Below are 57239 nucleotides of genomic sequence, written 5' to 3'. Positions count from 1 at the left end.
AGAGGGACAGACACCCAGAGAGAGGGGGACAGACACCCAGAGAGAGGAGGACAGACGCCCAGAGAGAGGGAGACAGACGCCCAGAGAGAGGGAGACAGACGCCCAGAGAGAGGAGGACAGACGCCCAGAGAGAGGGAGACAGACGCCCAGAGAGAGGAGGACAGACGCCCAGAGAGAGGGAGACAGACGCCCAGAGAGCGGGGGACAGACACCCAGAGAGAGGGACAGACACCCAGAGAGAGGGGGACAGACACCCAGAGAGAGGGAGACAGACACCCAGAGAGAGGGGGACAGATGCCCAGAGAGAGGGGGACAGACACCCAGAGAGAGGGGGACAGACACCCAGAGAGGAAATGTCAGAGACCAGGGAGGGGGCACAGTGACCCTGACAGGGTGACAAAGCTCTGGGTGGAGGGCAGACAGAGTGAGAGGGTGAGGCAAGCCGAAGAGTGGGGGGGACAGGATCCTGGGGAGCGAGGACAGGGACCCTGAGAGGGTGAGGGATGGCACCGTGAGAGAGAGAGGAAGACCCGTGAAGAGGGCTGGGGACCCGAAGGGCTGTGGGCGGGCGGGCAGGGCCGCATGACCCTTGCCAGCTCTCTGACGGGGACAGCAGCTGCGCCTGGCCTCCGGTAACCGGAGCCCCCTGTGTATTTATAGCTCTGGCCTGGCCCGGTCCCCTGCCCCCAGGTCTGAGTTCCAGGGACAGGAGGTCATGGGCACGGGTGCTGGGAGTGGGTTCCTTAGCCTCTCGGGTGCTGGGAGCGGGTTCCTTAGCCCCTCGGGTGCTGGGAGCGGGTTCCTTAGCCCCTCGCTAAAGCCTCCGCCATGGCACCCACTCGCTCAGCGCAGTGTCCTGTTCCTGCCAGAAACCCCCGCAGTCTAACCCCAACCCCTCCACCCGGCGGCCTCACCCCTCAAATACATCTCTCCTGGCCCCCAGCTGCCCCGGGCTCCCCCAAGTTGGCCCGTTACAAGTCTAGCTGTTATCTCTGCAGCTGCCAAACATGAGCTTGTTGGGAGTCCAAAGTCAAGTTTCTTGGACCCCCCCACTCCTGACCAAGGAGAGACCCCCTTCACCCACCCCTTCCCAGCTGGGAGGAGGAGGAGCAGGAGGGGAAGGACAGGCGGACTGACCCAGAATAACTCAGGGCTGAGAGTAAATTTAGCCACAGAGAGGGGAGGGGAGAGACCCTATTGGCTGGGAGGTGGGAGGGAGGGCCTGAGAGGGAGGTCAGGGGGCTCCTGAGACTGCCTCACAGGGGTGGCCAGTGCCGGCAGCGAGGGCCAGGGGAAGGCAGAGGTGGGAGAGACACAGCAAAGGAACGGCAGCGAGAGAAAGACTCCAGAAGAGACGAGAACCCCCCCCCAACATTCATCCACATCGCCGCAAGGGGCAAGCAGAGCCAGCCTGGGAGAAGGCCTGCTGCCCGTCCGTCCCCATGGGCCGCCGTGGGCCATGGCTGCACACGTCTGTCCTCTGGGCTGCCGTGGCCAGCCTGCTCCTCCCTCCGGCCATGACCCAGCAGCTGAGAGGGGCTGGGCCCGGCCCCAGCAGCTGGAACAACAATGCGGGAGTCTCCTCAGAGGACATGTCAGGTGAGTTCGGCCACCCCACCCACAGCCACGGAGGCCACGGAGGCCACGGAGACGAGAGTGAGGGTGTTTTCACGGACAGTGGGCCTCCGTTCTGGAGCCAGAGAGACCGCGGGGAAGAGGACGAAGATGTCTCCGGGGAATATGGTCACCGACTCCAAGGCCACAGGTCCCAGGGCCGCGAGGCTAGAGACGAGAATGTCTCTGATGAGGAGGTCTTCGCAGAGCGTGGCCATGGGAATGACCACGTGGATGATTCAGCAGCGCGTGGGCACCACTTCCCCAGCCACAGGAGCCACGGCCATCAAGACGAGGATGAGAACGAAGTTGTGTCCAGTGAGTATCAACCTCACATGATGAGGCAGGTACACCGAGGCCACGGAGAAGCGGAGGAGGAAGAGGAGGAGGAAGAGGAGGAGGAGGGTGTTTCTATTGAATATGGACACCAGACCCATAAGCACCGAGGCCACAGAGAAGAAGAAGAAGATGATGATGATGGTGATGATGATGATGGCTCTAATGAGTATGGCCTCCAGGCCCACAGGTCCCAAGCCCACAGGAAGGAAAAAGATGACGATGACTCAGATGAACACCACCACCATGTCCCTGGCCACGGACACCAAGGCCACAAAGAAGAAGAAGATGATGATGACGATGACGATGACGATGATGCCTCCACTGAGTATGGACACTGGGCGTACAGGCACCAAGACCACAGCAAGCAAGAGGATGAAGATGACTCAGATGAGGATGAACGCCACCACCATGTCCCTGGCCACAGACACCAAGGCCACAGAGAAGAAGATGAGGATGAGGATGAGGATGAAGATGCCTCCATCAAGTATGGACACCTAGCCCACAGGCACCGAGGCCACGTGGAGGAAGAGGATGCAGTCTCGGACGAGCACCACCATCATGCCCCCAGCCGCGGACATCCAGGCCATGGTGACAAGGAAGATGAGGGTGAGGATGTGTCCACTGAACACTGGCACCAGCTTTCCAGACATACTCCCCACAGCCTTGGAGATGAGGAGGAGGAGGAGGAGGAGGAGGCCACAGTCAAGTTCAGTCACCACGTTGCCAGCTACCGACCGCCAGGCGCCAAGAGCACCGAGCAGGAGTACTTCCCTGACGAGTACAAAGCAGAAGTCCCCCGCCATCACCCCCACGCAGTCCCCGAGGAGGAAGGCGAGGACAGCTCTGCCAAGCTGGGCCCCCAAGCTCCCAGCCATCGTCAACAAGGCCACGGCGATGAAGACACCGGCCAGAAAGCGTCCATCAAAGAAATCAGCCCCCAGGCCCCAGAGCACACCGGGGTCAAGGATAGAAGCCATCTGGGGGAAGGAGATTCTGAGGAGGAAGAGGAAGAGGAAGAGGAGAAAGAAGACGAGCACAGCTCCCAGGAGGAAGAGGAGGAAGATTCAGAGCAGGAAGAAGAAGGCCCCCACCAAGGCAGCCGGGCCCAGGAGGACGAGGACGATGAGGAGGAAGGCCATGGCCTCCGCCTGAGCCAGGAGGAGCAGGAGGAGGAGGAGCAGGAGGATGAAGAAGAAGAAGAAGAGAGAAGAGAAGAGAGGAATGAGGTTCAGGCCGCACTGAGCCAAGACCAGCACGGGGAGGAAGACGAGGAGGAGGAGGGGCTGGAGGAAAACCGGCTTCCCTTCACCATCATCCCCAACCCACTGGCCCGGAGGGAGGTGGCTGGAGGCGGCCCCAGCGAGGAAGAGAGTGGCGAAGCCGGTAGGTGCTCTGGCCTGGTGGGAGCGGGGGGAGCCGCGTCAGTGTGGGTCACTCCTGCCCTCCTGTCCCCACAGGTCCGCAGGACGCCCAAGAGTACGCCAACTACCAGCCAGGGTCCCTGTGTGGCTACTGCTCCTTCTGCAATGTATGTCCCCAGCCCAGGCCCCCCCACCAAGCAGTCCCTGGTGCCCGGGGGCCTTGGGAGGGCCCTGAGCAAAGGAAGGGCAGGGTTAGTTCCAAGTGAAGAAAGACACTTCTGGGCCGTATTGGGGACAGACTGGAGGCGAGGAGCCGGTGGAGGAGGCTGGGGCCATGGTCCAGGAAGGGGAGGGTGTAGGGAGAGAGGAAGGTCCTTGACAAGGAGTCGGGGGAGGAGGGTGTCCCTGGGGCTGGGGTATGACAGGCTGCAGGGAAATATAAAAGGGGGAGCAGAGAGCATCCGTGGGTCCAGCCCGCAGTGATGGGGGGATGGGGCGTCCCCCTGCCATAGGAAACCAAGCAGGCAGAGGTGGCTTTGGGGGATGATACTGAGCTCAGGGTTGGAGGTAATGAGGCTGAGGAGTTGGGGGAAGGGTGGGAGACTGGCAGGTGGCTCCCCAAAGGGGTGAAGGTTTCAGTCTAACCTGCCCCCTCCGGTCCCCAGCGATGCACTGAATGTGAGAACTGCCACTGTGACGAGGAGAACATGGGGGAGCACTGTGACCAGTGCCAGGTGAGACACCCCGCCTCCCCCCCCCCCAGGACTCAAGGCTCCACCCCCGCCTCAGGATGGCCCAGGACCCCCCAGCCCCAAATCCTGGCCTCCGCCCTCAAACTGACCAAACCCCTTACCCCCTGATGCAGCCTTGACTCCACACTCGAACCCTGCCTCTGACCTTGACCTCCACCTAGCAAGCCTCCGCCCCACGCCCCCATCCTGACTCTGCCTTTGACCACGACCTGCCACTCACTCTCCTCCCCCCGCCCCCCCCCCCCCCCAGCATTGCCAGTTCTGCTACCTCTGCCCGTTGGTCTGCGAAACTGTCTGCACCCCGGGTAAGCGGAGGGCGGCCTCCGGAGAAACCCGGGGAAGGGGGCCAGGGAGCGGACCCCGGTGGGGACTGGGAGGTTGGAGCATCTACCCCCCAAGATTGGGAGCGGGTTGAGGGTGGGCCTAGAACGGAGTGGGCGGGGCCTAAGCCAGAAGAACTGAAGGGCCGAGGAGGCTGCCGGGGCATGGGGAACCTGAGCAAGACATTCCTAGTGGAAGGAACTCGGTTTGGGGAAGGAATTAGGGAGAGAGGGCGGAGCTGGCCTTGGTCCCGGGCGCGGTGAAAAGTGACCCCTGCTTTCGCCCGTGCGGTACCCCTCAAACCGGTTCTCTCCTCGCCCACAGGAAGCTACGTCGACTATTTCTCCTCGTCCCTGTACCAGTGAGTGTGTGTGTGTGTGTGGGGGGGTGTGAGGGCCCCGGCGAGAGGCGGCCCTGGTCACACGAACGGGACGGTGAACGATCTCTTGGGTGAGCTTGGGGCGCGTCGGTGGGTGGTCTAACCACTGCGTCCTCCTCTCCAGGGCCCTGGCGGACATGCTGGAAACTCCGGAACCCTAACCCGGCCGCGCGGCTGCGGCGCAGACGTCCCTCCCTGGCCCTCCAGCACCTTCCCACGAGCCATATTTATTTCTCTGAATAAACGTGACCCCCGAAACCTCACTGTCAGGCGTAGGGTCTGGCTTCCCGGGGCCCCGAGGGACTCGGGGCTCGTGGGTCAGAGGACGCGGAGCCCGTGCTCCCGGGGCCTCGGGGCGGGTGGTCGGGTGGTCGGTTGAAGGTCCTGACAAATAAATCAGTCAACACGGGCGCGTTTTGAAACAGCTCTCTTTACCCGTGACCACTGAGTGGCGCCTGAGGCGGGGGGCCGACCAGAGTCCGGGGCGCGAGCTTCCCCCGTCCGCCCTCCCGCCCACGGCACGTCGCCCAGTGGCACCGCGGCAAGAGGATTCTCCCATGCAAACCCCGGGCCGGGGGGGAGCGGGGAGCGCGCTCTGCGCCCCCCGCCCCTGGGGCACGGACACGGCCACAGCACGGGGGGCGGAGGGCCCCGGGGACACGAGACACTGGGGGGAGGGACCCGCCCGCAGCTGACCTCCGGCCACCGGGCACCGGAGGCGGCGGCGGGGCTGAGTGGCACTGGGGGCGAGGCTTGTAGCAGCGAGTCCCCCCTCCCCTCCTTTCGGACGGAGAAGGAAGACTTGGGCCCCGCGACCGGGGAGAAAGGGGAGGGGGCGGCCTGCCCTCGCATGCGGCCCGGGAGGGCAGCCCCGCCCCCTCCCCGTGGGGAATGGGCACCCGTCTCCCGTCGGAAACTGATCAATAAATTACAAAGTAGAGCCGAGGGAGATGGAAGTTTGGGGGCGGGGTTTCTTCCTGCCCTCTCCTTCCCCCCCCCCCCTCGGTCCAGTTCATGTGGTTTGGTCCAGGCCCCGTCCATGTGTGAGGCGGGGACGCGCGCTCCCCTCCAGTCTGTGCAGATGGTCCAGGCGGCGGCGCGCTCCCCGGCGAGACCACACTGGGCGGGAGGGGAGGCAGCCCGGCCTCCGGGAGATTCTCCATCCGCGTGAGGTCGCCCACACCGACGCCGGCAGCACGTGGAGCGGTGAAGATCCATTGCGCTGCCCCAGACCCCCAGGGTCGCCCAGCACAGTCCTCACCTGGAGGCCTGCACTAGCAGGAATAGGTCCGGACCGAAACGCCGTCTGCCCGGGAGTTCCCAGAAGTCTGGCCTGGAGGGAGAGCGAGCAGCGGTTCAGCGCGCGCGCGCACCCGCACCCACACCCACACGCGCGCACCCACACCCACATGCGAGCACCCACACCCACACGCGCGCACCCACACCCACATGCGAGCACCCACACCCACACGCGCGCACCCACACCCACACCCACACGCGCGCACCCACACCCACATGCGAGCACCCACACCCACACGCGCGCACCCGCACCCACACCCACACGCGCGCACCCACACCCACATGCGAGCACCCACACCCACACGCGCGCACCCACACCCACACCCACACGCGCGCACCCACACCCACACGCGAGCACCAACACCCACACACGCGCGCGCACCCACACCCACACGCGCCCACCCACACCCACACGCGCGCACGCCCTGTCCTCCCCAGGGTTTCTCCGATCCTCAACCCCAAGCTTCCTTCCTGGGAATGACAGCCAGCCCGAATCCTCGTTGGCTTCCCTGCCTTTCCCGCAGGTTCGTCCAAGGTGCCCCAGATGACACAGGGCGAGCGCATTTCCCACCCTGGAAAGAGGGTGCGAGAGCAATCCCTTCCACGCCCGGCGGAGAGAGTTGGCATACAGGAGCGGCCCATGTGCCATGAGCGGGGGAGAACGGGCCAGGCCATTTCAGGGCCTGCAGGAGGAGGCCTCTGGCATGGAGAGGTGGTCCTTTTCTCCCACCCCGAAGAAGGGGAGCCGCCCACCTTCCGACTGCAGCTTGCGAAGAGGGAGCCCCGGCGAGCCCAGGGCCCCCGCTGCGGCCGACCGGAAGTTGGGAGGCAACATCTCAGCGGAGTCGGGGCTGACGCCTCGGAGGTCCTTCTCTCGGAACATCTTCCGCCAGGACGGGGAGCGGCTGAAGGACTTGGCGCTGTCCTAGGTACAGGAGCCGGGCATCCGGTGTGGCACCAGGGCCCGGTTCTGACCCCGCCCCTTCCTTGGACTCCACCCCTTCCGTATTTCGCCGCTTCTTCCCACCCCGCCCCTATCCTGGCCCCGCCTCCAACCTCGACTCTGAGCAGCCAAGCCCCACCCCTTCAGCTCCCACCCTGAAGGTGCAAGGAGCCAGCCTCCGGAGCTGGGCGCCAACCTCGTCCAGCCGCCTGTCTGTGCCCAAGGAGATGAGGTTACTGAATTCCTTTTCCAGGAGCTGCCGGGCCTGGGGAGGAGAGGCGGGAAAGGGGTTGCAGCTTGCAGACTGCGAGGTGGGGAGGCCCAGTACGCTCCGGGCCCAGCGGCCGCTCACCCACCTGTGCATTCTGCGTGGGGATCTGCAGGAGCAAGGCCAGGTCGGAGTAGTCAAAGGTCTCGTCCAGGGCCAGCAGCGCCCCGTGCACCCCGCTCTCCGTGAGGTTCGTGGCAAATTCCTTCAGTCCCAGTCCGGACACCCAACCCATGACCCGCTCATTGGACCACACCATCACATCTGGGGACCAAAGGAACCCTCAGCTGCAGGCCCATCCAATTTAGCCCATCCCTTCACCCTCTTTCCTGGCCATGCCTCCTAGACCGGCTCCACCCCATGGCTTATGGTAGCGCTTTTCTTCCCCCGCCTCCCTCCCCTTGTCTTTCTCCAGCCCGGCCCCAAGCCTCGCCACCGGCTCCCAGAGGGACTCTTACCCCCTTCTACTCACCTCGGATCTGGGTCTGACTCTCTTCCCGCCTCCGCTCCAGGTCCTTCCGGTCATAGTTGAGCCGTTTCAGGCACATGATCCCGTAGTGCAGACTCACCCTGAGCAGCAGGGGAAGCGGGGTCACAGGGGAGGGGAGCCTTCACACCCCAGTGGCCGCTGCTCCCGCTGGGCCCTTCCCACCACCTGGTCTTCTGGGAGAGGCCAGTCTTGTTCTATTGCAGCGGTTCTCAACCTGCGGGTCGCGACCCCTTTGGCGGTCGAACGACCCTTTCACAGGGGTCGCCTAAGACCCTCCTGCCTATCAGATATTTACATGACGATTCATCACAGTAGCAACATGACAGTGATGAAGTAGCAACGGAAATACTGTTATGGTTGGGTCACCACATGAGGAACGGTATTGAAAGGGCCAGAAGGTTGAGAACCACTGTTCTATTGGGTCGGTTCTAGTGACTGCCGACCTCAGAGCTGGGGTACTTTCAACAGGCAGTTCCTATTCGCAAACCTGGAAGGGGGGTGGGGTCAGCTAGCCAAGCTGCCTCAGAATTTGGACTCTCCCTAGTGGGTCATCTTACTGACGGAAGAGGCACGGGGTCGATTTCCAGAGAATCCCATCACCTGTCCCACTGGCCCAGACTCTGCAGGAGCGTGGCCCCCCCGCCCCTGGCCTGTCCTGGAGGCAGCCCCACCTGTGGAAGCTGTCCACCATCTTCAGCTGGCCGCGGAGCTCCTTTTTGTTGAGGTGGTCCAACATGCGGGCGTCCACCAGCGACTCCATGAAGTAGCTGCGGTACTGGGGCAGCCCCAGGCTGGGCAGCCAGTCGTTGCCCACCCACTCGTGGTTCATGTCGCCATATGCCAGGATCTGGGGCCATGGGCAGGTAGGGGAGGGGTCAGGCCCTGGGACCCCTTCCCGTGTATGTATGCAAGGGTACGGTCTACCCCCCCAACCCAAGGTCCTGCTTTTTCCACCCCACAGCCGGACAGTGGACCCATCCAATGGTGTCCCCTGCTCCCTAAGAAGGACAGGACAGAGCCGTGTCTACTCGAGTGTGGTCCTTGGACCCACGGCATCACCAGCGCCTGCGAATTTGCCGGGATTGCAGAATCTCAGCCCCAGGCTACTGACTGAATCAGAACCTGCGTTCTCACAAGATCCTCGGGTGATGTGAGCCGTACATTACAGGCTGAGAAGCGGTGCTCTAACATGGCCCCAACTCAGAACAGATCAGCCCAACCTCACTACGCCCCCGAGTTAACATCATGGATTCTCCCAGCACAGCGCTCCCCACAGCAGAGAGTCATGGAGTCACCCAGCACCCTGGCACTGTCCCGAAAATACTAGTTCAATGCTGGACCCGGCCCGGGACAATATTCTGGATCGGCCCAAAGTCCTTCCCGGACTTCAGCATAATCCATGCCTCCCCCTGGCCGGAAGCCAAGGGCCCGGGGCCCGCACACTTCTTTCCAACAGGTGAGTTCATGCCTCCCCCTTCTTGGAGCTCCTCCTCCCCAGCTTCTCCGCCAGACGTGCTGCCCACTCCCCAAATGCTTTCCCCTTTGCCCGGTACACTTTCCCCGCAGCCAGCGCGGAAAACGGGTGCTCCGTCTCCCTCTAGTCATAGCAATGGAACAACCCCCGGAGCCCCCACCACCCTCGATCATGGGGTGGCCCGTGCACCAAGCTAACAGCTAACAATGGAACCACCCGGCTTCTGCCCAGACCCCCACCAAACCACAGTGAGACAGTCCAGAGCCGAGCTCCGCACAGCGCCCCCCCCCCCCCCCGCGGTGATGAGGGGATGCCCCAGCGAGGATAGGGGTGGGGCTCGGAGAAGAAGGGGCGTCCATGCAGCGTGCACAACCTGGTCATGCGCCCCCTTCCCGCCCCGCGCCCCCTACCTGCTCCCAGCTGATCTCCTTGGTCTCCTGACCCGTTAGTGGGAAGAGGGGAAAGAAGGGATGGGTTAAGGGGGAGGCGAAGGAGGGCGGGAGGAAGGAACAGACGGACAGACAGCCACAGACTCGCCCCGTTCCGCCCCTCCCGAGAGAGTTAGTGCCACCCCCAAAGCCGCCGGCAGGGGGCACTCACAGGCTTCGTCGTGGCCGTGAGGGACTCCATCTCCTCATGTGTCATCCACACGTTTCCTGTGGACTGAGGGGCCACGGGGTGTTAGGGAAGGCGAGAGAGGACTTCCAGACAGGGAAAGGGGTGGGGGGGGACGCTCCTGGAGGCTCGGGTCATGCACATTTATACACAGTGTACTTTCTGGCTGAGAAAGGCCAGTCACTGCTTGGACAAGCCAGGGACAGAGGCAGGATCGTTTATTGAGCACCTGCTGTGTGTATCAGAACTTGGGCTTCGGAGATGAAAAATTCAGGTTCCCATTGGGGGCCTGCTGGGCATTTTGCCGTGTGGCCCTGCGCCAATGCATCACCTCTGTCCACACGAATGTACAGAAAGGACGCAGAGCCGAAACCGGTTTGGCTCAGTGGATAGAGCGTCGGTCTGTGGACTGAAAGGTCCCAGGTTCGATTCCGGTCAAGGGCATGTACCTGGGTTGCGGGCACATCCCCAGTGGGAGATGTGCAGGAGGCGGCTGATCGATGTTTCTCTCTCATCGATGTTTCTAACTCTCTATCTCTCTCCCTTCCTCTCTGTAAAAAATCAATAAAATATATATTTAAAAAAAAAAAAGAAAGAAAGGACGCAGAGTGAGGTGGCAGATGCAGCAATGGGGCGAATGTTCTCGGGAAGGAGGATGTGCGTGCACATTTATTGAGCACCTGCTCCCAACAGCCCCCCAGGGGTTAGGAATTCAGACATGCATTCAATCATGTGGGCCCTGGCCGGTATGGCTCAGTAGGTTGGGCATCTTCCTTTTTATTTTTATTTTTTAATATATTTTATTGATTTTTCACAGAGAGGAAGGGAGAGGGATAGAGAGTTAGAAACATCAATCAGCTGCCCCCTGCACGCCCCCTACTGGGTATGTGCCCGCAACCAAGGTACCTGCCCTTGACAGGAGTCGAACCTGGGACGATTCAGTCCACAGGCCGACGTTCTATCCACTGAGCCAAACCGGTTAGGGCGGTTGGGCGCCTTCATATGCACCCAAAGGTTGTCGGTGTGATTCCTGGTCAGGACACATGCGGGGATTGTGGCCTTGATCACCAGCAGGGGGCGTGCAGGAGGCAACCAATCATGTCTCGGTCTCCCATGGACGTTTCCCTCCCCCTCTCATTCTCTCTCTCTCTCCCTCCCCCTTCTCTCTCTAAAAATCAACAAAACATTTTTTTAAAAGAAAAATGTATGTAGCCCTAGCCAGTTTGGCTCAGTGGATAGAGCATCGGCCTGTGGACTGAAGGGTCCCAGGTTTGATTCCAGCAAAGGGCATACGGCATGTGCCCAGGCTGCGGGCTCAATCCCCAGTAGGGGATGTGCAGGAGGCAGCCAATCAATGATTCTCTATTATCATTGATGTTTCTGTCTCTCTCTCCCTCTCCCTTCCTTTCTGAAATCAATAAAGATACATTTTTTTAAAATGTATGTAATGACCCCTGAGTGCCAGACACAGCTGTAGAGTCCGGCATGTGCAAGGGGAAGTTTGAGTACAGACTGAATAGTAGATGACATTAACAATAACGGTCGTGTTCTTAGGTGTGACAAGGGCACGGTGGCTATGTAGGGGAAAGTTCTTATTTTTAGGGGACGCCCGCTGAAGTAATTTGGGGGGCCTACTGGTTATGATGTCCACACATTACATTCGAGTGCTTCCGATGCACACATTCACGTGTGAACAGCAAGCGTGGCAAAGGGCTAAGTGCTGCATTAGGCACGGCACGCATGATTTTCTGTGTGGAATGCAAGGATAAAGCATGAGAAGGCAGTAAATGCTATGGAGGAAAATCAGGTCTTAATGTCCTGGGGTGATGGGCAGCAGGCGACTAGTTTCGCTGTTGAGTGAGAGAGGCCTCTCGGAGGTGGTGACATTGAGCTGAGACCTCAGGGATGACAAGGAGCCAGCCTTGGGGGAAGCGGGGAGGGGGGTGCTCCAAGAAAAGGGGGTGCCAAGGAGCAGAGTGAGGGAAGGAGCGGGCAATGGCCTTTCATCAGGGGCCTTGCCGGGAACCATATGGGTTTGTCTTATTCTCCAGGATGGGTCCCTCTGGCTGCGGTTGAAGACAGACTGAAGTTTAGGGGTTCAGGGGAGGCAGGGAGACCTGAGGGAAGACCCCCTTCCCCCCACAATCCAGGGGCATAAGGGGAGTAGAGGTCTGTAGGACGGAGCTGGAATAAGCAGGCCGGGATTGGCTAGTCTGAAGGCCAGAGGCGGGGCCTGGAGGCGGCCAGGGCTGGGATGGGCCAGTGGACACTCACTGTGCGCGAGGAGGCGGGCGCAGAGGGCGAGGTGAGCGAGACCATCTCCTGGATGGCCAGGCGCAGCTTGAGCCGGTGCAGCGGGTTGCTGATGCCGATCTCCCGCTGGATCTCCGTGTCGGACAGGTTGGCCATGATGGCCCCACTCTTGACATTGGCCCGGCAGGCGGCCACATACCACGCAGGCATGCCTACCCACAGCTGGGCCAGCGGAGGAGGGGGAGAGAGAGACAGGCAGAGGAGAGACAGCCGATATCACACAAGAGGAGAGACGGGGAGATGGGGGAGAGACAGAAAGAAAGGGAGAGACGGAGACAGAGAGCCGGGGAGAGGCAAGTGGGGGGAGAACAGAAAGACACAGAGGTCACAGTGGGGAGAGACAGACAGAGCAAGTCAAAGGGCCGTGAGTCAGGGAGCCACGGGGAGGCCGAGGGGGAGAGTCAGGGAAAGGCAAGGAGAGGGATGGAGAGAGACAGAGATCAGGAGAGACACACAGAGAGGAGAGACACATGGGGAGGGAAAGGAGCAAAAACATTGGGGGAGACATGGGGAGAAATATGGGCCATGACAAAAACAGAGATGAGGAGAGAAGCAGAAACATAGACAGGGAATCCGAAAGGGAGAGAGAGCGAGAGCGAGAGCGAGAGCGAGAGAGAGAGAGAGAGAGAGAGAGAGAGAGGAGCAACAGGAGACCAGGACCAAAGTGAGCATCCCCGAGGGGCGGGGCGGGGGGGGGAGAGCGGGGGGGGGGGCAAAGGAGAACAAATAAGGAGATCACAGGAAGCCTGACTCCTTCCAGGGCCTCATCCCCACCCCACTCCCCCATCTGGGCCAGGAGGATGATGCTAAGTGGACCCAACCAGCCCTAGTGGTGGGGTTGTCACAGGGGTTGAAGGTCAGGAATCAGGGCATTTCTGGGCCCCAGTACCTCCAGCCAGGAGACCACGGTGGGGCCATCCCAGGCGGCAAAGGGCAGGCCCTGGCGGCAGGCCTCTTCCAGAAGTTCATGCCTGGGAAGAGGGGGCCAGGGCAGAAGCTCTCAGGGGCAGAGACCCCAGCCCTCCTGGGTGGCCCCCTTCACCACAACCCCCTCTCAAAACACTGGTTATGAACGTAGGAAACCTGGCAGGAGGTTCCAACAAAATGCATGCGGATCTTTGTAAGTCCCCCCCCCCTCCCTCCCCACTCCCACACTCACTTCCTCTTGTTTCTCCGGTCCTTGTCTCCTGGGCCTGTCAGCTTGGCTAGCCCCAGAGGGTCGGTGGCCAAAGTCTCATCTGAGGGTGTTCCAGCTGGAGGCAGGGAGGGGCCAAGATTTGGAGAGTCTCAGGGGGAAGCAGACTATTTCATGCTGGGGGTGGTGAGAAGGAAGCCAGGAGAGCAGAGGCCCCAAGGGAATAGTCAATGAGGCCACAGAGAGGAGTGATCAAGCCATACAGGGACCAGGGTCACCTCCCAGGCAATAAATCGGAGAGAACCCCAAAATAGGGCAACCATTGGCCTGGCCCTGCCAGGGTGGCAGTGGTGTGCTGCCAAGTGTTTAGCTGGCTCCATGAGGAGGAAGGAGCTATTCCTTGATTTGTTGCATTTGCCCATTTCTACGGTGTGAATAATCCCACTGTGCCACTTTCAAGCTGCCAACGTGATGTCAAGCAACTCACAAAATGCCTGAAAATTTAACTACTGGCTCTCACAAGCCGATACAAGAAGGCTCCAGCACACCAGGTGCTCTGCCTTTAGGATGCGCCTCCCTAAATGGGAAACGACAGAACAATATGATTTAGCCCTCCAGTCACTCAAGCAGGCCACAGAGGGCTCTTCCCCCCCTCCCCCCTTCCTCTGCCAAGTCCTGTCCCTTCTACATTGTAAATGGATTACCAACTCAATGAGGACATGAATGAAAGTCAAGTGAATATGTAAAGAAGAAGGAAGAAACAAAGCAAGGATGGAAGGAAGGAAGGAAGGAAGGAAGGAAGGGAGGGAGGGAGGGAGGGAGGGAGGGAGGGAGGGAGGGAGGGAGGGGTAGAATCAGGGCACTCACCCAGAGAGGAGCTGTCCCGTCCTGGCGGTCCCATTCGCCCCTTCTCCTTCTTGCCAAAGAGACGACCTATGGATGACTTGATGCTCTTCTTCTTGGGGGCTTTGTGCAGGGAATCTTGGGTGCCCTCACTGGATGAGCAGGACAGGGTGAGGGCAGACCCCATCTGGGATGTGCCCATCCATCCCAAGTCTTTGTCCCCTCCCATGTCATCCTCCCAAGCAAGCCCATCCCTGTCCCATCTCTTGTCCCTGCTGACCTTCCCCGTGAGGGCCCCCCATCTTCCAGGGATCCTGCCTGCAGTGCCAAGGCCTGGGTCATTCTCTCTATGCGGGCAGAGCGGGGCGTGGGAGGCGGGGTGTCTCCTGGGATGGCTGGCCCCTCCCCTCGTGGAGCCCCAGCTTCATCCTTGGGGACATGATTCTGGGGATAGAGAAGGAGAGAGGCTGGATTAAGTTGGAGTCATATTGGGGGTTCCTCGTTAACTAAAATATCTACTGGGGGATGTATGAGGCATCCCTGGTTTGGGGAACCATTTCTGAAGGTAGCCTAGGCCAAGTGGGATGAAACGTAAAGCCAAAGATTACAGTCCCACCGGAGCTAAAGCCCATATTGATAGTTTCATAGCTTATGGTGTCAGAAGTGGGATCTGTGTGGCCCCAAGGAAAGCCACTAGGTTATAGGTTCTGAAAGCAGAAAAGCTTGGGTTTCGGGCAATAAAATAAGATTAATATCCATTATGCATCCCTCAAAGGTCAATTATGAGGATATAATGGCAGTTCTCAAACGTATGTTCAGTCACAGAAGCATTTTTAAAAATCACTTGCAGAAACGTAATGCATAAAACTGGTCAAGGTAGACCAGATCTAACGAAAATACAAGTTAGGATTCTCCCAGTGGCTCAGTCCTCCCTTTGCCCTTTGAGTTGGAATCTTTAGGGAAGATAAGGCTGCTTTTGAAAGCCACTGGTGTGAGAAGTTATTGTTGCTATCTGTTGGGGAATCCTGTTTCTGACCTCCTGCCCACCCCATGAAGCAAAGGAGACTTCGGAACACTTACAGCTTTGTCGGCGCCCTCACGGGCAGGACTAGGGGGTGCCAGGCGGGGTGTTGAGTGGCCGGAGCTGGGAGGGGAAGGACTGGCAAGGGTAGAGGTGGTGAGGGAGGGGGGCAGTGAGCAGCTACTGCGGTAGCGGCCCAGTGAGTCCAGGGCAGAGCCAGATACCCGGCTCTCCAGTTCTTCTGCCCTTTGTTCTGTTGTCTCCTTCTCCTCTTGGATTAGCCTGAGGAGGGAAAGGGGAGAGACGGGTGAGAGGACTGAGGCAGACGATGGGAGAGGGAGTCTGCGGATCCCAATGAGCCAGAAGCTTAGGGAGGCACAAGTAATTCTGAAGAAGGCATAATGAGGTTAGAGGGTCTTGGTGGATTCGTGATGTGAACCCACCAAGATTCAAGGGGGGGGTAGGAGTCATGATGGGCTCAGGAGGTCAGGGAAGTCGATTAGAGACAATGATCAGGGTCTGCATCAGGATGACCCTGATGATAACCAAGTGGTTCTGGAAAATCATAAAGGGATTTTTTATGGGAAAGAGATCAAGGTTCAAGGAGGACAACAAGAGCAAATTCATAATAAGATCCAGATGAGATCTGGGACTCAGAGGTCAACCTAGGATCTAGGAAAGTCTTAGAATCATTTTGTATATGAGAGTTGCTTACTCAAGTCAGACCAAGTTTGAATGGAAGATGGTAGTCATGTTGGTATATTTGCTGGGTCCATGGAGGGTGTATTATTAGAGAACTAGAGGCCCGGTGCACGAATTCGTGCACAGGTGGGGTCCCTCGGCCTGGCCAGCGATTGGGCTGATCAGGACCATATGGTGGGAGGTTGGACGGCTTGGGGGAGGGACCATGGGAGGTTGGCTGTGGGAGCACACTGACCACCAGGGGGCAACTCCTGCATCGAGTGTCTGCCCCCTGGTGGTCAGTGTGCGTCATAGCTACCAGCCAGTCATCTGGTCATAATGGTCACTTAGGCTTTTATATATAGAGATTGCTAAATAAGGTAGTTGCTGGGGAGTTGGGGTGTACTTTATATAATGGGTGAGTCTTCAGAAATTGAGAATTCTTGTTATATATTATCTGTTGGGTAGAAATTCTTGGTATGGAGAATTGCAGTTCTTGATGTGTTAAAGTGAGGCTCTTGGTGTTTTGGGATGGGGTGCTTGTGTTGAGAATCGTGGGGGACCAGGATTCCCTGGGTACTGTTTGTGTGAAGCCATTAAATCCATGCTGTCCTGGAGGATTGTTGATGTACTGGATTGAGAATTTTGGTATTTGGAGGTTCAGTCTTTGCTGTGTTGGGAAATTGTGAGTACTTAACTGAGGGATATATATGTATATACGAGACTCCTGGGGGATCCCTGGATACTGGAGGGAGTGTCGGGCTGGGAAAATCCCCGTGAGGACAGTGGGAGAGGAGATAGATTCTGGCCTTCACAGCAGACTCCACAGCGAGAGGGGCTGTGGGGTGAGCCCAGGCAGGGCCGTGCGGCAGGACGGGGCCGGTGCTCACTTGATCTCCTTGTTGATCGCTTCCAGCTGCTCCTGAAGCATGATGGCCAGTGTCTGCACATCGGCCTGCCCGCTGGGGGAGAGCAGCTCAGCCCCAAACATCCCCTCCGCCTCCTCCTCATCTGAGCCATCCAGTTCCCCAGGAAACGGGGGTGGCATGGACCCCGCAGGGGCCGACCGCTCCCACTCCTGGATCTGTGTGGAGAGAGAGGGGCCCCCAGCGGGCAGGAGAGGAGATTGGCCCTGGGTTGTCCTTCAACTCTCCTGACCTTGCCCGCCCTTCAGGACCCCGCCCACGTCCGACAGGGACTGCCCCCACCCTGTGATGGGGCCCTCACACTTTTCCCAGCTCTGCTTTGTCTCCTGACAGGTCCCTTTCCTTGACCACCCCAACCCTCTGAGGACTCCGCTCCCTCCCCTGATTTCACTGTTTTCTTTGGCTCAACTCACTCACTTTCTTCACTTAACCCCACCCATTCTAGGATGCTACGCCCTGCCCACCATCCCCCCGGAACCATCCCCCTCACCACCCCATCATCCCTCTAAGGTTCTCACCAGGCAGGATTTCCGCGAAGAGACATCCAGGCACGTGGGGAAGAGGGAGTTGTGGGAGAAGGACAGAAGACAGCATGGGTCCGGGGGACCCCGCTCCTCAACCCAGCCCCCTCCCCGAGCCCCGTCTAATAGACCCCAGTTCCCACTGTTGCCCTCCCAAGCCCTGCTCAACCCAGGCCCCAGAAGTGGCTGCTGACCTTGGAGGGCTCATCCTTGACCCCTGACCAGCGGCTCCTCTTGCCTGCTCGGCCACTGCCAGCCCCATAGGGGTCCAGGTGGGCACCGGAAGGTAACGTAGGTGCCTGGGAATAACGGAGCTCCAGGGCACTGCCAGGGAGAGACCTGTGGGCATGGAGAAGACCGTCAGAGCCCTGGCTGGTGTGGCTCAGCTGGTCCAGTGCTGTCCCGTGCCCCGAGAGGTCATCGGTTCCATTCCGGTCGGGGCACATCCCCAGGTTTCAGGTTCAATCCCCGGTGGAGGGGGGTATGCAGGAGGCAGCCGACGGATGTTTCTCTCTCTTTAAAAAGCAATAAAAACATATATTTAAAAAAATATTAATAAAGAAGAAGGCAGAGACTAAGGGGTCAAGAAAAGAAGAGCTGAGCCCTGGTCAGTGTGGCTCGGTTGGTCGAGCGCTGTCCTGTGGACTGAAAGGTCACAGGCCCGATTCCTGGTCAGGGCACATGCCTGGGTTGTGGGCTCGATCCCCCATAGGGGGCATGCAGGAGGCAGTCCAATGATGCTATCACATCACACTGATGTTTCTCTCTCCCTCTCCCTTCCCCTCTCTCTAAAAAAATCTATGTTAGCCGTAACCGGTTTGGCTCAGTGGATAGAGCGTCGGCCTGCGGACTGAAGGGTCCCAGGTTCGATTCCGGTCAAGGGCATGTACCTTGGTTGTGGGCACATCCCCAGTGGGGGGTGTGCAGGAGGCAGCTGATCGATGTTTCTCTCTCATCGATGTTTCTGGCTCTCTATCCCTCTCCCTTCCTCTCTGTAAAAAATCAATAAAATATATTTTAAAAAAAATAAAAATAAATAAAATAAAATTAAAAAATCTATGTTAAAAAATTTTTTTTAAAAGAAAGCTGAGGTAGGAAAGGGCCTTTGGTCAGGAGATTAAGAGAGGGATCTGAGGTCAAAGGTCAGGGAAAAGGATCTGGTGTCAGTGGTCATGAAGTCAGGGGTCAAAACTAAAACAGACTCGTGGAAGTCTCCGGAAGACAGGCAGCGGGTGCAGTGGGTGTGGGGGAGGCCGAGGGATCAGAAAGGATGAGCCTGGCCAAGGGGGTCCAGGGGTAGAGGGGGCAGGAGCGCTGCTGTCACCTGGAGTAGGAGGACGGAGGCCGCCCCCGCAGCTGGTCAATCTCCATCTGCATTCGCTCCATCTCCGCCAGGAGCTGCTCCTGTGGGGACGGGTCAGAGGGGTCAGGTCAGCGTGTGCCCAAGGCACAGCCCTCCCAGCTGGTTCCGACCCAGCAGGGCCTGCCATTGCCCGGGCCTCCCGCCAGGACCCGCCATACTTTGTTGAGCAGCAGCTCGTCCTGCAGTTTCTTCATGTTGGCAATCTCCTCACTCAGTGAGTTCTGTGGGGGACAGGGGTGCAGTGAGGTGGGGGGGAGCCTGAAACGGAAATGCTCTGGGGGCCCGAGAGGAGCCCCATGAATGAGGTGTGCATGAATGGTGAGCTGGAGCACATGGGGGTTGTGGGTCCAAAGATGCAGCGGGGTAGGGGATCCTGTTCATGGGAGCCCCAGAATTCCACATCCTGTGTAATTAGAGGATTCAGTTTGAGGGTCCCTAGGATAAGAGGCTTGGGGGGAAGCCAAGAGCTCAGGGTACAGGTGCCCCAGAATTCAGCTCTTGGGGGATTTAGGTGAAACAGTGGTCGGTGCATTACGGCAGAGAAGTCTGTCGGATGCGGGAGGCCCCGGTTTAGGGGGATCTCAGATAATGGGTCTGGGGGGACGATCCGGGGCCCAGGGATTTGGGCAAGAGGTGGCTCAGGATGCAGGGCTATCGGAGTGCTGGCTTGGGGTGCACCTTCTCCTCCAGCGCCCCCATCCGCTCCTTGAGGTGCAGCTGTAGCCGTTCGTTGGACTCGCTCAGCAGTTTGTCCACTGTCTCGGACAGACGCTTATTGTGGTCATCGTTCATCTTCTCGCGCTGCCTGGCCTGCCCCGAGGAGAAGGGACCGCGGGTGCTCAGGCCCACCGGGTCCAGAGCGGAGCCCCTGCTGAGCTCCTCCCACCGCCTCCAGGCCCCGCCCCCGCCTCAGGCCCCGCCCCTCGCCTTCCCTGCATTAGCCCGTTCCTTCTCTCACCCGCTGCAGTTCTTGGTTCTTCTCCTCCAGCTGGGCCTCCAGCTGCCTGAGCCGCTCCTCGAAATTCCCATGGCGTTCCTCAGCCTAGAGGATGGAAGGAACCATGACGTCTGACTTGGCCCCCCTGGGACCCAGGCAGCCTCCAGTCCCACTTCCTCCAAGACCGGTACCAGCCGGGGCCCTCGTCCACGGGCTGTGTTCCTTTCCTCAGTTCGTGTTCCAGGCCATCCATCCTTTCAGTCCAAACTAGAGAACTCCTCCCCACACTCCCCGTCGCAGACCTCCAGACCCTGCCCCCATTCCAAGTTTTATCCCTTCCCCAATCCCCAGGCCCTGATTTTTCATCCAAAATCCAGGCTGCAGGTCTGCGACCCTTCCAGACTCCAGGCCCCGCCCCCTCCTCCGGGCCCCGCCCCATCCAGACTCCAGGCCCCTCCCCTCCTGACCCCGCCCCCTCCTGACTCCAGGCCCCGCCCCCTCCTGCAGAGACTCACGGCCCCGCCCCCTCCAGACTCCAGGCCCCGCCCTCTCCTGCAGACTCATGGCTCCGCCCTCTCCTGCAGAGACTCAGGCCCCTCCCCCTCCTGGCTCCGCCCCCATAATCCAGGCCCCTCCCCTCCTGACCCCGCCTCCTTCTCCAGACTCCAGGCCCCGCCCCCTCCTGCAGAGACTCAGGGCCCCGCCCCAGGCCGCCCCTCACTTTATTGAGGGCCGCCACACGCTGGGCCAGCTGCGCTTCTATCTCGGGCAAGGTCTCGGCCTTCTGCAGCGTCTGCTGCAGCTTCTGCTTGGCGTCGTCCAGCCACTCGGCCAGCTGGCGGCTCTTCTCTTCGCTCTAGGGCAGGACAGGGACAGGATTGGGGAGGAGCTGGGTCTCCCGGCAAGGACCTCGTCCTCAGCGCCCCTTCCCGGCCCCCGGCGCCCCACCTGCCGGTACAGCGAATCCTTGCTGGCCAGCTCGTTCTCCAGCTTGTCGTTGGCGTCGTGCAGGGACGTGGCCTCGCGCTGGGCACTCAGGTAGCGCTTCTCCAGCGTCGTGATCCGCTCCTCCATGTCCTCCCGCTGGGCCAACGCCTGCAGAGGTGGCAAAGGGCCGCGTGGACTACAGCTCCCCAAAGGCCCTGCGGGGAGCCTAGGCCTAGAACCCCAAATCAGGCACCCCAGGGAATCCTGGGAAATGCAGTCCCCTGGCTTCTGGGCATCAGAACGGTGGAACCAAACCTGCCAAGAGCCCCCGGGAATAGCCAACGTGAGGTCCCTGCCACTTGAAAGTTCGAATGGTGGTACCACACTGCCCGCGAGCAGCACTGGCTTAGACCCTCCGCATGGGAATGGCCCCGAGGCTCAGGGGATGGGAAGTCTCCTCCACTCTTCTTGGGCCACTTGCCTCAAAAACCCAGGACTGAGATGTTTCGGCAACTTGTGGCACAGCCCAGGCTTAGAGTCACAGAGCAAGTGCCCTAGGGCAGTGGTTGTCAACCTTCTGGCCCTTTAAATACAGTTCCTCATGTGGTGACCCAACCATAAAATTATTTCCGTTCCTAGTTCATAACTGTCATGTTGCTACTGTGATGAATCGTCATGTCAATATCTGATATGCAGGGTGGTCTTAGGCGACCCCTGTGAAAGGGTCGTTCGACCGCCAAAGGGGTCGCGACCCACAGGTTGAGAACCGCGGCCCTAGGGCCTCCTGGGAAGCCAAGGCCCCTTCCATCTGGGAGGCAGCATCTCCCAAGATCCCCCAGAGTAGCACAGGCTCAGAACCCCAGAAAAGGTGCTCCGGGGTCTCCTGGGAGGTGGACCTGAGTGTGGCTCTTCCTAAGCCTTAGGAGCACCCTAATTAAGTTAATAACAAGGTACCTACCTATATAGTTTAATTTTAAAAAAATGTGGCTCTCAAAAGAAATCTCAATCGTTGTACTGTTGATATTTGGCTCTGTTGACTGAGTTTGCGGACCACTGCCCTAGTGGATGAGAAAACTAAAGTGCTCACTATTCTTCCTCATCCAGGGCCTTCCTTGGAGAACCCATGCCTACATTTCTCGGCAGCCCCTGGGGCATGGGAGTGAGAATCCAGGAGCCTAAGCCCCGAATGGGTTGAAATGCAGACCAAGGAATTCAGTTTGGAGGCACAAGAGGATTTGCCAATGATAACATCACTACGAACAGTTCCTGAGTGCCCACTGCGTATGTGCCACATGCCAACCCTCTGACAAAGCTGTGAGTCCCATGTTACAGGCGAAGAAACTGGGGCTCAGAGAGGGAGAGAATCTACACGGCTTATGAATGGAATCCGGGTTCCACCGTTCCTGAGCTCTGTGACTTGGGGCAAAGGGACGTGGGGACGCGTTCTGGGAGAGGAGGGACAGAGGGCAACCCACCAGCGGCTCCGGCCTCACCTCCTTGAGGTCGCGCTGGAGCTTGACGTTAGCTTCCTCGGCCTTACCCAGCTCGCGGTGGGCGGTGCCCAGCTCCTCCTCCAGCTGGCTCATCTGGCGGCACAACACCGCCAGGCGCTCCCGCAGCTGGCACACCTCCGCACGCTGCCGCTCCAGGGCCTCCTCCAGCTCAGCCGTGCGCCGGTTGGATTCGCCTCCAGGACCCAGGCCATTGGCAAGGGCCTGAAGTGGGGACCGTGCGGAAGGAAGGGACAGAACCCAGAGCGGGGAAACAGAGACAGAAAGAAAATGCAAGGTAAAAACACAGTTGATGGCAGGTGAGTGGACAGAGTGAATCAAAGATCAGTAAGGGTGCCCTGCCGGTGTAGCTCAGTGATTTGAGCACCGAACTATGAACCAGGAGGTCACGGTTTGACTCCCAGTCAGGGGGCTCCATCCCCAGTAGGGGGCGTGAGGAGGCAGCCGATCAATAATTCTCTTTCATCATTGATGATTCTCTCTCCGTCTCCCTTCCTCTCTCTGAAATCAATAAAAATTTAACAATATATCAGTAAGGGTCTTGGAGGTCACAGTAGTTAGCGAGGTGACCTGAATCAGGTCCTAGGAGCTCAGATGTCCCAGGGTCAGTGAGGATCATATCAAACATTAAAAGAACCATCACGGCCCAGCTGGCGTGGCTCAGTGGGTGAGCGCTGACTTACGACCCAGGAGGTCAGGGTTCGATTCTCCGTTAGGGCACATGCCCGGGTTGTGGGCTTGATCCCCAGTGTGGGGCGTGCAGGAGGCAGCCTATCCATGATTCTCTCTTATCACTGATGTTTCTATCTCTCCCTTTCCCTTCCTCTCTGAAATCAATAAAATACTATATATATATATATATATATATATATACATATATATATAATATTTTATTGATTTTTTACAGAGAGGAAGGGAGAGGGATTGAGAGTTAGAAACATCCATGAGAGAGAAACATCCATCAGCTGCCTCCTGCACACCCCCTACTGGGGATGTGCCCGAAACCAAGGTACATGCCCTTGACCAGAATCGAACCTGGGACTCTTTAGTCCACAGGCCGACGCTCTAGCCACTGAGCCAAACTGGTCAGGGCAACAATATATTTTTTTAAAAGAAAGAAAGAAAAAAGGGACCATCACAAAGTCAGAGGAGAGCATGGAGGTCGGAGGGATGAGGATCAATGAAGAGCAAAGGGAGTGAAGGACTTCCGCCTCTTACCTGCCCGTCCCCATCCTTGCCCGGCTCCTCCAGCCCCGATCGGCGCCTGGACAGCTGCTCTCGAAGGTTCAGAGTCTGGGAATGGGAAAGGGAAATCGGTGCGAAAGGAAGACTAGCTCCTTCCCACTGGCCCCAGCCGTCTAAGGAGAGGCCATGGGAGCCCCGGGTCCTGCCGGGGCTGCCCTCGGACCCGGTGCTCTCCTATCTCTCCTTAGCTTCCCAGCAGGGACGGGAGTTGGCCTTACTCTTGTCCTCTTTAGCCCGACTTTTCCCACTCAAACATTCCCTCTCAGAGTGGGCTCTTCCCGTTGGCCCCGACCCCTGGTTCTCACCTCAGTCTCACTCTCACTAGACAGTTCTCCTCCAAGCCCTGAGGGACCCCACTGGTTCTCTCCATAGTCCAACCCCACTAGTCCTCTGCTATAGTCCTGCCCCCAACAGATTCCGGAACCCAGAATCAGCCCACCCCACTGGGAGCTCCTTAGTCCCTCCCTCCCCTTCTCCGCCTCACCTCCTGGTTGCTCATCTCCAGCTCCTCTTCTAGTACAGCCACCCGCTCCAGCGCCATCCGCAGCCGCTCCCGGACCTGGGGATGGGGCAGGACGGGAGTGAGATGGAGATCAGATCCAATGTAGGACAGCTGGCCATGGTGAAGAACGCCCTGGAACGGGCCTCGTAGGGAAGGTTAGAGTTCCTCTATCTATAATGGATGTGCAGCCCCAACCTGCCACCAAAGCTTAGCCCGGCCACGGGGAGCCCCGCCTCGTTCACTTTTCCATGATCAACCAACCAGTCAGGTCAGCCTGCAGAGTCGGTCGATCAGAGTCAACTTTTCCCCCCACTTAGGACATCCCTAACCAACCACAGCCAGAATCTCTGCAGCTCAGGACAGCGCCAGCCACCTGCGGGCTTCCCTTCTACAGCCAGGCTCTTCAAGCCTCCTACCTTCTCATCCAGGGCCTTGTGGTGCTCGAAGAGGGATTTTAGAGCCTTGAGCACCTCCACCTCCGAAGAGACCCCGCCCGGGGACTGGGCCTGGCGCTTCACCACGGTCATGCGCAGTGACCGCTCGTGTCTGGACACCAGGCACTCCAGGTGCTCCAGCAGTAGCTGCAGGGACAGGACACCGGGTCAAAGGGGCAAGGGAAGAGAGGCAGGGTCGACGGGAAACGTGGCTCAGACAGGTGGGTTGGACACATGGGGAAAGAGGTGAAGCCAAGCAAACGGTAAGGAACGAGGCAGGTCAGTAAGAGAGGGATCTCCGAGGTAAGGGGCGGCGTCAGGGAGGAGTGGCACCGAGATAGAGGCCGTTACGGAGAGGGGGAGAGACGGGAAGGAAGGAGGGGACCCGCGGACACCAGCCGAGAAGTGGGAGCAGGGAGGAGACAGGACCCCAGGTGGTCGGACCGCAATACCGCGAGCCCCCTCCCGGCCCCCCCGCCCCTCGCCTGGACCGCTTAGCAAGGCGCTCGCTCACCCGCGTGTTGTTCCGTTCGGCCTTCAGCTCCGCAATCTCTTCTTCCCGCTCCAGCAGCTGCTCTCGACACAAGTTCAGCTCCTTCGTCAGCGCCGCAAACTCCTGTCCAGATGTGGGCAAGAGCGGGACCATCCGATCAATCCTTCCCCACCTCCCTCGTGGAACCCAACTGTGGGAAAGCCCCGCCCTCCCCGATAAGCCCCGCCCCCTGAGCGGCTCAGGCCCCGCCTCTCCCCGACAGAGCCCGCCCCTGGCCCCCGCCCTCCCAGGCGCCGTGCCCCGCCCCCTCCACGCCTCCACCGCTCGAGGCCCCGCCCCGGCCCCGCCCAGACCTGGGGCAGCGCGATGCTGAGCTGGCGCTGCAGGGAGTCCTTCTCGTGGCCCAGCTCGCGCAGCCGCAGCTGCGCCGTCGCCAGCCCGTCCTGCGCCTCGCGCAGCGTCTCCAGCAGGCGCTCGCGCTCCGTGAGCATCGTGACCATGAGGCGCTCCAGCTCGCCGCCCGCCTCGTCCGGGCCCAGCGCCGAGCCCCGCCGGCCATCCTCGCTGATGGTGGGCATCACCTCGCACATCATGGCGGCGGTGCTGGCCTGCAGGGGCAGCGAAGGGGCAGGGAACAGCGGCCGGCCTCGTCAAGGCGCAGGCAGGGAAACAGACAGGGCCACTCGGCTCATGCATGGAGGAAACCGAGGCAGAGCCACCCAGGCATATTGCACAGGACAAACTGACGTCTGTTCATTCTGATCGTGGCCTAGGATAGACTGAAACCCATTGCTCTCGGGGAAACCAGGACTTGGGTACCTGGGTGAGAGCATTTGGGGAAACTGAGGTCAGTCTCCATCAGACACCGACGGCAAATCTGGGCCCGCCTGGTCCACCGCACGCAAGCCGGGTGCCCCAGGCACTGCCTCCTGAGTGCGTGGGGAAAAGTCAGCTCCTACCTATTTTGGCCACGCTGAGAATCGCCCTCCACCCACTGCATGAGAGGCAGAACTGAGCCCCTGCCAGAACCGTGACTTCAGGGGGACACAGGGCTGCGGTCACAGAATTAGGTCACTGGTACCCGATTAGCTGCTATCCAGCTCGATTCCCCTCTTCTTCAGCTTCTCATCCGGACCTCAACTCCAGAAGAATCTAAAGACCCACTCCACTTGGAGAAGGGGGAGCATGGAGGAGGGCGGGGTAGACTAGCCATCTCCCACAACCCCGGGTGACCAAGATCCAGCTCCCTCCTTCATCAGGTCTGGGAGTTCCGGCCCCAAAACTCAGGAGTCTGAGCCTCCAGCCTCCCTCCTTCCCAATCCCGGGAGTCAGAGACTACAGCCTCTGCTCTGGGCTTTAAACCTCCAAGCTCAGACTCAGAAATCCCAACCTTCAGACCCCTGCTCCCCCAGAACCCGACAGGCCAGGCCCCCAGGACCCAGGAGCTGGGGCGCACAAGCTGTGGGCGGGGATGAATGGAGTTCCCCGGAGCCACTCCCTCGAACGCATCAGGTCGGACAGGTCCAGCTGGCCCAGCCGAAAGCAGGAGGGACTTTCATTCGCTTCCCCTCTTTCCCTCTCTCCCATCTGGCAGTGGCATAACCGGTTCTAAGAGGAGATAATTCCCAGCGCCACCCCATTTTCGGACTGTGTCTAAAGCCTGGGACTGGGGCCTTGGACTTCTGTGAGGAGAGAAGGGGGGGTGGTGGCTGGGAGAGCAGGCAGCTGGGTCCCTTGGATCTTTGAACAGGTACATCTGGGAATCTAGACACCTGAATCCCAGAACTCAGAGGCCAGATTCCGGAATATGTTCACCAGAAGGCAGGCCAGCCTTAGGCCCCAAACCAACATGGTATCTAAAACCCAGAGCCTGGTCAGGGGATGCAACACAAGATGCTTTAAGGAAGCTGTTCTAGAACTTCAAATTCACTGAGAAGGAAACAAAACACAGCAAGGCTGGGCACAGATCTAGAAAGCCACCAGCATGTAGATACAGCATAGAGTGCAGAAAGAACGTATCCTTCCATGTGTATAATGTGAGCTGGGTAAGAGCTGCACTTCGGGCATATTCTAGAAGCCTGTTCTGAAACGTTGAACCAGCCAAGAGCAATCAATAACTTAAAAAGCAACTGGGTGACCTCAGAATGTTATCTAAGGATATACCTAATGCCATGCACAACAGACCTCGTCAGGAGACATAATCTAGAATGCAAAATCTACCAGAGATGAGGGTATAACACGGTTTGCCATCTTGGTTTTCTCATGTGTCTAGAAGATAATGCTAGAACTCAGAATGAAAAAGAGATGCTCTAGAATTCAGGACATGCCCTGGAGGGGAAGAAAAACCTAGAAAGTAGCGAGGAGTTTGTCTGGAACTTAGTCGTGCCTGGGGGAAGATGTAGACGATGCATGCTTGGAATTGAGAATTTACTGGCATGGGGCCTGAGCTGGCAAAGGAGAGATAGGGTGCTCTGGAAATGAGGACACTTCCAAGCTGAAGACTCCAGAAGAGGGGAGAGCCCAGAGCATGATTAGAACGCTGATGTGGCAGGAAGAGCAGGAAGCCCACAGTCCACCAGGGGACAAGTTCTGAGCCAACATCACACGAAGGAAAAGGTGGGCGGAGAAGGTGGGAATGGAATGGATGGGCCTAGAACCTAGAACCTGAGGAGGAAGATCTAAGGTGGAACGCTTCAGAGGGAGTCTTCTAGATTGTAGACTGTAGAACTGGCTGGAACCTGAAGCAGAAAATACATTCTAGAGTTGGTGGCACAATTCAAAGGCTAGAGCACATAATCGGCAGACGCTTATTCTAGAACTTAGAATGTCCCTGGGAAGAGAATGGAATGTAGAACAATGCCAAGGACATGGCTGGAATGTAGAACACACCTAAGATGAAATTTTAGCAGAGAACAACCAAGGACTGGGTCCTGTCCCAAGAGACAGTGGGATCAGAATGTGGCTTGCGGGGGGGTTCTTTAGATATTCGAATTCATCTGGGGAAAGACATGCCTAGAAATTAGCATCAAGCCTAGAACTGAGAACACGCCTTGGGCAAAGATGGAACAGAGATGTTGACTGGGAATGTTCCAGGATCTAGAAAGAATCTAGAAGGTGGAGTGCTACAAGGGCAATGTTTAACCGGAAATGTGGAAGGCAGTGAGTAGGTTCGATCATCTAAGGAGCCGAGGCCACAGAACACATTTGGAGGAAGGCATGTATGTTTGGCTAATAGAGAGTGTATTCAGAGAATGGGCCATCACCATATGGGCCGCAGAAGGCAATGGGGTGCCAGAAATATCTCAAGAAGCTGGGTCTCAGGGGAGAGAATAGAGTCCCGGGCAGCCCAGCAACTGACATGAAACGGGGATGAGGCAGGAGTTTGCCAAGGCCGCTGGGAGGTGTCATGTTTATAGAGGGATGGTGAGACCAGGGGGACCTGGGTCCCTAAGAGTAAGAGATGAGGAGCTAGAAACCTGGGCAGGAGGAGAGTAGATTCGGGGACCTGGACTCCTGAATCCTTGTGGAGGTAAAGGACTGGGGGGGCGCTGAGGCAGATGGCCTCAGTACAGGCTGGTGACCAATACAGAAGCTAGGATCTGAACGCCTGGGTCCCTGATGGGGTGCAGGGCTGGGGACAAGACGTCTAGTCTCCAGGGGCGGAGGTAGGGGGTGGGGAGGCAGATGCCAAAATATGGCATTAACAATTGCATTCTGAGTCCCTGGAAGGGAGGGAGTCATGGCGCCTGAATCCCTAAGGGGGCAGATGCTGGGGTTCGAGGAGGCTGGGTATATTTGCCTGAGGAGCGCAGGGGCTGTGGAGCTGGGTGTCTAAAGGGACAAAGGCTGGGAACCCGGGCCCCCGGATGCCGATTCCCCTAAGGTGCATGGGGCAGGAATCTTCAAGAAGCCTTGACTCCTGAGGAAGGTGCTGGGGTCCCCGGAAATCTAGGGTGCTGAGGGCCGGGCCGAAAGCCTGGCCGGAGGAACCCTGAGGCCTGGGAGTCAGTCCGGGTCGGGGAGGGCCCCGGGTATCCCCGGGTCAAAGGCGCGGCAGGGGGGATCCCCGCGCGCCGCGCCGCCGGCGCCCCCTTTCTGGCGGTGGCAGCGGGAGGTGGGGGAGGCGAGGCTGCCGAGCGCGCTGACCATGGACAGCTCCAGAGCGGGCCTGTGTCCAGGGTGGCCGCGGGCCGGCCTGGACCGGGGGACGCGGCCGGCGGCTGGAACCGAAGGGCTTGAGACGGGCAGACGGGGTGCGCGAAAGGGGCGCCATGCGGACGCGAGCGGGGACGGGCGGCCCTCGCCCCGGGGAGTGTGACACGGCCGCGGCGGGTGTCCGGGACTCTCCGGACCGGGCCGCGGAGGAGGACCTAGACCCGGAGGGGCTCCCAGGGCTGAGCTGAGCTCCAGGCTCCTGGGCCCTGGAGGAGGCGCCAGGCGGCGGTCTGCCCGGGATCCTAGGGTTTGGCTGGGGACTCTGAGAGCCGGGAGGGGCACACCTGACTCTCTGGGGCTGGGCTGTGCAATCTGGGCTCTGGGGTCCCCGGGGATGAAGAAGGGAATCCAGGATCTCGGGGAGGCGGGGAAAGCTAGGCGAGGGGTCCCCGGGGTGGGCGCTGCCTGGCAGGCCGGGCTCTTACCTACCTGGTCCGCGGCGGCTGCGGGCGGAGCTGGGCTGCAGGAGGGACGTGGGGTGGGGTGGGGGGACCGGGCGGGGCCCCTGGCGGCGGCCGGGGCCCGGATCTGTAGCTCTGGAACCCTGTCTCCGCCGCTCGCGCGGGCTCCGCGTCTCTTGCTCCGGCTTTGGGCGCTGGGGACCCCACTCCCTCACACAGTCTTACAGCCCTCTACCCCCTAAAATAGTCCCCTAACCCTGTCACCGTTCAGCCTCCCCCCACGAGGCCGCAGCCGCCAGATTCAGGGGTGCCCACCAGCGCCCCCAAAAATCCCACCTTCCCCCCCAAAAAAATTCCCTCCTCCCTCCCCCCAACAGCTCCCGGGCGGTCGTGGCCCCTTTAACAGGAGACTGACAGACGGCTCTGAGTGGCCAATGGGAAGCAGCGTCGGCACCGGCAGGAGGCTAAACCCCGCCTCCGCACGGGCCGGGAGGGGTCGCGCGGGCGGAGAGCGGGAGGCGGGGCTCGAGACATATCAGCCAATAGGCGTGAGGCGTGAGGCAGCTGGGGCGGGAGGCGGAGCCCGGCCGGGAGATGATGTCACCTGGAGCGAGTGGCGTGCGGCGTGGAACGCGAGTCGCGACCCCGGCCGGATCCCGGCGGGCGTGCCCTCGCGCCGCACGAGACGGGAGGGGTGGGCGGGCGGCGAGGCGGGCGTGCAGGTTGTGTCTGAAGGTGGGGGCGACTCCCGGAGACGCGTTTGGGTGGCAGGGTGGGGTGAACGCCGGGGCGGCCCGTGCACACCTTACTCTGCAATCCCTGCGCCCGCCGCGCCCGCCTCGGGTGCTGCACGCGGCACCCCCACCCCGCCTCCCACGCCGGGCTCCCCCGGCGGACAAGGTTAATGGTTCGCTCCGCCCCGCCCACACGCAGGACACCCACTGGCTCCCCGCGGCGTGTCAGCACTCGTGGGTCGGACCAGCTACCGACGGGGTTCGGCCTTCGCCCGCAGACTCTCTGAAGGGTAGTGGGGGGCGGGCGTTGTCTTCAGGTCTGAGCTCGCAGTCTGGGTCCCAGCCTCCACCCTTGGACGTGGCCCTTAGGAAGCTGCCCAGCTGCCCCCTTCAGACCTGGGGGGGAATGCTGTACCCCGGCTTCTTCAGGGCCTGGTCTCAACATCAGCTTCTTTCCCTCCCGCACCCCTCAGGGGAGACTCTCCAGCCCCGGGATGCAGGACAGACACACAGACACTCAGTGAGGGACAAAGATCTTTAAACACGGAGCCGGTGACAATAAATACTGTACAGGGGGAGGGACAGCGGGAGGGTCCGGGTCTGTGGTTCCAGCCTCAGGACTCCAAGGACCTGCGAGGAGGGTGAAGAGAAGGGAGCCAGGCTCAGGGTAAGGAGCCCAGGGAGGGGATGGGCAAGAGCCAGGGCTGGGGTTCCAGAACCCAGAACCCAGGGAAGTGGGTGGAGGAATCCCAGGGAGGGAGGGTAGGTCCAGATCTTGGAATGGGTGTCAGCCAAGAGTCCCCCGGGGTTTTAGCCAGAATGGCGTGGGGCGAGAGTCCGAGTCAGGGTCAGAATCCCAGGAGAGGACCCATGGCCGGGGGGGGGGGTGGCAACCAAGGGTCTAGGAACCATTGGGAGCCTGGGGATGAGGGAGGCCGTGGAGACCCCCGGGGAATGGTGGCAAAGGGCTCACGAGTAGCTCTGGTGCTGCTGGCGCCGGCGGGCAGAGCGCATCTTCTCAAAGCGGGCCTCCATCTCCTCCAGCACGCGGGGTGTGTAACGCACCACCAGCTTCACCGAGCCCTGGGCCGCCTTCAGCAGCTCCACCGCCTTCTCATGCTGCTCACCCTCCACGCTCTGCAGGAAAGCGCACAGACAGCTGGGCCGGGGGCCCACCCCTCTCACCCACCCCCCACCCCGGAAACAGGTCCAACTGTCAGTGACCTGCGACCAGCCCTGAGGTGCCAAAACCTCATCCCCTCATGGGAGAGTCAGTAACTCTTGGCTCGGTGTCCTCCCCCCAAATTGTCCAGGTTCCTCATGTCAGGGACAAGCCCCATATGCCCTCAGTCACCGAGCCTGACCTCCAGGACCATCGTTATCCCCTCCCTCCCCACAGGCCTGCCAACCGGCCCCATGCCTCCTGCCCTGACTCCCTCTTCTCTCTCCCCACCACCCTGGCCACAGCCGGGGCTTGGTCCCCTCCCTGACCTTCGGGCCTCCAGTCTCCCCCCTCAGCCCATTCCCCACAGAGTCCCCAAGGAGTCTTTCTACTCCTCCAAGCTGAGCCTCCCCTCCCCTACCCACAGCCCTCCCATGGCTCCCAGAACCCTTGAGAAAAAGTCCCAGCTTTCTAGGCTGGCACTCAGGCCCAACAAGCCTGGCCCCAACCACCCATCTAGTTATGCCCCCATCTACTCGAAAAGCTAGCGATTTTAATTACCTGCATGCCCCGCCCTCCATCCGAACCAAGCTCTTTCTCTTTATCTCACAGGAACGTCAGTCACGGTCCCTACCTACCACAACCTCAGCCAGTAACACCTTCTCTACCTTATTCGCCTGGAGAACTCCTACTCATCCTTCAAACCCCAACTCAAATGTTCCTTCCTCTGCAAAAACTCCTTTCATCCGCCCTGGTCTGGAGCTACATCACAGTGCTTTGTGCTTCCTCATGATTATCTCCCTGATTGGGGCTCTTTCACTCAGGGTCTATCTCCCTCATCAGAGAGGGCGTTCTTGAAGGTAAGAGCTGAAGCCAGTTTTTCTCAGGGTCTGCAGCAGTGCCTGCACGTGGCTGGATGTAGGGGCAGTAGTCAGTGTGTGTTGAAGAAATGTCAAAAACAAGGACAGACTTTGACCCGAGCGCTGCCCCAGCCTCCTACTCACCACACCGTTCACCGACAGCAGCTGGTCCCCACGCTTGAGGCCTCCGTGGCGGTCAGCCACACCCCCAGGAATGACACGGGAGATATAGATGGGCGAGTTCTGCTCCTTGCCCCCCATGATGTTGAAGCCCAGGCCCTCCTCCGTCTTGGGCAGCTCCACTACCCTGGGATGTGCGTGCCCCTCGCTGGCGGTGAAGGCAGCAACGGTGGCCTGGGAGAGAGGAAGCATGGGGAGGTGAGGGCCTCTCCATCGCGGACATGTGGACGAGGGTGGAGGATCTGGGCCGGGAGAGCTACTGAGGCCAGAGAGCTTTTCCCAAGCACGAGGTGCCGGCCACCGTTCAAAAGACGATTTCGTCATGACGGCATGTCCCTTTCGGCTCACTTTGATGGTTCAGACATGTCAAAGAGAAAGTCTCCATTTGGTGCGAATGTGTCTTGAAGACTCAGCACTTGCCAATCTCACTTTTTAACAGAGAAAAACAAGGCCTGGAAGAAGCTGAGAGCCTCCGGGAAGCAGCAAGAACAGCATCTAACTATAATGTAATCAGATTTCAGTGTTTCCTGACATTTCCTTGTTTTCACTGGATCGGTGTTTAAGGTTATCTTCTAGTCGGGCATTTGGTACCAGTTTCAATGTGTAGTAGATAAGGATGCCTTTCATGACATTTAAGTTTAAAATGAGAGATTACTGCCCTAACCGGTTTGGCACAGTGGATAGAGCATCGGCCTGAGGACTGAAGGGTCCCGGGTTCGATTCCAGTCAAGGGCCTGTACCTTGGTTGGGGGCACGTCCCCAGTAGGGGGTGTGCAGGAGGCAGCTGATGGATGTTTCTCTCTCATATCGATGTTTCTAAATCTCTATCCCTCTCCCTTCCTCTCTGTAAAAAATCAATAAAATGCCGAAACCGGTTTGGCTCAGTGGGTAGAGCGTCGGCCTGAGGACTGAAAGGTCCCAGGTTCGATTCCGGTCAAGGGCATGTACCTGGGTTGCGGGCACATCCCCAGTGGGAGATGTGCAGGAGGCAGTTGATCGATGTTTCTCTCTCATCGATGTTTCTAACTCTCTATCTCTCTCCCTTTCTCTCTGTAAAAAATCAATAAAATATATTTAAAAAAAATCAATAAAATACATTTAAAAAATAAATAAAATGAGAGATTACTTAAATTCGAAATAAGTAATAGTAAGGGTGGTACAGAGACTTGGCAAAAATCATGAAGGCGAAGCCAGGAATGAGTGGCATTAGGAAGGTCCGTGGATGCTGTGAGTGAGGGGTGGAGGGCGCCTACCTTGGCCGTGGCGTGGGCCCGGATCTCGGCGCTGCCGGTGATGTCCAGCGTGTCGTAGAGCTGCTCGTACACCTGTGGGGACGCAGCAACATCAGGGGCCTGCCAGCTCCCTCCTCTCAACCCAGGAGTCCAGGCCTGGCCCGTCCCACCCACCCCACACCTGGAGCGGGAGGAAACTACAACTCCCAAGGAACCCCGGAGCTGACGCACGGGCACCCCGAGGCGGGCCGCCCCGGGCGCTGCTGGGAGGCGTAGTCCCCGGCCTCGGGGCGACCAGGAAGAGCACTGGCAGCCGCCTCCTCGTGCCCGGCGCCGCGCGGCGCTCACCTCGCGGATGGCTGAGCAGAAGCGGCTCTGCAGGACGCGCTGGAGGGCCTGCAGCTTCTGCGGGGGCAGCTCCCCGCTGCGCTGAAGCCGCTCGAGGAGCTCCACCGCGCGGGACACGTCTGCGGGGCGGGGGCGGGCGCGTGCACAGAGTCAGAGACACCAACGCGCAGAGAAGTCCCGAGAGATGATGCGGCCAGAGACCGAGCAAGGGCCAGCGCGGACAGACCCGGGAAGGGCCGCTGGGTCCCGATCGCACGCCCACGGGGTCGCCAGTGGCAAGGGCGCCCTTCGTCCCCGGGGCCCCCATGCACACCCAGGCAGGGGTGCAGTGGGCGCCCCTCCCCGCCCGCTCGCCCACGGACCCTCCCACACCCACTAACCGCGGGACTCAGACGCCCCGCCCCGCCCACCCCCGCCCGGCCCTTGCCGGGGAGGGGCGGGGGCGGGGGTCCCGGACGCGGGCCAGGGCCGGGTGGGCAGGGCCCCCTGGCGCGCTTACCCCGCTCCAGCCCCAGCGGCTCCACCAGCGCAGCCATGTCGGCGCCGCTGCGGCGAGCCGCCCGCCCGCCCGGTCGCCAGTGGGGAGGGCGGGGCTTCACGAGACCACGCCCCCGGCGACGGGCGCCCCCTGCGGAGGCGCGGTACTGCCTGCGCTTCTCTCCCTGCGCCGCGGGCGGCCGCCGCACCTGCTCCCGCCCCCGTCTGCCTGTCCTATTGCAGCCTCTGTCTGCACCGCCTTACATCTGTCTGTCCTGCCCGCCACACCTGTGTGTCCCCTCGCTATCCCTTTTTCCCATGAAGTGGACAAACGTATATGAAACATCTGGGCCCAAGATGATGGTGAGCAGGCCACACAAATCCACTGCCTTCACAGAGCTTAGGCTATGATGAAGGGAGAGGTAGACACCCAACATGACTGTGATCAGAACTGGGAGTGGGGACGGGATGATCTAAGAGGGACATTAACAGAGTCCTTGGAGCCCTAGCCGGTTTGGATAGAGCTCAGGGGATAGAGCATCGGCCTGTGGACTGAAGGGTCCCCGGTTCGATTCTGCTCAGGGGCACATGCCCAGGTTGTGGGCTCCATCCCCAGCAGGGGGCGTGCAGAAGGCAGCCAAGTCAATGATTCTCTCATCATTGATGTTTCTATCTCTCTCCTCCTCTCCCTTCCTCTCTGAAATCAATAAAAATATTTAAAAAAAAAAAGAGAGAATCCTTGGAGGTAAAGAGGAGGGATGTGGGTCACTTTCCCGGCAGAAAAAGCCCACGCAATAACTGCAGTGTATGATGGTTTATGATGGTGAGGATGTGGGCAGGGTAGTTTATGCATAGACTTGTGTGTTGGCACATGCATGCTGAGGATTTTGAACTTACAATAACTCTGAAGAATAAAATGTGGGATTCAGTTGTGTATTTGAAGATCAGTGTGGCCACCGTGTGGCGACTGGATTGGATGGGAGCAAGAGTGGAGGCAGGGGGGCAGTCAAGCTTTCCGAGTATCCCCTGATGGCATAGAGCAGTGGTCAGCAAGCTCATTAGTCCACAGAGCCAAATAGCAACAGTACCACGACTGAAATTTCCTTTGAGAGCCAAATTTTTTAAACTGAAACTATATAGGTAGGTACATTGTTATTAACTTAATTAGGCTACTCCTAAGGCTTAGGAAGAGCCACACTCAAGGGGCCAAAGAGCTGCATGTGGCTCACGAGCCGCAGTTTGCCGACCACTGGCATAGAGGATGGGGGGCCGATTTGGAAATGTCTTGGTGAGTCACTGTATTTGAGGACAGGAAGATGGAGGAGGGGTATAAAGGTGTTTGTGGGGCCTTTTGCTCTGATAGTCTATGTTGGAGGAGGTTTATTGGACATTCTGAATTTGAGGAGTCTTGTGCGGTACCCAAAGCCTGCAAACATTTTTGAGAATTTGGACAAAGGTGGTAAATAAAACCGGATGAGTGGACAGGAATGCTGAGGCAAAGCTATAGAATGAAGAGGACCTAGGATTGAGTCCCCCAAACTTCTAACATTTAAAGTAAGGAAGAGGGCTTCTCTTCAGCCTGGGCCCTGGTTGGGGCTCAAGCAGGAGGCAATCAATCGATGTGTTTCTCTTACATCGCTATTTCTCTCTGTCCTTCCTTCTCTCTATAAATCAATGGAAAAAGCCCTAGCCAGTTTGGCTCAGTGGATAGAGCGTCGGCCTGCAGACTGAAGGGTGCCTGGTTTGATTCCAGTCAGGTCAAGGTTTCAGGCTCCTCCCTGGTTTGGTCAGGGTGCGTGCAGGAGGCAACCAATCAATGTGTTTCTTTCACATCGATATTTCTCTCTGTCTTTCCTTTTCTATCTTCCACTCTCTCTAAAAATCAATGGAAAAATATCCTTGGGTGAGGAATAACATTTTAAAAATAATAATAAAGTAAGGAAGAGGAAAAGAAATGGCCAGAAAAGGAGGAAAATCAGGTGAGACACCATGAGAAGAGTTTTTAAAGAGGGTGGACAGTTGTATCAGATGCTCTAGACTAGGGGCCAAAGGAATGTAGGAAAGATTGAAGTGTGGCTGTACCTCACCACTGGCTGGGTGGGGGTATGGAGTCCAGAAAGGGCTTTTGCAAAGCCAGCGGAGGTTTGCAAGTTTGTCTGCACGTCTCTCCTTCATATTATTGCTTTTCCTATTTTAACAAAAAGTAATCTACTTGAATCTAAAAATAAAATCAAGTTACCAAAGAACCTATACACGTATATGAATAGCCCATGGACACAGACAATAGTAAGGTGAAGGTCTGGGGTGGGTGGAGGCTGGGTGGAGTGGAGAATTGGGGAGAAAATAGGGGACATCTGTTAATACTGTCAACAATAAAAAATACACTTAAAAAATAAATACAGAAGAGCTAATAATACAAAGCACCAGACAGTCTTCTCTCCACTGCAAGAGGCAACAATATTTTTAAAAATATATTTTTATTGACTTTTTACAAAGGGAAGGGAGGAGGATAGTTAGAAACATCGATGAGAAAAACATTGCTCAGCTGCCTCCTGCACGCTCTCCACTGGGGATCAAGCCCGCAACCAAGGTACATGCCCTCGACCGGAATCAAACCCAGGACCCTTCCATCCAGGGCCTGACACTCTATCCACTGAGCCAAACCGGTCAGGGCAAGAGGCAACAATTTAATAGAGGTTTAATATGCTAGTTGCTTCTGTATCTAAGTACCTTGCTATTTCTCAATTTCAGTTGTTAGTAATATATTACATATTGATTTTCTGCCTTTACAACCTTTCCCCTCTCTTCCCATGGTAGTTTTATGGTACCAGTTTTCAGATCAGTCAATAAAGTGCTTGCATTATGTCTGTAAGTACTTATTGTTTACTGCAGAGCCCAAGTAATGTTCTTTGATTACATTTTCTTTCTTGAACAGATTGTGGATTTTTTGTTTTGTTAATCTTCACCCAAAGATATTTTTCCCATTGATATTTTTGACAGTGGGAAAGGGAGATATATAAACACTGATATGAGAGAAACATCGATTGGTTGCCTCCTGCAAGTGTCTTGACCAGGGCCAGGGATCGAGTCTGCAACCAAGGTATGTGCCCTTGACCAGGATCAAACCCGGGACCCTTCAGTCTGTGGGCTGACAGACTGAACAGCTTGCACAAAGCATTAGGGGGCAATCAATGTTGGTGAGACTTGAGGCAGTCTGATCCCCAAGAAAAGGAAAGCACACAGGTGAAATTTCATATTTTCCTGGCTTTTTCCTTGACATTTGCCAGTGTATGTGAGGGACTAGATTTAGAAAGTGACAGTTCTCTACTAGGCTGAGTTTACAGAGGTTGGACCAGACAGCTGGCGTGAGGGTAAAATTTCCATGTGGGGTATTAGCTCCCCAAACTACATACAACCTTCTGTTGAGGCATCTGCCAACTCATAACCTGCTCATTGTCATTCCAAGACCCAAGGTGTTCATCAGAAAGTAATAATGGAGGGCCCTAGCCAGTTTGGCTTAGTGGACAGAGCATTGGCCCGCAGACTGAAGGGTCCCAGGTTTTATTCCGGTCAAGGGCATGTGCCTCAGCTGCAGGCTTCATCCATAGCCCTGGTTGGGGCGTGTGTGAGAGGTAACCAGTTGATGCGTCTAACATCAATGTTTGTCTCTCCCCCTCCCTCTCTCTAAAAATCAATGGAAAAATATCCTGAAGTGAGGATTAACAACAAAGTAATAACAGAGGTTAAGGAGCTGAGGTTGAGGAGCTAAGCAGAGATCCCTTTTTTATTTATTTCCTGTTTTTATGTATTTCATCCAGTCTTTATAACTGATCTGTGCCACATCAGTCCAAAATGGGCTATTCTTCATAGCCAGTTCCCACAGTCTAGTCGCAACCCATGGGACATCTATGAAAATATACTAATTAGAGGTATTTCGTTCTCTTTTATTCCCAAAGTTGTCTCTCCTGGGACCAGTTTTTCTTTTTATCTTGTGGCGTCTTGCTGCAGGATTTTAAAGAAGACCAAAGCAGTTAGAATCAGTCTGATGTAGCTGACAGGCTGCCTGCCTCTGGGCTAACAGGCCAAGTTTGTCTGTAGGCTGAAAAACCTACAGAACACAGAAGTAGGTGCCAGCTTGTATCTCCTGGACAGCAAATGCCAAGCTTCATGCATCAAGTGCCGAAACAAGCACGGCTGTACTCAAATCCCGCCTCGTCTCCTACCCTTCTCATAACTGCAGCTGCAGCCTTGAGTCTGAGTCCAGCAAGAGTGACTGGCTTCTCTCTCATGGGATCACCAGACAAGGGTTCTCTCCATCATCTTTTTTATCCAGAAATGTGTTGAAATCTCAACTGCTGTGAAAAGCTTCTGTTTCTTATTTGTTATTAGTAGCAAGACAAACGGTGAAATGACCATCATGAACTGAAGGCCATTTTCCATCCTGGCCGCGTGGACTTCCTGCTCCACCTAATCTTCTCACCTTGTATCTTGCTCTCGTTCCATTTCTTCACCCTTTTCCTGCTCTCCAATTCATATAAAACGGCTTCTCTTTCACACAAAGTTGCAGCTTCTACTGAGTAATCAAATACTTAGGACCCACCCACCATTTCCCCCACCCAAGCTAGGGTTATGTGTGGAAGAGGTTAAAAAAAAGAGGGTGAAAAAAAAAAAAAAGAGGGTGCCACACTAAGGGATCAAAGACATTTACAGAGCACTTCCTCACCCCATTTTAAACAGCTCCAGTTATACGCTGGGGTATCCCCAGCCTTAGGTCATCAAGTTCAAGTTCTAGGCATGTGCTGGAACACAAACCAAAGTAGGGTTAACATTTCAAGTGACAACCTTTTGGGGAAGACATTAAGAGACGTGAAGAAACCAAGGTGCCCATTAACAAGAAATTAATTTTATTTTTAAATCCAAGGAACCAGAACAAACAAGACTTCTACCCATGGATGGCAAACTTAGATGGTGGCCAAGGTTGGGGGAAGAGGATGACAGCAACAGGGCGGGTAGGAACACGTCCAAACAGGTGAGGCCTCTTCACTCTGGTGCAGCCTCCATCAAATACCCGTTCTCTGGAGCAAGATACCCGTCGCCTCCCTCGGACTCCATGTACATGTCTCGGCCATCATTGCCCAGACCCTCCAGCCCGTTGTCCTGGCCACCCCCACCCCCTCCTCGGGCTTCATCCCTGCCCCGCTCACTGCCCCGCTCTCCCCGCTTGTGCTCGCGATCCCGGTCTCGGTCTCGGTCCCGGCGCCGATCCCGCTCGCTCCGGTGGCTCCGACGTCGTTCCCGGTCACGATCCCGGCCCTTCTCCTCTGGCCCATCAGGGCCATCCGGACCCAGCTCCCCAGGAGGCCCATCATCGGGAGGTGCATCACCAGCCTCAGAGGGCTCTGCCATGTCACCACCTCCTCCACCACCACGCAGCTCTTCCTTGCGCTCCCTCTCCCGTCGTGCCCGCTCACGGCTTCGGCTGCTTCGCCTCTTCCGTTCCCGGTCCTTGTCCTTGCTCCGCTCCCTGGAACGCCTCCGCTCATCCTTGTCGCGACTCCGGGAACGCCGCCGCCGGTCCCGAGAGCGGGAGCGCCGCCGTTCTCGCTCCTTGTCTCGCTCGCGGCTTCTCTCCCTGCGCTCCCGCTCGCGGTCCCGGTCCCGATCCCTGTGGGGAAGCGGGGAGGGGCCCGGCCTGGATGAGGTGGGTAGATGTGTGTCAGGGCACCCCACGTGACCACCCCCCTTCCCAGGAAACCACCTGCCCAATCTTACCTCTCATCGTAGCGGGAGGTATCATCGCGGCCAGAATGCCGGATATTCACGTCCGCCCCACCTCTTCTGGTACCACCAAGGCCACCTCCTGGAGGTGGGGCAGAGGAACAGAGGGTCAGCCTGAGCATGGATGAAGGATGGGAAACGAGAAGCATCAAAGAGCAAAGGGAAGGATACCATCTCTGTTGGTGCCGGTGGGGCCAAGTTCTGTGAGGACATTTTGCTAGGCATTCTCTTAAAGTGACCAAGTGCAAGGAGAATCAAGATAGTATGGCAGCCAAAACCTGTTTGGCTCAGTGGATAGAGCATCGGCCTGCGGAATGAAAGGTCCCAGGTTCAATTCCGGTCAAGGGGATGTACCTTGGTTGCGGGCACATCCCCAGTAGGAGATATGCAGGAGGCAGCTGATCGATGTTTCTCTCTCATCGATGTTTCTAACTCTCTCTCTCCCTTCCTCTCTGTAAAAAAATCAATAAAATATATTTAAAAAAGAAGAAGAAAAGAAAATGGCTTAAAAAAAAAAAGATAGTATGGCATAGGTAAACACCGGTACTCACCACCTCCCACAACCACATCAAAATTACAACCAAAATACACAACAACCATCATTTAGAACCGCCTGAAAGCTGGTTGAATGGGAGTCCTACAACTAGAGAAATAAAGAAAGTACATTGAGACCGGTAGGAGGGGCAGAGGCACAGAACTAGCTGGTCCGATACGCACGTGTACCACTTTTTTTAATCGAGAGGGCTATCTCAGCTGCAGAGGCCCCCTGTGAGGAGCAAGGAGTTCAAGCCCCACCCTGGACCCTCAGCCTAGGATTCCAGAGCTGGGAGGAGTCCCCATAACTTTGGACTGTAAAAACCAGCAGGTATTGTGGCTGAGTGACACAGAGGCTGCTAAGGACCCAGGTGTTCCTCTTAAAGGGCCAGTGCACAAACTTACTCAGACTCAATCCCTCTGAGACCCAGCACCAGGCAGTTTTGGAGGACACAGGGACATACGGGGAGGAACTGAATTATCTGGCATCACAGCAGTGGGTGATCCCAAGAGTCATTGTTCATGTGCTGGGACCTCCCCATTGCAAAGCTGACTGGCAGCCATATTGGAGTTTCCATCAGCCTGCTCACACTGTTCCCAATGCCCTCATGATTCCCTGAGACTCCGCCAATCTAATTTGCAGCCACATCAAAGCTGTTATAGGGGGTGCAGCTGCTTTTCCATATGACCAGCCAGTCCGGGCTCAAGCTTCAAACTTTGCTAAAATCTCTCAAACAAGCAGCTGGTATTAGCATGCCCCAAACCTATCAATAAAAGGCCTCACCTGGGCACTTCACAAGCCCAATATTAGTAGTAACCATCTTCAGACCTCTCTGTAGCTCCTGCCGGGTGGCCCCAGGCAGTGGCTGACTGCACCTTCCAGGAGGTCTCACAGCAAATGCACCCAGTGGACAGCGTCAGACCATACAAGATTACAACTCTACACATCCACAAGCGACACATTCAAGGGGGAGACTTAGTGAGCACCAAAGCCCCACTGAAGCAAGTCCTGCTCCATATGGGTGTCTCCTGCACAGCTGCTCTTCCACTGTAGTAGCAGCTGGTCTTCACAGCCAATTGGGCTGAAGGTCAATTCCTCCCACTGATGCCAACAGCAATCAAGGCTCAACTACAAGACTGTGCACAAAGCCCAAACAGGGGCACACCTAGAGGGCCTAGCTCAAGTGACTGGGAAGGCTGAGCCACTGGGCCTACAGGACGCCTGTTCTATAAGGCCACTCTAACCAATTCCAGGAGACATAGCAGCTCTACCTAATACACATAAACAAACATAGGAAAGCACCCAAAATGCATAGACAAAGAAACATATCACAAATGAAAGAAATGGAAGCAAGCAAACTACTGGATATAGAGGTCAAAACCATGGTTATAAAGTTACTCAAAGATCTTCATGAGATTTTCAAAAATCTTAATGAGAATGTCAAAGACATAAAAAAGAACCAGTCAGAAATTAAGCATACACTGAAATAAAGAATAATTTACAGAGATTCAACAGAAGAGAGGATTCCAAGAATCAAATCAACAATCTGCAATATGAGGCACACCCAATTAGAAGAGCAAGAATAAAAAAACCCCCAAAACATGAAGGTAGTGTAATGAGCCTCTGGGACAACTTTAACTACCAATATTCACATTATGGGGGTGCCAGAAGGAGGAGAGAGCAACATATTGAAAATCTATTTGAAGAAATAGTAACAGCAATGACCTATGAACCAGGAGGTCACGGGTTCAATTCCCAGTCAGGGCACATGCCTGGCTTGCAGGCTTGATCTCCAGTAGGGGGCATGCAGAGATAGCCAATCAATGATTCTCTTTCATCACTGATGTTTCTATCTCTCCCTCCCCTCCCTTCCCTCCCGCTCCCTTCCTCTCTGAAATCAATAAAAATATATTTTAAAAAATAATAATAGCCCTAATCGATTTGGCTCAGTGGATAGAGTGTCAGCCTGTGGGCTCAAGGGTCCCAGGTTCAATTCCGGTCAAGGGCATATACCTTGGTTGCAGGCACATCCCCAGTAGGGAGTGTGCAAGAGGCAGCTGATCCATGTTTCTCTCTCATCGATGTTTCTAACTCTCTATCCCTGTCCCTTCCTCTCTGTAAAAAAATCAGTAAAATATATTTTAAAAATAAAAATCATCATTCTTCCCTTAAAAAAAAAAATTATAGAAGACTTCCCCTACCTGGTGAAAGAAATAGACTTATGAGCACAAAGATTCCCAAATACGAGGAACCCAAAGAGGCCCACACCAAGACACATCATAATTAAAATGCCAAGGGTTAAAGATGAAAAGAATCTTAAAAGCATTAGGAGAAAAGCAGTAGTTAGCTATAAGGGAGAGCCCATACAACTATCAGTTGATTTCTCAATAGAAATCTGCAGGCCAGAGGGAGTGGCAAGAAATATTCAAAGTGATGAACAGCAAGGACCTACAACCAAGATTACTCTCTTAGTAAAGCTATCATTTAGAATTGAAGGTCAGGCCGAAACCGGTTTGGCTCAGTGGATAGAGCGTCGGCCTGCGGACTGAAAGGTCCCAGGTTCGATTCCGGTCAAGGGCATGTACCTGGGTTGTGGGCATATCCCCAGTGGGAGATGTACAGGAGGCAGCTGATCGATGTTTCTCTCTCATCAATGTTTCTAACTATCTCTCTCCCTACCTCTCTGTGAAAACAAAAATATATTTAAAAAAAAAAAAAAAAGAATTGAAGGTCAGATAGAGCTTCACAGACAAGAAAAAACTAAAGGAGTTCATCACCACCAAACCAGTATTACATGAAATGTTGTTGTTTTTTTAAAGTATATTTTATTGATTTCCTACAGAGAGGAAGGGAGAAGGATAGAGAGCCAGAAACACCGATGAGAGAGAAACATTGATCAGCTGCCTCCTGCACACTCCCCACTGGAGATGTGCCCACAACCAAGGCACATGCCCCTGACCGGAATCGAACCTGGGACCCTCGAGTCCCCAGGCTGACGCTCTATCCACTGAGCCAAACCGGTCAGGGCATACATGAAATGTTGAAAGGTATTCTTTAAGAAGGGGAAAAAGGAGATAAAAAATATGAACAACAAAATGGCAACAAATACATATTAACAATTGAATCTAAAAATCAAAATACACGAACAAAAAGTCTAATGAACACAATAAACTGTTGACTAAAATAAATCAGAGGCATGGAAATATGGGACTGACGAATCTCAGAGGGAAGAGGGGACAGGAAGAGATTAGCCAAAGAACTTACATCATGCATATATGTATTACTTATGGACACAAATAGGGTGGTGAAGGCCTGGGGCAGGGCACGAATCGGGTAGAGAGGGCCAATGGAGAGAGTAAGGGGGGGGGGGGGAGGACATCTGTAATACCCTCAACAATGAAGACTTGAAAAAAAGTGACCAAGGATGGATATGGGGAGATATGTATATATATATATATTAGTATTATATCCATCCTATATATATCTACTGAGCCAAACTAGCTAGGGCGAGGCATTTTTTCAATTTCCTCATATTCCCCGTTTCCTTCCTACTCGTTTTGAGGCTCATTCACCTCTTTTCCTAAAGTCTCCTCCTTGTCTCTTTGACTCCTACTCACCCATCAACATGTCAGCCCAAACATCACTTCCTCAGAAAGCTATCCCTGACCTTCTAGAATAAGCTGTTTTTCCACTCAGAGACCATACAAATTTTGTTCTCAGAACTTCAACTGCAGTTTCAAATTTGATATGTACATATGTGAGCTGACTGACAAGTGTGCCTCTCCTGGCAGCCTGTAACGCACCAGGAGAGCCAGGCCTATGTCTGGCTTTGCTTGCTGTAACCAGCATGGGGCACCGCATCCAGGACATAAAGGTGCATGTGCAGTAGTCAACCGACTGACTGAACAACACCAAGGAGCAGCGGGTAGTCCTGTTCCTCAGGCGGGGAAACAAACTCAGATAAAGCCACTTGCCCACGCTGACAGGGCAAGGAAGGCGCGGAGCTGGGACGTGACTCCCAGCTAACTCCATGCGCTCTCCTGTACCTCACTGCCTGGAAGAAAACTTCAGTGAAGCAACCTGGACCTCCACGTGAGGAATGACTTAGTAGTGAGGGTGAAAAAGGAAAGAGGCTGCTTGGCTGTCAGAGACATTCAGAGACAGGCAACGACCAGGCAGCTGCTATATCACAGTACGGGGCAGAACAGGCTGGTGTTTTCCATTTTCAGGTCCCAACCTACCAGGGGGTCACATCATCAATTTGATGGGTTACAACCAGTACATAAGAAATAATAAAACAGCAGAATACAGTATAAGACACTAGTATGCACTGCCCATAGAAAAGATAATTACTTTCATAAAATTTGGGTTGTATGTATTTTTTAAAAAATATATATTTTTATTGATTTCAGAGACAAAGGGAGAGGGAAAGATAGATAGAAACATCAATGATAAGAGAGAATCATTGATTGGCTGCCTCCTGCACACTCCACACTGGGGGATCAAGCCTGCAACCCGGGCATGTGCTCTGACTAGGAATCTAACCATGACCTGGTTCATAGGTCAACACTCAATCACTGAGTGTCGCTGGCTGGGCAGGTTGTATACATTTTTACATACATATACTGGGTCAGGATATACCAGGTTATCACCATCACAAAGTCTGAATACCAACCAAACGAAGACTCTGGGATTCCACAACGGAAAGTAGCAGACCCTGAAGAACCCACTGCACCCAGAGAAACCAGGAAGCAAGTAAGAAGCTGTCTAGTCTATCAAGTTCAGAGACTCAGCAGATGAGTGGTCTACCCAGCACAGGCAAATCAAGAGTGAGAACAGCAGGCTGGGAGGCAGGAATAAGAGCAGAGGGTACTGGACCTGCTAAGGGTGTCTACCCAGGAAAGGCCATCTCCTCTGAGAGCTGTCACTCACCCTCGCAGGAGTCAACACCCTCAACAGACATGTTTGGATGGCAGACGCTCAGCCCCAGGGCCAGGCCCAATGCTGAGCCAATCAGACCCACCTACTCCGAAGTGTAGAGATGCATGCAGGGCTGGGTGTAGAGCAGGGGGCTGTGGAATACCACACTGGGCCAGTGTGGGGAGACACAGAAAAGACCAGTCTGCATGGACAGCGGACAAGGCAGAAGCAAGCTGCACAGATGCCAGAGGTAGTTCTTTTCAGCTTTAAGGTGTGACTACCAAGTCCTCCTGAGGGCCACTGGCATCACGTGTCTCTGAGCTTCAAGATACTCAGGATTCTATACTGACAGGCCCCTTCAAATATACTTCTGATATTTGTAAACAAACTGACCTTGACTGAGTGTTTGAATGACAATTAGAAACAGAAAGTGAGGGGGACCGAATATAAGAAGCGGTGAGGGCAGAAGCTGTCTATGCATGTCTTGCTCTTGACTAGAGAAGCCTGGTACACAGCTGGTGATCAAATAAGCACGTGCCGAATCAATGAATGAATGAGCAAGAGCAGAGAGTAAGCGGACGAGACGATGACATTTACAAGGCCCACCATATGCCACTTGTCAAGCTGGGCACCTGATGCTGAGCTCAGTGAACTCTGAGATTATTACCATTTCCCAGGATGAGAAAAGTGAGACAGGAAGAGGGGAGAGCCACCAGCTAATAAGTGCAAACTGGCACTTGGTCCCAGACTAGCCTCTCGAGGCCAGGACTCCTTCCTGTTCCTACTCTAACCCCGCATGAGAAGACGCACCAGCAATATGACGGTGATCAAAGAGGATGAGCAGGAGAGAGGGAGGAGGATGTGAGCAGCCTCAGGGGAACAAGGAGAGGACAGGGAGAAGAGGGTACAGAAGAAAAAAGGTGAGAACGAAGATGCCGAGCACACAACCTCCAGAGCCCCGCGTGGGCAGAATGAGCTCACCTAGCCTCCGGGGCCTCCAGCCCTTCACCGTCCGGCCCCTCTCCACATCCACAAGGACTCTCCTGCCATCAATCTTCTTGCCGTCTGCGTGCTTGTAAGCGGCTGCAACAGATGTGGGGAGGGGGGAGGGGAGGAGTCCCCAGAGGGTCCTCTAGTCAGGACAGGGCCCAGCTCGGCAGCATCCCCATCCCCATTCGTCCCCATCAAGGCACTCACACTCACACACACGCCCACCAGCCAGCCAGGCAACTGACAGCCAGACCAACCCTCTCCCAAATCGGGGAGGGGCCTGCTCCATCTCAGCATCTGCTTCTTTATCACCCCCCAATCACCATTGGGGGGGCAAGACCACCCTCCACCACCATGCCCCAGGCTTCCACGCCCTTTCTACTCCCAGATGACAGAGCAGCCCCCTCTTGCCAAGGTGGCCAAAGTCGCTGCAAAGAAACTGAAGGTTAACTTAAGGCTGGACTCTGCTGTGGTGGAGGCTCCTCCACAACCCCAGGCATGCACCCTAGCACATCATGCTGGGGGAGGAGGCCCAGCCGGCCGCTCTGCACCCCAGTTCACACCGATTTTTTCTGTTTTTATTTTTTTTTTATTTTTGTGTGGAGGGGTGGTGAGTGTGGAGGGAACAGACATCAGAACAGAAAATGAACCAGAGGGATGGGAGAATCTTTAGATGGCAGGGAGCAGAAGCGCAAGTTATGGTGCTCCCAGGGGGCCTGGAGGGGGCCTGGAGGGGCCCCGTACAGCAGGCAGGGGAGAGGGAAAGTGGAGGGAGGCATGGGAGACGTGCGGTGCTACTGAACATTCCTGCCTTACCTGAGACGACTGACTGCCACCCAACCCCAGGCTCCACCCCATCTCTCCCTCCACACCCCAAGAGCAACACACGCTGGGCAGCCAACCCAGCCTGAGCCTCTCAGGAAGGATGAGGAGTAGAGGGAGAGATGCAGGGAGGCATGATCCTGCTCCTGGGCAGGGCACAGCAAAGGGCAGGCCTGGTCCCCTGGCCTGTCTTACACAGGGGCTGTAGGGAAGGCCAAAAAAGTCCCTTTTCCACCCCCAGCCCTGGCCTACGGGGTCGTCCTCAACCAACCACAATACCCTGCCCCGCCCCAGCCCGCTCCCCCCCAAATAACAACCAGAGGAAGAGAAAAAGGTGCCATTTACCGATGCCGGCCTTGCGGGTGTCCAAACCGAGCGGGATGGGGGGGGCCCGGCAACTCCTGGGGGCCTGGCGAGGAGGCGGGCTTCCCGGGGGGGGACACGGGACCGCTTACCTGGAGCCCCCAAGCTTACCTGAGCAAGCGCACCGACCCCACACCCACCACCACAGGGTCAGCTAAAGCTACAGGGCAGGGAAATGGAAGGTTTGGGGGAACCACGGAGAGGGAGAACCACATCTCCTGCATCACCTGGCGACAGGCAGAGAAGTGGTGGACCCCAAAAAACCTTAGGGAAGCCTTGAAAGGGGGAGACAAGAATTTACATCAAGTCTGGGAGCTGGGAAGTCCGGGGCCTATCTTGCTTAAACTTACAAAGAAGGCTGGGGAGGCCTTGGCAAACCTGTCCACCCTCACTTTTCCCCTGTAAAGTCCGTGCTAGCCGAGGCACACGCCCCTCCCCCTCAGCACATGGAACGATTTTTCCATCTCAAACCCAACACTCCCTCCCACCACCTGCTTCAGCCCAAAGGCTGGCACACAAGGGGGCAGCCTCGGGGTCCAGGAGATGGAGTGCTGCCCGTGACCTGAGGAGGGGCCACTTGACCCCTGGGTAGAGGAGGGTAGTCAGGGAAGGAATTTTAAGGACCGGGAACAGTCAAGCAAAGGAACCCTGCTCTAGTTCAGTGTCCCAAACCCCAGGAAGAGGCCCAACCCCAGAATAACAGCAAAGAAAACATGTGATGTGTGTACTTCTAGGCTTCTCTCTCTCCCTCTCTTAGGTCTCTAGATAGTGGAAGGGTCTGAAGTAAAATCTACAACACCATCAGCTGTTTGCAGCCTGTCACTTGATCCCTCCCACACCCCAATCCCTAATTCCATGCACTCTGGAGAACAACTGGGCACCACAGCCCCTCGAGAGGCCTCAACCATGAGGCCGACAGGAATGGGGCAGAGCACCCCAAATCTAGCAACCAAAGCTTCTCCAGGGCCACCACAGTGACAGCCCCGCGGAAGGCACAGGGGCAGGGAGCGAAGGGTTGAAGGGTTCCACGTGGAGCCCTGTCCCTAAGGCACCCCCTTGTCAGTATTCTTGCCACCTTGCCGCTGACATCATGAAGCCAGGTCAGTCAGTGGTTGGATGGAACCCAACCGGAGCGGCCAGCTGCCTTTCCTATCAGGGTTCATCCTTCCTCTCCTGGGATCAGCAAGAGCATATGGATCAGGGGCCAGGAGGGACAAACGGGCACCCAAACAAGGAAAAGGTTCTGGGTGCGGGGAGTCTGAGGGGGTGACTGGGGACGGGAGAAGGGGCGCCTCGCTGCTCCTGAGCTGCCTGGCTAAGCTGGGCTGTGTGCGGTGCTGAGTGATCTTACCCATGATACAAACCCTTATACCAACCATACACTGAGGTGTTGTAAGGGGAGCGTAAGCATCAGCTGCAAGCCAGCTGCGTGGTGGCTGCAGTGACAATAAGAACAGTCAATTAATATGGCGGCCCCTGGACACGCCGCAGCCATGCCCGCCCCCACCCACCCATCCCTGCCCCGGTGGACGCTGCTGTAGCCTCATAGGGGGCTTTGGAGTGGTGGGGGCAGGCGCTGAACATGCCTACCAGCCCGCTGCCCGCTGAGAAACAGGGTGGGGGGCCAAGGGTGGGGAGGCGGAGGGTCGGGGAGCCTAGCCCCAGCTCTGCTGGAGGGAAGAGAAGGCTGGTTCAACGGCCAGTCCTCATTCCAACCTGGCTGCCCCCAACTCCGGCGAGAGGAATGGGGAGAGGCTCCCCGAAAATCCGACCCCCCCACTCACCTTCAGCTGGCTCCAACCCCCACCCAGTTCCCTCCTTGCCCGAGGTTCAAAGTGTGACACTTACCTCCCCAGGTTCACACACACACACACACACATACACACACACATTGTGGGGGAATTTTTGTGTGTGTTTGTTTTTTTTAAAAACACATACATGTATAAAAAAAAGATATATTAGTAACAGAGGGAGGAGGAGAAAGGACATCGCTAATGTCAGGTTTGGCAGGATGGGAGGTGGGAACAGACAACGGGAAGGGACTGGGGCAGCAGAGAGGGTCAGAGGGCCGGGCTCAGGTGGGAGGTACTCACAGTGCATATCTCGTTCATGTTCGTACTCGATGAAGGCATAGCCTCGGGGCTTTCCTGACCGCTTGCTATAGACCATGTGTATCTGGAGGGCAGGGGGTGGGGGCAGAGGTTATCTCTGGCACAGGGAAATCTCATCCCATTAGTCACACAGCCTGTGTGTTAGGCCCTGGGGTGGGTGATGCCCAAGACGGATGCCTCAGACTATCTCTGTCTTTCAAGTCCCCAGAGTGTCTGACACGCTAAAGCAGTGGTTCTCAACCTTTATGCTGCAACCCTTTAATACAGTTCCTCATGTTGTGGTGACCCCCAATTTCATTGTTACAAATTGAACATAATTAAAGCATAACAATCACAAAAACAATATGTAACTATGTGTGTTTTCCGATGGTCTTAGGCGACCCCTGTGAAAGGGTCGTTTGATACCCAAAGGGGTCACGACTCACAGGTTGAGAACCGCTGCTCTCACGGTAATGGACTAAGCAGTTTATGTGAGGATGACCTGAAACCCTCACTGCTGCCCAGAGTATTTAAGTGACATTGAAGTTAAATGAGGGTATTTCAGTGAAACAGAAAGCCTTGCTCTGAAACAGGAGTCAGAACACATGTCCTATAAAGAGCCAGGCAGCAGGTACTTCTGGCCCTGGGAGCCATACTGTCTCTGCTGCAATGACCCAGGCAGCTACAGCAACAGCAGCCACCGATGCCAGTAAACACACGGGCCTGACTGGACACCAACCAACATCGCTTACAAATAGGAAGTCTGTAGTTTACCCCCTGGCACTCAGTCAACAAGGAGGCATCGTTTCTTAAATGTGCTTCTGTTGCCAAAGCCAGTTGTGTGGAACCAGGCGCCGTGCCCTCAGGATCGGGAGCCAGCCTTCTCCCTCCCTCCGCATTCCCCAATTTAAATACCCGGCCCCAGTCCACTCACTCTTTTGATGGGTCCATATACTTCAAACTCTCTCCGGAGCTTGGATTCTGTTGTGTCATAGTTCTACAAGGAGAGAGATACAGGGTTAAGTGGGAGAAACGAGCCGCCTCCAAGCTGACCCCTTAGAACATTCCTGGGACCCAGCCATTTGCTTCTGTCACACACCCCAGCTCCCAGCAGCCCAGATTCTAGACTCCTCTGGGGCTCCAGGACTTGGGACTCACCACTCTCGCCACAAAGAGCGTCTTGAAGGCGTCACCCTGAGCATTGGGATCATTGTGAGGGTCCCCTGCACAAGAAGATAATTTGTAATAGAAGATATCAACAGTCCCTCACTTAGCAAGACAGATACAGACAGATGGGCAGGGAGGCCATTACAGAAAACTGCTGGTGACCTTGGCATGTCCCCCGAGTCCTGGTTTCCCTGAAGCACAGCAGCCTTGATCCAAGTGGCTGATTTAAGCCGATGGGGGGGAGGGGAAAAGGGGGGCTTCACGCTGCGTGATGGGGGCCAGCCTGCCAACTCAGACCTGCCAACCCCAAGGCCCGTCTCTCTCAGCTGTAACTACACTGACGGGGCATCTCTGAGGAGGCAGCGTGAGCGCACCCTGGAGGAGCTGAGCTTTCACTCGCCAGTAGGGCCACACTGCCCTCCACTGGCACAGCCCGAAACTGCAGCCGAAAGGAAAACCTGGGATCAAGCAGCCCTCTCTCTCCTCGGCTGGGAGTGGAGATTAGGAACATGCAACCCCCGGGGAAGAACCCAGGGCTGCTATCAGAGCTCATAAGAGGTTAATCAGATGCCTTCTTCCAGCCTTACTACCGCAAGGCCACTGAGGAACTACCACCTCCACAGACAAGAGCCAGAATCTATTACAAACTCAATGGCACAGGTGGTTCTGATGGGTCAAGCCTGGGAAGAAGTCCTTTTCACCAGGTGTGGTGGCCCCAGCGCACACAATGCCCACGGACTCCTGCCAAGGCCCCAACATCACCCTGCCCATTGCACAGCGGAGGCGGTTCTTCTACACACACAGTGCTACTAGCCTTATTCTGGGAGAAGATGAGAAAAGGAATATTAATATTAAACGCATAACATGGGACACTGTGCGAGACAGCTGAGAATTATTTATCCTTTGCAAACAGAAACAGAACTAAGCCCCGAGGCATGTCAGAGGCGAAGTGCAGGAGCAGCAGAGACCAAGCCTGACTCTCCATCCTAGTCTGACTTCACAGCCCAGGTGCTCTAACCAGCAGGCCCCCATGCCGAACCGCACGCACTAGCTTCTCAGAAAGGCAGTTTGGGTGTTACAAGAAGCCAGAAAAGTTAAAGATCTGTTTCCTGTGAGAGGGGAACACAAACTAAGTTCCAGATGACTTTAGGAAATTTCTTTCTTTTTTATTGATTTTTTTAGAGAGAGGGAAAAGGAGAGCGAAACATCAATTGGCTGCCTCCTGCACACCCCCCACTGGGGATCAAGTCCACAGATATACCACTTTAGTTTCTTTTTTTTCTTTCTTTCTTTTCTTTTAAATATATTTTTATTGATTTCAGAGAGGGAGAGGAAGAGAGAGATAGAAACATCAATGATGAGAGGGAATCATTGATTGGCTGCCTCCTGCAGGCCCCCTATTGGGAACTAAGCCCACAAGCAGGGCATGTGCCCCCGATCGGAATTGAACCCAGGACCCTTGAGTCCACAGGTCGGTGCTCTATCCATTGAGCAAAACTGGCTAGGGCACCACTTTAATTTCTAATAAGAACTTTTTAAAAAACTATCACCGGCCTTATCTGATTTGGCTCAGTGGATGGAGCATAGGCCTGCAGACAGAAGAGTCCCAGGTTCGATTCTGGTCAGGGCACATGCCTGGGTTGCAGGGTCGATCCCCAGTGTGAGGCGTGCAGGAGGCAGCTGATCGATGATTCTCTCTCATCACTGATGTTTCTATCTCTCTTTCCCTCTCCCTCTCTGAAATCACTAAAAGTACATTTTTAAAACAAACAGAAAACTGGACAGCAACAACTGATGTCTTGCAAAACTGGATGGCCATGTCCCAGGGAAGAAAACACCTAAAGATGACCAACTTGGTGAGAAGGGGAAATCCTGACTGTGGTCTGGACCCTGAGTCTGAGATGCCTTTGAGGCTCAGGGAGAAGGCAGCTGCAGTGAAAGTCTGGGCTCAGAGTCAGGTGGACGCCTAGGTCTCTAGAGGTCAGACATGTGATAAGCACCCTGAGGACCCTCCAGGGAAGAAGGCTGGAGTGAAGCGATTCACCGAAGCCTCAATAGCAGGAGGGACTCGCTGTAACAAAGGTCCATCTGAAGTTGTGAAATCTGGAAAACGGCTACTATCTCCCAACGCTCCCAATTCCAGCACCTGGAAGGGAGGGAACATCCCAGCCCAAGGGTTAGAAGCTCAGGTGGAGCCAGGACTGTCACTAGCCAGGACCTCACTGCCGTAGCCTGTGAGACCCAGCTGGACTGTGCAACCCCTCCAGGGCGCAGCCCGAGGTACCCGGGCTCTCCCTTCCTGCCAGCCCTTACTCCACACTCTCCCGCTTAAATGACCAAAGTAAACATAGTGCCTGACAAACAGTGGGGGCTAAGAAGTGAACTTACAACCCCCCTTTCCCAAAACAGGCTCCTGGGGTTGACCTGGGAGAGAGAAACACACGAGGGTTTGAAGAGGAGATGTGGGAGAAGGGAAGAGACTTACACATTTTTAGCTCTGTCTCCACTTCCTGCTGCCGCCGCTCAATCTTCTCTCGTCTCTGTCAGGAGAAAGGTGGACAATTAAATGCAGACAAAAGTGCCCTAATGTCAAGGACTATCTGGAGAAAGGGACAAAAAAGACACAGGGCCAGGAAGCAAAAATTACATACCTTCCTCTCCATGCGCTCCTCCCGAGTTTCTGCTCGTGTTGGGGGAGGGGCATCTCGAGGGTCCTGGGAAAAGAAGAAAGGTGACAGGGGCGGAGGGACTAAGGGAAATGGCAAAGAAATAATAAGCATCTCGGCCATGCACCCCCCACACACATACAAGCAAGCAAACAAGGACAGTCGCAGGCCAGTGGAGGCAGGGGCGTGGCACCACTGCTATCAGCAAACTGGTCTGTGACAAGAGGAGCACAGAAATCAGAAGTATTCAGAAGGTCTACAGCAATCTGACAGGGGAGTTTTTGTACCTAGAGAATAATAAAAAATTCTCAAATTTTTGTAGTCTTTTTTATTTTTTTTATTTACCTATTTATTTTGGGGGAGAGGGAAGACATGGACTCGCTGTTCCACCCCATTCCACATCCATTGGTTGCTTTCTGTATGTGCCCTGACCAGGGATGGAACCCGAAACCCTGGCACATCAGGAAGATTTTCCAACTGAGCTAACCAGCCAGGGCTGTATTCCTTCTTTTAAAATGCAAGAAAATAATGCTTCTGTATTTATCAAAAGCATCCATCTGCAAGGGATGTGTCCTTTGTCACAGACTGGAACTGGGACCAGGCCTGAAGCAAACGGACCCGACAGTGCAGTGCTCAGCAGCAGACAACGGCACAGCCTCTGGGGGCCAGGGCAGGTCTCCCCAACCCCTCATTAAACAGTAACTGGCGTGTGACCACATCATCAAAGGCTGCCACTGGACTGTAGCCATTAAATTGGTTTAACTGGCTAATAACATTCCCCGTGTGCCGGTTCACCGAGGGTGGCAAATCCTACTACAGACCAACCTTCTGTTATCTCTCTACTAACAAGCTCTGCAACTTTCTCCGCCTCCAGCTGCCCTTTCCCCCTCGCCAGAACTTTCCTCTTCCAACTTCTGGCTTCGTGCCACCGTTGCTCGGCTGTGCTCTGATGCACCTTATGAGTGGATGCTGTGACCCCAATTTTACAGAAGAAAGAGACCCAGGCATCTAGGCTGTGTATTCGTGTTTATCCTGAAGGTGCAGAGCGGAGAGTCTCAAGCCCATGGTCTCAAGCACTCTACCACATGGGGCTAACCCAGCCGTGGGCAAACTACGGCCCGTTTGAAATGAATAAAACTAAAAAAAAAAAAAAGACCGCACCCTTTTATGTAATGATGTTTACTTTGAATTTATATTAGTTCACACAAACACTCCATCCATGCTTTTGTTCCGGCCCTCCGGTCCAGTTTAAGAACCCATTGTGGCCCTTGAGTCAAAACGTTTGCCCACCCCTGGGCTAACCCTTCATGGACCTCTTACTGTCGAAAATGGTAAATAACAAACACCGATACTTGCTGACTGCCAAGCCTTGTAACATACATTTTGCAGTTAATTGCCCATCAATATCCTGAGGAAAATAATAACCCTTTGCTAGAAATGAAGAGCACACACTAAGGGGGTACATCACGTGCCCAATGCCACACAGCTGGCAAACGGTGTGTGGGTGCCAGGGACCGCCTGACCCCAAAGCCTGAACATTCAACTGCCAGTTACTGAATTTTCACAAAACCCTACAAGGGATATATTACCAACCCCATCAAGACAAGGAAATGGGCCCAGCCAGGGTGGCTCAGTGGTTGAGCACTGACCTTTGAACCAGGAGGGTATAATTCAGTTCCCGGTCAGGGCACATGCCCAGGTGGTGGGCTCCATCCCCAGTGGGGGGCGTGCAGGAGACAGCTGATCAATGATTCTCTCATCATCGATGTTTCTCTCTCTCTCTCTGAAATCAATAAAAAATTGAGCATCGGAAAGAATAAACCCACACAGCTAGAAAGTGGCCAGACACTGGGCTCCCAAATCCAGGACCCCCCGCCCCAGCTCCCAGAACCCGAACCACTCGACCACTCGAGCCTGCTCAGTGAACTCACCTCAAACTCCCGGATGTAGGGCGCGATGCCACAGTAAGGTTGATTGTGGTGTTTTTCATGGGGCAGTTTCTCCAGGGGTGGCAGGTAGGGGATGGGGTCCCGGGGAGCAAAGAGGGCCAAAAGGTTGGGCGGCAGGAACTGAGTCATCTTGCCAAGTCTGCGAGCGAAAGCGGACCAGCCTCAGGTTAGGTTGGGCCCAGAGAGACGAAGCCCCCACAATCCCTTCAGCCCCCAAGAACGGAGGGAAGGAGGGGCAAGGTCTCGGCATGAAAATCGCTTCTGTAAGGGCACAGGGTGGTCCTATGTGGCAGAGAAAAAGGAATAAATACAGATGAGAAAGCAAGTCCTCGGAAGAGGGCCGCGTGAGGGTGGAGCGAGCCCGTAAGGGACGCAAAAACTGAAAAGGGGGTTTCTAAGCAGTAAGCCTCGGAGTCCCGAGCAAGGAGCTGAGAGGTTCCCCGGAGGAAGTCAAGGAAACCGAGGAGGGATGTAGAGCGCTGGCGGCGGGTGGTCCCGCACCTCAGAGAACAGGGCCCGGGTCGCGGCAAGTCTCCGATAACCGGGGAGGGTCGTCCCCAGCTAAACCCTCACGCCGGGGCTTGTGGGTAATGCCTCTAAGCCCCCAGAGGCGAAAGGGATTATGGGTAAGGGTCCAGGACACCGCGGAGACCGAGAAGAAAAAAGGCAACACAGCGCAAGGGCCTGTGGGTAAGGAACCGCGGGAGGGCTGAGGGAAGAGAGCCTAAGTGCCCAGAGGACTGTGGGTAAGGGGTGCAGAAAGGTGCGGTGGCGGGGGACGGGGCCCGGCCGCGGGGGAAAAGGACCCAGGCCCACCGCAGAGGCTTTTGGGTAAGCAGCCCCGCACCCGGTAAGGCCCCTCAGTCACACTCACCCGCCGCGCGGCGCCCTCCTCGACCCGGCGACGGTCCGGGGGCTCGCGGCGGCTGCGGCGGCCCCTCAGCAGTAGGGACTCTTGCTCCGGCTTCGACTCCAGCGGCGTCCGCGTCCGACTGCCTCCGTCGCCCGCCAAGCGCGCGCACCAGGCCGCTGCTGAGGAGCCCGCGCGGCCTCGGCTCGCGACAGGGGCAGGATGGGGAACCGGTCCTGAATCCCTCCGCCGCCGCACTGCGCACGCGCCGCCACCGTCGGGATCTGCCTACACGCCGGGATCCGGCTCCGAGGAAGGCACTGCGCAAGCGCGAGGTCACGGCCCCGCCTCCGGGCACCTTAAACTCCCTCGCCGCGGCAGGCTAGAGCCCGCAGTGCGCACGCGCAACCGCACCAAGCCTTTGCTCCTGCACCTGGAGATTTGGGCTCCAACCGCTTCTCTCCGCGAGACTCTTCTCGATGCTCCGCCCTTTCCCCTAACACACTTCCCGGATCTTGCGCGCATGCGGCCATCAGTGCGCTCTGATGTACCCCTCCGCCTTCTGACAAAGAGTCCCTATGTGAATAGTCTGGTAACCTGGGCTCGTCTATTAAATCAGTAACTGTTCGCTGAGCGCCGGGTGTATACTAGGCACTGTGTGGGCTCTAGGAATACAGCGCGTGACTAAAGGAAACGCTCTTTCTTGGAGCTTACATGGCATGAGGGGGGACAATAAAAGCGTTTAAAAGAATAAATATAATTTCTGAGAGTGGCCTGCGCCATCAAGAAAAGC

General features: G+C 56.1%; 4 protein-coding genes across 6 annotated transcripts; 1 reads left to right on the top strand and 3 right to left on the bottom strand.

Moving 5' to 3' along the window:
• Positions 1-1290: 1290 nt before the first annotated feature.
• On the top strand, positions 1291-5177 carry HRC (histidine rich calcium binding protein). Its single transcript, XM_081108416.1, has 6 exons — positions 1291-3336; positions 3411-3481; positions 3980-4048; positions 4317-4371; positions 4712-4748; positions 4891-5177. Exons 1-6 carry the CDS (start codon positions 1443-1445, stop codon positions 4925-4927), a joined length of 2163 nt encoding a protein of 720 aa, XP_080964542.1. The 5' UTR covers positions 1291-1442; the 3' UTR covers positions 4928-5177.
• A 1-nt stretch (position 5178) lies between these two features.
• On the bottom strand, positions 5179-29695 carry PPFIA3 (PTPRF interacting protein alpha 3). Its single transcript, XM_081108413.1, has 29 exons — positions 29352-29695; positions 25061-25315; positions 24729-24830; positions 24197-24361; positions 23763-23837; positions 23252-23326; positions 22016-22237; positions 20544-20690; positions 20317-20451; positions 19617-19700; positions 19337-19468; positions 18817-18879; positions 18620-18699; positions 17490-17634; positions 16739-16926; positions 15227-15449; positions 14427-14590; positions 14171-14298; positions 13328-13421; positions 13058-13139; positions 12130-12330; positions 9841-9903; positions 9651-9677; positions 8438-8613; positions 7749-7846; positions 7365-7540; positions 7205-7273; positions 6819-6990; positions 5179-6099 (listed from the first exon to the last, which is right to left on the bottom strand). Exons 2-29 carry the CDS (start codon positions 25298-25300, stop codon positions 6041-6043), a joined length of 3585 nt encoding a protein of 1194 aa, XP_080964539.1. The 5' UTR covers positions 25301-25315; positions 29352-29695; the 3' UTR covers positions 5179-6040.
• Positions 29696-30578: 883 nt separating this feature from the next.
• LIN7B (lin-7 homolog B, crumbs cell polarity complex component) lies at positions 30579-34422 on the bottom strand. Its single transcript, XM_081108414.1, has 6 exons — positions 34339-34422; positions 33840-33958; positions 33513-33584; positions 32224-32433; positions 31031-31194; positions 30579-30687 (listed from the first exon to the last, which is right to left on the bottom strand). Exons 1-6 carry the CDS (start codon positions 34373-34375, stop codon positions 30672-30674), a joined length of 618 nt encoding a protein of 205 aa, XP_080964540.1. The 5' UTR covers positions 34376-34422; the 3' UTR covers positions 30579-30671.
• Positions 34423-39197: 4775 nt separating this feature from the next.
• On the bottom strand, positions 39198-56944 carry SNRNP70 (small nuclear ribonucleoprotein U1 subunit 70). Of its 3 annotated transcripts, none has more exons than XM_081108410.1 (10): positions 56471-56944; positions 55579-55735; positions 53633-53695; positions 53467-53521; positions 50973-51037; positions 50749-50811; positions 49818-49899; positions 46531-46632; positions 40089-40176; positions 39198-40008 (listed from the first exon to the last, which is right to left on the bottom strand). In XM_081108410.1, exons 2-10 carry the CDS (start codon positions 55723-55725, stop codon positions 39357-39359), a joined length of 1317 nt encoding a protein of 438 aa, XP_080964536.1. In that variant the 5' UTR covers positions 55726-55735; positions 56471-56944; the 3' UTR covers positions 39198-39356. The 3 variants fall into 3 exon arrangements, with proteins under 3 accessions (XP_080964536.1, XP_080964537.1, XP_080964538.1); XM_081108411.1 differs by having other exon boundaries at positions 55579-55878; positions 56471-56705; XM_081108412.1 differs by having other exon boundaries at positions 39198-39981; positions 56471-56705.
• Positions 56945-57239: the final 295 nt, after the last annotated feature.

Source organism: Myotis nattereri (assembly GCF_964212035.1).
Source record: "Myotis nattereri genome assembly, chromosome: 15".
Classification (NCBI taxonomy): Eukaryota; Metazoa; Chordata; class Mammalia; order Chiroptera; family Vespertilionidae; genus Myotis; species Myotis nattereri.
Note: the sequence above shows the minus strand (reverse complement) of the source record. Positions and strands in the feature narration are given on the sequence as shown.

Bases quoted from the DNA above. Each gene is read 5' to 3' on its own strand.
- HRC (XM_081108416.1), top strand. From the start codon at position 1,443: ATGGGCCGCCGTGGGCCATGGCTGCACACGTCTGTCCTCTGGGCTGCC. The intron at 4,049-4,316 runs GTGAGACACCCC...CCCCCCCCCCAG, and splicing joins AGCACTGTGACCAGTGCCAG to CATTGCCAGTTCTGCTACCT. The intron at 4,749-4,890 runs GTGAGTGTGTGT...CCTCCTCTCCAG, and splicing joins TTCTCCTCGTCCCTGTACCA to GGCCCTGGCGGACATGCTGG.
- PPFIA3 (XM_081108413.1), bottom strand. From the start codon at position 25,300: ATGATGTGCGAGGTGATGCCCACCATCAGCGAGGATGGCCGGCGGGGC. The intron at 24,831-25,060 runs GTCTGGGCGGGG...ACATCTGGACAG, and splicing joins TCAGCATCGCGCTGCCCCAG to GAGTTTGCGGCGCTGACGAA. The intron at 16,927-17,489 runs GTCAGCAGCCAC...ACACAGATCCAG, and splicing joins TCAAGGATGAGCCCTCCAAG to GAGTGGGAGCGGTCGGCCCC.
- LIN7B (XM_081108414.1), bottom strand. From the start codon at position 34,375: ATGGCTGCGCTGGTGGAGCCGCTGGGGCTGGAGCGGG. The intron at 32,434-33,512 runs GTAGGCGCCCTC...CCTCTCTCCCAG, and splicing joins GGGCCCACGCCACGGCCAAG to GCCACCGTTGCTGCCTTCAC. The intron at 31,195-32,223 runs GTGAGTAGGAGG...GCTTTCCTGCAG, and splicing joins TGCTGTCGGTGAACGGTGTG to AGCGTGGAGGGTGAGCAGCA.
- SNRNP70 (XM_081108410.1), bottom strand. From the start codon at position 55,725: ATGACTCAGTTCCTGCCGCCCAACCTTTTGGCCCTCTTTGCTCCCCGG. The intron at 53,696-55,578 runs GTGAGTTCACTG...TTCTTTTCCCAG, and splicing joins CCTACATCCGGGAGTTTGAG to GACCCTCGAGATGCCCCTCC. The intron at 40,177-46,530 runs GTGAGCTCATTC...CCCCACCTCCAG, and splicing joins CTGGAGGCCCCGGAGGCTAG to GAGGTGGCCTTGGTGGTACC.